This window comes from Nansenia antarctica, assembly GCF_963989245.1.
Source record: "Nansenia antarctica genome assembly, chromosome: 1".
In the NCBI taxonomy this organism is placed as follows: domain Eukaryota; kingdom Metazoa; phylum Chordata; class Actinopteri; order Argentiniformes; family Microstomatidae; genus Nansenia; species Nansenia antarctica.
In genome coordinates this window covers 65,961,142-66,020,966 of record NC_137674.1, presented here as the reverse complement: position 1 = coordinate 66,020,966, position 59,825 = coordinate 65,961,142, and the positions used below count along the sequence as shown (strand labels likewise).

Below are 59,825 nucleotides of genomic sequence, written 5' to 3'. Positions count from 1 at the left end.
GCTATGATCTGGAGTAGTGCACTTGCATTTGTCCCGGTTGCGGTGGCAGCCATAACACTGTCATACAGATCTGAGGCTTCTGCTAGTTCCTCTGGTACTTTGGCATGGTCTGTGGATTCTCCATCTGGCTGATCAGAAACTGTGTCCTCGCTGTCATCAGCAACGGTACCATCTTGAGTCAACTCTGACACATCCTCTGAGTCCACAGCATAGTTTGCTTTGTTTGGGACAGGCAGTTTGACATGAAAAGTTTTCGCTGCCAGTAGGGTGTTCAGTGCTCCATCAACCAGGAAATTACCTCGTATGGCCCTGGCAACTGCTTTTCCTTCGAGCATTTTGGGCACCGTATTTGGTGTGTACACTAGGCCCCCAGACTTCTGTACATATGGAACAATGTTAATGCGTCCGACATCTGTTAGGTCCTTTGCTGTCAACTTGATACGTGGAATGATGGAAGCTTGTTCAATTCTGCGGGTGATGCATACAATAATTCCCATGCCATAGAACGTTCCATGGCCATCAATTGTTCAGATATTATGGTCAGCATTATCAGCAACATATTGCATGAAGTGCCCAGGTGTGAATCCATGTACCTCAAGTTTCTCAGCTACTGCAGCACTTCAGCCAAACCCAAGGTGATACAGACTGTCAACTAGACATTTTGATTTTGAGAAATGTCTAACATCTGTGTTTGAACTACTTACCAATGACAGACTGGGAGTGGTGTTTTCATTGTGTATTTTTATTGAAATTACATCAATGATGCATCAAACACACAGCAAAGGCCTAAGTTCTGGGCCCAGGACAGTCTGGACGGATTGTATGGCAGCTAGTGCTGAGGCACAAACATGTACATTTCAAGCCTGCAAACTGTGACACTTTAAATAACGTGAAAAAATACTTTTGTGCAATATGACAACCCTAGTTGACTATCTGTGCAGTATAGTACAGTGGATTGTGTACATAGCCTTTATTTATGTAAACCAGCTCCTTACCTTCTTGTGATTTTATTCTTTTTCTAAAAGTGTTTTTTTTCCCCCTTTCCTAACACCAGGGGAGCCACCCCTCCTAAATTTCGTTGTTTGGTACCTGTACTGTAGCAATGACAATAAAGTCCATTCATTCATTCATTCATTCATTCATTCATTCAAGTTGTGTTTACAGTGATATATTGTGGGGGACCAATAATATCTTTCACAGGATGGGGGTGGGGCGTGACACATGATAAGGAACATTTGTGACGCAAGCCAGTCTAGGGATAAACTAGTCACAGAAAATTAAAGTGAAACTTATTGTGTCAACAATATATATATTTTTTTTTTTTCTCATAACACTCAACTTTAAGTTTTAAAGTAACCACTCAATATAGGCCTAATAAAGTTTAACGATCACTAAATACTTATAACGTGTGGATTGAATTCACTGTTCTCCTCTGCCTTAGGCTACTGGTAAGGGAGACTTGACTTGTAAACATAAGGCCAATGCACACGGCGGCGATTTTGTCGCACCGCCGAATTCAATTCCATTGTTTTGAATGAGACAATGCACACGGCGTGCGATGCGATTTTGTCGCACGACAACATTCGATTCTCCATTCACACCCACACACTTCGGTGGTGTGAATTGAGAATCAAATGTTGTCGTGCGACAAAATCGCACGCCGTGTGCATTGGCCTATACTCTCTTTTTTGTTCGTGTTCAAAAGCAAGGACTGTGTGATCATCTAATTATGTGTAGTTATGTGTTTTTAGCATGTTGATGTTCTCTCAGCATGTTGTGATGTTATAAAAATGCAGTTAGATGTTCGTAGCTATGTGCCATTCTTAGCCGCTAGCTGTTAGCAGCGTTTGTTGTGACTTTTCTCCCATTCTGTGTTTGAGGTGTACCAACATTCAAATACTTGTGTCGTCTTCAATTTCTGTCCGATTTCAATGTATGACACATCATTTGAAAGCTTACAATCTGTAGTTTCAGAATATGTAATATAACTGCTCCCGTTTGGTGTTCTTCTGATAGACAAGCAACCCACGATTCTGATACTGATGTTCTTTATTTTGTGTGCACACCGTACACACAAACACCGTGAAAAACTGCAATGTGAAACAAAGCACCAATTACACAATGAAACCAAAACGAGGCTACGTCGAGTAGGCTACCCACCCAACATATTAACCACCTCTCTAGCCAGCATGGCGTTCCGACATTACATACACGTGAGAAATTACTTCAAATCAAAATGCACAGTCAAACAGTGACAAACAAAACAACGACATACCGTGTGCGCCTTCTATTCAGAACCTCAGGAGTAGCTAGAATAGTTATATACCGTCTTAAACATCAAACTTCTCTTCATGACAGTGACGGAAAACCCTTACACGTTCAGCTGCTGTTAATATATATACATCCCGTCTCATCGCGAGACCACAGCACGTGAACAGTGAGGTGACGTCAACACGTACAAGTTTAGATAAACAAAATAAACAATAATTGTACAACAATAACATATACATTTCTATAAAGAATATTTTTACAGTAAGAAAATAAGAACATTATTATTACATCTTTACTATGACAGTTACATGTAAAAAACGGAGAGTTTATGTAGGCAACTGATTGATGAAAACATTGTCTGGCGTCACATTTGGCAAATAAGTGGGTGTTGGGGTAGTTGTACCCCTAATACAGGTATAAGACTTAAGAATATCCTCTGAAAAAGTGTTTTATTGGAAAGATTGACCCCCAAAACATAGGAAAAGACACCAAATATGTTGGATAGGTATACATAGGCCCTCCAATATTAACACCATTTTACCCAGATGGCGTCACTCTAAAACATTGTTTAACCTCTTTTGACCTTGAAAAAAGTATGATCCAATAAATTAATCAAGTAAGACTAGGGTATTAGGAACAATAAAAACTATGAAACATTACTATTGCAATTTCTCCTGGGTTGGGCCTTTTTTTGTTAGATTGACTGGACTAATATGATAAAATCCACCATCCCCCCTGAGTACTGGTTGTCATGATCAAACGTTACAACTTACCGAGAAGCCACCCTTCTCTGCCCTCTCCCGCTCACTTGGCTTAATTCAGCCGCTATAATTGAGCCGCTATCACAAGGCGTAAATACAAACCTCATTCACCTGCGTTCAATTTCAAGTAGGTATTTATAGACTTTAGTAGGCTACGTACACAATTTTAAACAAGCGCAGCCCGTTTTATAAATAATGCTGACGTCCGTTTAGAAAAATGTGCTTACGTGCAAGTTAGAGATGACGTTCAAGTACTTTTTTATAAATGAGGCCCCAGATTTTGGTTTAAACCAAAAGGTTTGCTAACCAAGACTGGCAATGTGAATGGTGCCGGTTCAAGTCGGCCATGGGGCAGTTCTGACTATTTAATGTTAATGCTCGCTAATACTTTCCCATGACAACTTACCCTTACCCTAAGCACTCTGAATGAATGCCTAACTCTAACCCTAACCATAACCCTAACCACTCCAAGTTAATGCTTAACCCCAACCCTAACCCGTAAATCCTGACATGCTTAACCCCTAGGTGTTTTTTTGGTGGTATTTTACAACCCTTTAGTAGTGCTTTGTGTACACGTGCAGATTTTACACTACACTTACCTTCAGATAAGATATGGTGGCCTATCATTTTTGCTTGCACGTTTAGGAGACCATAAAAACAGTCTCTGGGGTGCATTCGTGTTATCACTATTATGATTGTCATTTCCTATTTATGCTGAGAGTGTTACAGAGTTATATATCACAGTATATCACATTGTGATAATCACAATACTTGAACAAATAGAACCACTAAACCACAAACTAACACAAGTGCTACAGCACTGATGGTTTTAAAGAACTTTGGCAGCAGTTGAATTCGCTTTCGGTTAGGTTTCCTGAGGTTCATTTCAACTAACTGACAGCCTAAATATGTGTTATGGTACATATTCATTATTAGTAACTCACCATGAACCCTTTGACATTCATTTCATGATTCATTGGACTTTTGAGAATAGTCAATCAGTAAAGTAATCAATACACAACGTGGCATCTGTAAATACGAAAAATTTATGATTTAAGGTGAACTCTCATCCCATCTCTTTCAGTGTTTAGGCGTGAGCATGAATCAGAATCAGAATCAGAATCAGAATTGCTTTTATTACATCAATGTACGGGTACATAGAGTAAAATTCTTGGGTTCAGGTTAATTGACATTGGCATTGCAGTAGAATCCAAAAATAATAAAGTAGGCAGGATATAAAAAGAACAAATCAACAATCAACCATAGCGCAATAGCAGCTATATTAGCAATAGCAGCAGAAAGCAAATCAACAATAATAGAATATGTATAGTCGCAGCAGAGTGCAAATCAGCATATCAGCGTTATTAATGTATCAACATTACATTACATTACAAGTTCAAGTATTAGTCAGGTGTGCAAGAAATGCTGTGCAGATTGCAGCAAGATGTAATACACTATACAGTATCCATAGTATATTATTAATGCAGTGAGGATGGTATGGGAGAGACAGTCCTTTGCTTTATGCCAGTGCATTTCCCAAGGAGTCCTGACACATCAGATGACATCATCCCCGCCTTAGCCTCCACGCTAACACAACTCATCATGAAGCTTGTTTAATGACAACCTCTGATGTCACGGCAAGGTTTCACTAATGACTACTTTCAAGAGTATTGTACACTGACTGATAAACCGACACAAGATCAGTTTCTTTTCTTTTGGGAAATCAATCCTGTTTAGTGGCACATGTGTCCCAATGGGTGTGTCCCAACCAAATGTGAAGTAATTCTCTTCCCCATCATGCTGGGTATCCTCTGGTTCCATAAGGTCAAAGGTCAAACCTGTTCCTTAGTGGACACTCAATAAGCTATTACGAAGTCATACGTTAAAGGTGGCTCCAAAGAGCAAGCTGTTATATCATGATGCAGGAAATCACAGTGTTTGGAGCAATTGGCAACTTATTTAAGAAGACCATTGCTGTCTTGTGAGCCTTCCACCATGGTGACAAAGGAGCCTTCGGTATAGCACATGCTCATGTTTATTCATGAATCTGATATATTTGCATTTGTTATCCTTTCCAATATATTGAAATATTGGGTTGAGACATTAAGTATTATGCGTCTATACTTTTGCATCTATACCTTGTTTTATATTATTTTAATCTGCGGTCATGGTCTTTGATGGGATGGGACACCTAATCTCTACCAATCCAGCCTTTAGATAAATCTTAAATCTAAATCTTATCTTAAATCGACAGATTTTCACTCGGAACATTGGTCCATCCTTTCCCTGGAGTGGTGAAATCATTTTCCAACCTACAGTAGATGGATAATGTAAAAGAAAGAAACAGAGAGGGGAAAAACGCATCTCTGCCTACAGTAAGCAACAAAGCTATGGTAACGCAAGGTGTTGGAATGGGGTGGGGGGCTTAGGAAGGAGTGCAGGGGGGATTGAAGAGGAATGAGGAGAAGATGTGACCTGACTTTGTAATCTTTGTCTGGGGTAGCTGGCTGTACGTGGTATGAGATGTGGGTTCACTAGAAGAAACCATTAGCATAGCTATCATGGTAACATTGATCTCTTCATTCACCCCTAATGAAATTTCTCTCCTAATAGCTTCTCATTAGTTTCCACTGACAATCAGGTAATTTGATCTGCTATTAGTCCTGCTCCTGGACTCTCTGCTGCAGGCATCTCACATTTTAATATAGGCCATCATATAACAATTCTGGTATTCTCCTAAACAATTATTTAGTCACTAATTGCAATACATGTTTGCACTCTGACCTTCGCCTGATTTCAAATTGAACATATAACCATATTTTTTATTTTTATTTTTATTTAATTTAGTTAAGGGAGGTTTACCACTAAATAAAAATCAATGTGTGACCACTGAAAACAAGTTATAGATATAGCCTAATTAGGCATACTCTAGGTTATATTTTTGTGTCCAATTCTGCGGGTGGCTATTTATATATTTAGCACACCATGCTCAGTCACTGTTGTCTCGTGGATGTTGAGCACGTGCATATTGAGGTGCAATGTGGTCCAGACTGCCGTCGGGATGAGACAAATGACGTAGACTCCACTAACCATCACTGGGGATTACTAGCACCAAATCTGTTGTGGTTTGTGCAGCCACCACGCGCCGAAAATGACAGCCTGACGCGTGACCTGCGAAGCCAAACGGTCCCAGATAAATCAACTATTTATTTATTCATTGCCACATGGCACTTTGATAAGGTCGTGTTATCTCCGCCTCCATCGAAGGCGTCTGCTCATTTCCATAAATTGTCTCCTCGACATAATTATCTGTCCAGATGTCCAAAAGTGTGCCACAAATTATCTCTGAACGAATGAAACTCCACCATAATTGAATAATAGCTGATTAGAGAGGATTAGTTATGTTTAGAAAAAAATAGTGGATATTTTCCACTCTTCCAAAGCAAATCGGCTCTTGATTTCTCGTCAATTTGTAATTAGAAAACGCATTAAATTGGTTAATGTGCTTGTGGATGGTGGGAAAGTCTAAAGCTTAAGATATCTTTGACTTGATCCTAAATATGGAGCCTAAGAGCTTTGCTTATCATGTTGTCGTCAGTGATCTATTTAAAAAAATCGGATTCTGGTCCTAAAACCATCAGTCAGCAGTTAACCGTAGGCCGCATGACAATGTAGGGAAATGGGAATAGCCTATCTTGAGGGGTGTACAAAAACGATCATGTTTATTTACTTAAGCCTAGTAATTATTACTGTAATTATAACCGTTTGTGATGCCACCCTATGGTGTGTCCTAAATACCCTGAACTAGGACATTGTATTCTTAATTATGTGACCTGTCAAAAAAATACTTAGGCTAATATCAACAGATGCGCAGACTGACGCATTCTGAACACCATGACAAAAAAATGTAGTATGCAAAACTAATTAGAATATGCAAATCGCCCAGCCCCCTGATTAGACGTTAGGGATTAATGTTTATGTGTGGCGTTTAACAAATTAATTAGTTATTTTATTGAACTGTTTACTTATTTACTTATTTCCGTATTGGTAATAAGCAGTCCACTCTAGCTTTTGTGATGTTTTGTGGAATCAAGCAGAGACCGCCTGAGAGTTTTTTTTGTTTTGTTTTTAGAAGTCGATGTTAGTCCTGTTAGACTGATTATGATTAGGAAGCATGCATTTTTGTCATATTCTTAATCTTTTTTAGGACCAACTATTATTTGGGATTAAACAGATGTTTCTATATATAGGGCCTATATATTATTTTCTGTCTGTTTATGACGATATACAAATAATATGGGGCAATTATAACAATACCAGCAATAACAATAACGACATTATTATAATTATAGCTATTGTTATTATTGATGATAATAATATTTATTATTATTATTATTATTATTATTATTATAGCAGTTGTTGTTATTATTGTATTAGTCTTATACACTATTAGGCCTACAGGTGTAATTGTGTTTTGATAGAAACACAATATTGTGTCTCATATTTCGATGCTGCTGACGCGGGGATGATTTGATATTCAAATCAAGTCACGTACCGACCAAACTTGCTCCTTACAAGGGTTAAGCTGCTTTGCCTGGAGTTGAGGGCTTTACCCCGCTGATTGGATATCTTACGACCCAATGGGTCCAGGGTGAAATCATTAGGACAGGGATATGGGGGATAGCCTTGGAGGTACAGTGAAAGTTATAGGCCTAGCCCAGTTTCTATCGATCGATTTTTTACTACGCCGGTAATTTCATTAAAGATTTTACCAATCCGTAGAAAACACTCTCCCTTTCTGTGTGGGTAACGACAGTCATCTGGACGCAATATCTTATAGGCTATGTATCTCTAGATAGCTTAAGACAGTAAATATACCAAGTAAAGACCGATTTGAAGAGATTACCAAAAACATCTTTAAGTAGCCTATAACCCTCACTAACACTATAAGTCTTATAGGCTCTCTACAAAACTACGTCTGCATTCAGGGAAACTTCACAATCTCGAGTCAAACAAACAATTATATAATACTATATTTATATTAGTATTCGGTTTAAATATTTCATTGTAGGCCTATCGTTATATAAACGGTGTTATCAATCAAATATTTAACAAACTTTCATTTTCCCTAATCACAGAAAATCATGGAAACTGTAGACCCCATCCATTGAACGTGCCACTGGCTGCACACTGCCCCTCTCATTGATTGGCTGACGAAAACTGACCCCCTGCTGCGTTGAACCTGTTGGATAAAAAGAGGATTTCTGGAGGGAGAGAGAGAGAACAGAGCGCACTGGGGACTAGTGTTAGGAAAAGAGAATCAGGAAATACCTTCAGAGACAACATGACAGGGAAAGAGGGGACTGTGCTTTCAGAACCTTTGAATAAACATAAAATAGCATCGCTTGCAAACCATGGGGGACCACCCCAGCTTTCAAAGACAGGGTCGACAACGCACAGGTGCACGGGTTTCGGGATCCAGGAGATTCTCGGGTTGAACAAGGAGCCGCCCGCGGCCCCGCGCCATCCGCTGGAGTCTCTCCCGCCTAGGGCGCATCTCCTGGCCGCCAGGTCTGCTCTGGGTCCCGCGGGCGTCGGGGTTGGTATGGGAATTATTGGGCCAGGAGGGATACACTCGTTTTACAGCCAACCTGCGTTTCTGGAGGTGTTATCGGAGGCACAAAACGTCCACCTACAGCCTCTCAACAGGGCGATGGGACAGCTGGATGCGCACCACTCCGCCAGTTCTGGTAACCATAATAAACTATACACGTCAGCCGGCATGAGTTGAAACTAAAGACATTTGACAAGACTGATGCCGATAATAAACATTTAGGACATTATTCAAAAGTCAATTTGATAATAATTCGTTTTACTGACCTCGTATAGGCCTATACGCTATACAAATGGTAGGCCTTTTATGTTTCGTTTTGTTACCATGATTTAATTGATAAAAGTCAAAACGATCATCTTATTTTTGTTATAATTTGTCTGGTATATGTATTTATGTGGATGATTATCATGGATCATCAGTAGGCCTATATTAGTAGTAGCAATTGTAATTGTATCTCTATAATACAGCTGTGGCTATCTTTATTCACAGATTCAGATGATGTATCTTCAAGTGAAAAGAAATTCTCAAAATCGTCGATGAGTCAGAGCAAGAAAAGAAAGAAAAGACGACACAGGTAAAGATTTAAGATCCAATTTTTTCCTCAAAATATAAATTTAGGCGTCAATGAAAAAACGAATGAAAACTTTTCACGTCGAATCGAATTGTGTCGCCTGTTTACAAGCAGTAATGCTACAACAAATGCAATATTTCCAATTTTTTCTTCGTTGGCCTCGATGTTTCAGTTGTTTTCATCTGTGAGTTTAGAAAATGCTTATCAGTTAAGATATCTGTTATCAGATATGGGTTGCTCTAATAATCTGTTGTTCTAATCAAATAGATTTGCACAAGAAACACATAAACAGTGGAAACCAAAATAAAGGAATAAAGAATAAAAATCAACTAAATAAATTGTACATCAAAACAATACATTGTCGACAAACAATCGAATTAATATGCCTGGATTCATTATGAGTCGACAATATATATATAGCATATCCTCTAATACTTTACTGGTATTCTACTGGTGCCAGTGTATTTTTTAGATTGTAGCTGACATAATTTGTAATAAAATAATGGCATAAAGAAGATGTACCCAATCTTTTTCATAACAGTCCGAGGCTAAATGAGAATATATATGCATTGGAGTGCAGAGAGACGCTCTCTAGATGAAAGCAGGATCCACATGCTAAATAATCGTATTTGATTTTAATTGTATTTTTGTGCTGTCAAACATTATCAACATTACCAGCAAACCGACGTTCTAGCTTGGGGTTTATCAAGGGAAGTCGTCGGCCTTTGCTACAAGAGACGGCTGGTAGATTCATGTTTGACCATTGCGTTGATTGTTTTCAACACAACCTGCATTTTCTGCGGAAAATTGTTTTTATGTTTCTTTATTTTGTAAGTTTCAACATTCTAGTGTTTCACACGTGAAAGGTTTATTCTAAATTGTTGACATTCCCATGCACGGTCTCATTGTTATAAAATGTCTCAGTCTCAGTATTTTTGCCAGAGAAAGAGAATCGAAAATTATGTTGGTTTATTCTAACTGGCGTAGTTTATCTTCAATCAATTCAACCTTTTTTACTTTTACTATTGCTATATACATATGTATATACATATGTACATATGTATCAACAACATTTAGGCCTATATTTGATTTGATCCAGACAAAGTGACAGAGGATTTGTTTGCCAGAGGTTTGCTTGGATGTCACTTCATGCAAATATAGGATGAGGTATTATTAACGTTGTTAATGGTTATAATTGATCTACACTGATTGATAATGGTGTACTGTACAGTGCGGACCTGGCACTAATCTTACTCTCGTCTCTCTACAGAACCATTTTTACCTCTTATCAGCTTGAGGAGCTGGAGAAAGCTTTTAACGAGGCCCACTATCCAGATGTGTACGCCCGAGAAATGCTCTCAATGAAGACAGAGCTGCCTGAAGACAGGATACAGGTGAGTCTGTGTGTGTGTGTGTGTGTGTGTGTGTGTGTGTGTGTGTGTGGTGTGTGTGTGTGTGCATGCATGTGTGTGCGCACGTGTGTATGTGTGTGTGTGTGTGTGTGTGTGTGTGTGTGTGTGGTGTGTGTGTGTGCATGCATGTGTGTGCGCACGTGTGTGTGTATGTGTGTGTGTGTGTGTGTGTGTGTGTGTGTGTGTGTGTGTGTGTGTGTGGTGTGTGTGTGTGTGTGTGTGTGTGTGTGTGTGTGTGGTGTGTGTGTGTGCATGCATGTGTGTGCGCACGTGTGTGTGTATGTGTGTGTGTGTGTGTGTGTGTGTGTGTGCATGCTCATGATTGTGTAGTACACAATCATGCATGCACACACATGAGTGTAGATCAATTATAACCATTAACAAAGTTAATAATACCTCATCCTAAATGTGCATGAAGTGACATCCAAGCAAACCTCTGGCAAACAAATCCTCTGTCACTTTGTCTGGATCAAATCAAATATAGGCCTAAATGTTGTTGATGTGCGTAGGGGAGCGATAGTAGTAAAATACTCCTGAAAGCTGCTATAATTTTCACTCATAATATGAACAATATTATTGTTCCAATGATACATGATATTAATAGTGAATAAGCCAAGCCCTTTCCCCTACTATCCCTCCTCTATGGTTCCCAATACTCCATTGAAAACAGATTAATCCTATATTCAGTGTGAGGATGAGAGACTAGGGTGTTTAATGTACTCTCACTAAGCAATTTTCCACAATGTTTATGACCAAAGTTAAACGAATAAATGCATGCATTATATAGATAGATAGATAGATAGATAGATAGCTAGCTTATTATTATTGTTATTTTAAGTTTATTTGATAGGGACAGCACATGTTAATGAACACAAGTACAAAAAATACAAAATGTAAACATGCCGGATTGTAGCAGAAATGCTCATTTACACCTGTAGTCCCTAAAATAGATAGATAGATAGATAGATACATACATACATACATACATACATACATACATACATACATAAGGCAGACAGCCAGATAGATACTGTGAAAAAGACAGACAAACGACAGACAGACAGACAGACAGTTAGATAGACAGCCACCAGACATTCCCGGCAGAATGCACACCACAATTTGCTCATCCGGTGTAATTAGTTAAATCAGGAGAGCTTGCCACTGTGTCCCCTGGGAGTCAGGCAGGCGTGAGGCATGGGGAGCCAAAAATGAAATGATAACTACATTAAAATTAATTAGCATGGGTCAATGGTGAGGGTTCTCCATGGGCTCTATACCCACCGTAATTTCCCATGATATTTGAGCGCCCGTTGCCCATCGATTGGGCTGGGAAATTAACTTATTTTTCAATCAGCCTCCACGCGCCCCAGGGGTCATCTGCTCTCAGAGCTTCACCGCCCCTCCTAACAACCCCTTCTGCGCATACACACACACACACACACACACACACGACTCTCACTGCCCCCCCCCTCCTCCACCCACTCTACCTCTGTCTCACACACCTCTGCTCTCTGAGTGCTTTCTCATCAGAGGCCCATCTCTATGAGACAGGGGTTATCATCAGATCTACCTGAATAGCTTTCCTGGCTTTGGCTTTGATGAATTTGAATTTCATGTCTCTGTGTGCCCCGCAATCCTGTACTGTACTGTACCCCCACACTCACACCCCCATTAGCCACCTCCTAGCCATCTTTTCCAGCTCATTTTTTTCACCCCCCTGTCCTGATCTATAAGGAATCTAAAATAGTGAGAGGTTATTACTTGGCCAGTCAAACTCGCTGAAGAAATCACTTATGGCACTTCAGGAGCTTGGGGGAGGGGGAATCTCACGCACACGCACAAGCACATGCACACAAGCCCACGCACACACACAGACAGACAGACAGACAGACAGACAGACACACGCACGCACGCACGCACGCACACACACACACACACACACACACACACACACACACACACACACACACACACACACACACGTACATACAATGGCCTGCAGGCTGGGTGAAAGCAGCCACATCCCACACCAGCCACCACTGAACAGCCCCAAGACGCCAAATAGGTAGTAGCCTGGGAGAGAGGAATCCAGCAGGGAACGGCTTAGAACAGTATCGTAGAGAGCAGCAGAGCGTGAGCATTGCAGCTGCAGTGGTGTTAGAGTAATCATTTGTGACAGCAGCTGGTGAAAGCGGGAACAAGTCCGCAACCAATCAAAATGTTCAAAACTTTTATTCAGAAAAACTTAAATAAATGTCAATGTTGTTGAAAATCAATGACACACTTGCTAGTCAAGTCATCAAAACATTGCAAGGCAATGGATTCGGTGAGTAATCCCCACTACTCTACAGTAACTAGATAGTAGTAGGATTACTCACCAAATCCATTGCATTGCAATGTTTTGAAGACTTGACTAGCAAGTGTGTCATTGATTTTCAACAATGTTGACTTGTTCACCAGCTGCTGTCCCATCTTACAATGAGACTCTTCAGCATTGAGTATAGCATTGATCCAATAGGTGTCATTGTTTCATAGATGTCACTCAGACATTATGTGAGGGATGGATGCTGTAAAATAAACATTATTTATTTGTAACTCACCACCATTAAAATCTAAATGGTCATTCACATGAAAATGTTTTCACTCCCTTCAATACACCTATGGTGTTTGATGACTTTTATGACCAGTGCACAAAAGCAACAGAGAGAAATACTAAATGAACCACATTGCAATACAGACGGAAAGATTCAAACGGATAAATTATTTATCACAAACATCCTAATAATTTTCCCCAAGAATATATATGCCTCGATATGCTTCTAAGTGTTAGTACCATTGTAGTATCACCTGTATAATTTTCCTGTTGATGAATGAAATTAAACATTCTCTGTGTGACCCTCGCCTCCTAGGTTTGGTTCCAGAACCGGCGTGCAAAATGGAGGAAGAGGGAGAAGTGCTGGGGTCGCAGTAGCGTGATGGCAGAGTACGGTCTCTACGGCGCCATGGTGCGCCACTCCATCCCCCTCCCCGAATCCATCCTCAAGTCGGCCAAGGATGGCATTATGGACTCTTGCGCCCCCTGGTTACTTGGTGAGGAACAACACAGAATTATAAAAGAAAAAAATATGCCTCTGGGTATTCGATCAGATCCAATCAGATCAGGTGATCAGATCCCATCCATTGTTTATAGTTCAGCAGATCCTGTACCCTTCTTCAAATAGTTTAACGAATGCCTCCCTCCTTTCCTCCAAAAAGATGTGACTGGATAGGTCGACTGTTTAACCGACTGGTTAACATTTCCACGTATCCAGGTACTGTATGTCAGATCAATGATCAAGTTTTGGAGGGATGGAAAGAAGGAAGGCAGGAAGGGAGGAAGGAAGCACTTGGTTCCTAAGGACACCGTGATTAGAGGATAAGTGGATAATCCTACTTTATCAGATTGGATTAGACTAAATATTCTCTTTTCTGTCAATTGATTAACATAAATCAATGAGGGTTGACTATAACTGAAACAGAATCAGCATAACACTTGCATAGGCTTTCAATAGAGGCAAGCACGCACACACACATACACACACACGCACACAAACTCATACACACACACACACACACACACACACCTTTTCGAGTCTCATGAGTTTGGTCGTGGAGTAGGCTATTTTTGGCCAATTACTATAATATATATACTATATAGTACCCACATCAGTTGGGAGAAGAGCTGTAGCTAACTGAGCTCATATGCCATTGTCCAAAGAGAGGTTCAGACAGACAGCTCTAAGCTGCTAGTAAGAGTGCTGAGACATCTCATCATGGTGGAGGTCAATACAATAACTTACCAAGACATTTGACACCTGCTGGCTAAACCTAAGCTTTGGATTCCGAGCATTGCTGTTTTTAGGAACATGCATTCTCTAACATGACTAGTTCCTCACCACAATCCCAACCATTCCTTTCAGGCATGCACAAGAAGTCCATGGACCCCAATGTCCCCACATCTCCAGGGAAACCGGATGCCTCCCAACCTCCTGCCAGAGAGAGAGTGGTGGAACGAGAGGTGGAGGAAGACGAAGAGAGGAGGAAGGATACCCGGTCTCCCATATCCAAAGAGGAGCTGAGGGAGAACAGCATTGCCGCACTCAGAGCCAAGGCCCTGGAGCACAGCGCTAAGATGCTGGGGACAGTTTCTGGGGACAGACCAGGCCATGCGATGGACACAGAGGACACGGAGGACAAACAGACAGGACAGACAAAGCCAGCCAAGGTGGAGAAGAGTCACTGAAAATGGCTGCTCTTCCAGAACTGTGGAGTCTGTTCTGTGGCATTGCCCTCTCTGTATATAACATACAAGTTTTTATATTTACATACTCGTTCACACTCTCAGAGGCACAATCAGTTATGGATGAAAAAAATAAATAAAGGCCGCTATATTTCCACATCATAAATCAATACTGTGGTGGTAAGAATGCTTCCTTCACATTCCAGCTCTGGGGGGAGATTATTTCCAAGGCCAAATTTGTATCTAATTATAATTTATATGGATATCCACCCACAACTAAAATCATGTTTTCTGTATACAATGTAATTTCCACTGTTTTGTAACATGGCAGCTACTCTTATTGTTTTATGCAACTTTGGGATGACAAAATATTTGATAACATGGAATATGTAGGCTACATATGTAACTTTGCCCCCTTCATTTGAACTAGAATTGAGATAAGGATAACTTGAAATTCACAGTGGTTTCCAGCTTATACCTCGGATGTAAATATTGTTAATATTGAAAATGAAATATAGCTACTTTCATGTAGTTGGAAATCAATAAGTGTTTTGTCTCTTTGTTCTGTATAATAAATAGTAAATGGACCGACTTATATAGCGCCTTATTCCAAAGTGCTTTACAATGGCCTCTCATTCACCCATTCACACACACATTCACACACCAATGGCGGCAAGCTACCATGCAAGGCGCCGGCCCGCTAATTGGGAGCAATTTTGGGGTTCAGTGCCTTGCCCAAGGACACCTGGACATGTGACCAGCCAGAGTCGAACCGCCGAGCTTGCAATCATTAGCTGCTAGCTGTACCTCCTGAGCCACAGCCGCCCACTAAATAGTAATATTGTTATTAAGACTCCTTGAGTATTTTGTTTGCATTAGGAAGCTTGGTAACAAAGAAGAAAAAAGTGGTAAAAAAAGGCTTGGTATGAATATAATTATAATAATTAGCATAATATAATCATCATACAAACCAAAACAGTAGATATTATAGATCTGAAAATATTTCTATCACCATATCACTGAAAACCATAGTCTGACTGTGATGTAACATTGCAGCAGGAATATTCACAGCAATAGTATATTGCCCAATTAAACGCTTTAGGCGCTTTAGGCGACACACCTTTTTTCTGAAGATAGACAGGTCTATAGATTTTTCGGACGTAAACTTTTTTCTTTTTTCTTATTGTGTTGGATTGAAAGGGTGCTGCTGGTGGATATGGTCCAACTTTTACGCAACCCTTATTATTGTCGGCCCACAATGGTTATTCCTTTAACACACAAATGAGACACGTTTTCTTTTGATAGAACGAAACAAATAGTTATTGTATAAGTCTATGATTTAAAATGTTTTGAAATGTTGTCTCGTCATTTTGTAGGATAAAGGATAGATCATTTTGCGGAAAGTAAGTGTTTGATTGATTGAAAACTTTATTTTTATTAGAATGTTTGCAGAAGTAGGTACATGAAAGTACATATTACATACAAGGTCAAACTAAAAGGATAAAAACCCAAGAAAGCCACTGGCTTATTTCAATTGGGGTCCTTGATTTTCAATTCATCGTTACATGTAAGACAGACATAAGAAAAGAACTAGTACTATCTACATGATAATACAGACAAATAACTATTACTATCTACAAGATAAACGTACATCCATCATGGGAAGAACAATACAACAAAACATAAGGTATGTACAGCGGGTAGGACAGGTGGGGACATACACCACAGGTGGGGGCGGGGGACAAAACACAAAGTATGTATAGTGGGTAGTTCGGGTCTTTTAATCTGATTTTTGTTTTAGAGGGTCCAGTTACGGATTGCAGCCTCCTGTAAATGTTTTTTGAGAGTGGTTTTGAAGGTGGGCAGTGTTTTGCACTCCTTTAATATTATAGGAAGGGCGTTCCACATCTTTACTGCATAGTTTGCAAACGAGTTTAAACCCTTGTTTGTGGTGCAACGCGGTTGAACGTGGTTCGTGGAGCTTCCTCTGGTGTTGTATGTGTGGACGTTGTTCACTTTTTGGAAGTATGTTGACAGGTACTTGGGTGTCTTTGTGGTGTAGCGTATCTTGAAGACTAGGCCCAGTGCAAGCTGCTGCACTCTGTCAACTACTCGTAGCCAATCAAGGCTCAAAAAATGAGCAGCGGTTAGATGTGTCCTAGGGTTGAGGCCTAGCAGAAGCCTAACCAGTTTATTTTGGGCTGTCTGGAGTCTTGTTTTATGGGCCTTTGTGGTTCTATAGTACCATGATGTTACGGCATAGTCGAAGTGACATTGAATGAGAGCTCCTGATAGGGTCCTCAAAGTGTCATGATGTGGTCGCTTTGGAGATACTCTTCGATCACTTCTTCTTCATTTAATCGTCGGATTTTAAAATATTGTAAACTTTTCTTGGGTGGACGCTATAATATAGCGTCCTACATGCCCGAGGCAGCTGGATTTGAAGGTGTAAGCGACCATTCGGGACTGTACGAGTTTTCCGTCAACCAAAGTGACAGGTTTTGGGGTGCATTGGCGCGTCAAAGGTTGTCTTGGATAAGTCCCTTCCACTACACTGTCCAGAACTGCGATTTGAGTCAAGGCAAAATAAAGTGGTTTGAAGGGGGAAAGTTGAACGTGTCCGGTAAGAATTGTCACAGCTATTTATACATGTTGTCATCTAGAATGCATTGTGTTGAATTTCAATAATGAGGTTAGATGTCGATTGTCTGTCTGCTGTTTTGGTAAAGGCAAGATTTATTCCTATAAAAGAAACCCATCTTAAATCTTAGCTTTTAAACAAGCTCCTCTGTATGTTATGTCGAAATACCAACAATGTTGTGAATGTCGAAAAGTGTGTGCAATTGCACATAGGCCTACTCAGGGTTCGAGTTATAAGCTGAACTCTGTGGGGGTCTCCAAAATAACAGTGCGAAATGTTCTCATGCACGCGCGAATCATGCCCACACAGCGATGGGACTTACAAGTTTTAATTAGCTATAGGCAGTAGCGGATTAAGGTGGTCAGTGGCGCTAGGCTACTCCTTTGTGTGAGGACCCCCCGCCCCCATACACAAGCCTCCCCCCTCCCCAAAATATACAACTCACGAGCACCCTGCACACACACACACCACTCATAATGCTTTACCATAAAACACTTAAACACTTTAATAACACAATAACACAACAGTGTTAATAATGCAAAGAATAAAAAAAAGGTTCAGTGCATTCAGTTCTGTCTCTATTGCTCTCCTCTCCCGTTGTCTCTCTGTTACTGTCCTGTTGTCTGTCTCTCTGTTGCTGTCCTGTTGTCTGTCTCTCTGTTGCTGTCCTGTTGTCCGTCTCTCTGTTGCTCCCCTCAGCTCTAAATGAAAGGAATTAATTAGCTAATTAGTTGGCATGTAAACATATAGTTAGGGTTGGGTACAGTTTGGGTTTTATTCGATACCGGTGACAAATCGATACTTTAAAAACGGTACCGGTACAGAAACATCATCCTCATCCTCAAATCCCAACATATCCTGACGCTACAGCTGCAGGCTACTCATTTCACCACATCAACAGCCCCACATGAAACAACAGCTATAAAAGCGATAGTCACACATGCAGGGTTCGAGTTATAAGCTGAACTCTGTGGGGGTCTCCAAAATAACAGTGCGAAATGTTCTCATGCACGCGCGAATCATGCCCACACAGCGATGGGACTTACAAGTTTTAATTAGCTATAGGCAGTAGCGGATTAAGGTGGTCAGTGGCCCTAGGCTACTCCTTTGTGTGAGGACCCCCCGCCCCCATACACAAGCCTCCCCCCTCCCCAAAATATACAACTCACGAGCACCCTGCACACACACACCACTCATAATGCTTTACCATAAAACACTTAAACACTTTAATAACACAATAACACAACAGTGTTAATAATGCAAAGAATAAAAAAAAGGTTCAGTGCATTCAGTTCTGTCTCTATTGCTCTCCTCTCCCGTTGTCTCTCTGTTACTGTCCTGTTGTCTGTCTCTCTGTTGCTGTCCTGTTGTCTGTCTCTCTGTTGCTGTCCTGTTGTCCGTCTCTCTGTTGCTCCCCTCAGCTCTAAATGAAAGAAATGAATTAGCTAATTAGTTGGCATGTAAACATATAGTTAGGGTTGGGTACAGTTTGGGTTTTATTCGATACCGGTGACAAATCGATACTTTAAAAACGGTACCGGTACAGAAACATCATCCTCATCCTCAAATCCCAACATATCCTGACGCTACAGCTGCAGGCTACTCATTTCACCACATCAACAGCCCCACATGAAACAACAGCTATAAAAGCGATAGTCACACATGTATCTCGGCCAATAATTTTGTTATTTTTGCTATACAGAAGGAGCGAAAAATACATTAGGTTAGTACACTAGGTTAGTAAAAAGTAAAAGCCACCTTACCTTTACGGAGACAAGATAGACCAAAGTGGTCTGTTTTCAGTAGGCTGAGTGGTCTGTTTTCAGTAGGCTGAGTGGTCTGTTTTCAGTAGGCTGAGTGGTCTGTTTTCAGTAGGCTGAGTGGTCTGTTTTCAGTAGGCTGAGTGGTCTGTTTTCAGTAGGTAGCAGAGTCCTCAGTAGTAGCAGCAGTAGTAGTAACAGTAGTAGCAGCAGGGCTAACGTTAGGTGTCATAGCAGGTTTCTTTGATAAAAACCCGACATTTTCTAGGCTTGATGACCCGGTCGGCAGCAGTGGCCTTTTTTTGGGCGGCATGGTAGCTACTGTATGTATATACTCCTGTATAGCTAATTAATGAATGTTTGCTTCTCAATAATAGGCTAGGTGCACGATCTCACTACTTCCTGAAAGGCAACTGGTGTCTCACTCTATTGGTTTAATTGATTAATCAGCTGTGCACTGTGTGTTCCAACGGTTTACCGCACAGCTGATTAATCAACCTTTTGCTGTTGCACAATATTCTACTGCGCCCCATGGTGTCTTGGTGGTGAAGTGCAGGCAGTCAAAGGCATACTGTCATTCACAGGGGATTAATGGTGCGCGTAGTTCTTTTGAAAAACGTGTTTATTTTACAAGATTTATAATATAAATTAAATAATATTCATTACATTGACATTTTGATCAAATGATAGTTGTGGTAAAGTACTATTAGCGACCCCCACAGATTTTTGATTTTACTGCCTTCATGGGAGCTCAGAGAGCCTCAGACCATCTCTATGGGAGCTCAACTCCCATTGGCTCCCACATAACTCGAACCCTGGGCCTACTACCAATTTATACACACACATTTGTTTTCCTCACGTTTGATAAATTAGGCAGGTCCACAGACTTTTTGGAATGATTCTGAAAAAAAATGTGTTGCACTTTTTACTGTAGTTTACACTTTTTAACTGTAGTTACACACTTTGTTGAGATTTTCATTGCACAGAGACAGAGGCTCGCTTGTTGTAAAATAACAACACATTTATCCCAAAGTATTTACCAGGGCATTGCCTTCAAACAATCAAGCTATTCATAGAATGGCCTGCTGGTACAGAGCTCTGTGCTAATTTGAGTTGGAAAGAATAACAATGCAGATGACACTGTCAGTTTTAAGACTGTGTGTGTGTGTGTGTGTGTGTGTGTGTGTGTGTGTGTGTGCGCGTGTGTGTGTGTGTGTGTGTGTGTGTGTGTGTGTGTGTGTAGTAAACTGCTTGGATCGGCACGTTCACACCTGTCCAGAGTTGCTTTGATCTGGGAGAGAGATGAACCAGGGTCGGAGGTCAGGGTCACATACAGGTTAGGGAAATCACAACTTATACCGTGTACATAATGGTTATTTACAGACTGCATTCTGGTACACAACCGGTTTTCATGTTGTAAATATCCTTGATATAATTTGACTGACCCCCCCCACTGCCCCTTAATCACCCAACTTGATTGACATCTCTCTCCACAGACAACTGCTGGAGCTGACATGTCGCCTGGGGAACCTATTGAAGAGGCATGGGGTGCGATTGGGGGACTGTGTCACCCTCTACATGCCCCCTTGCCCCCTGGCTGTGGCGTCCATGTTGGCCTGCGCCCGCATTGGCGCCTCCCACAACGTGGTCTTTGCTGGGTTCAGCGCCGAGGCCCTGGCGGACCGTATCAGAGATGGTGAGGTTGGTCTTTTTTCAAAGGCACACTCCAAACGGAGTGTTATGCGAAATCTCCCAGAATGCCTTGCGAATCATCGGCAAGATACTGGTGAACGCACAAGCAACAAAAGAAAACCACAAATGCAATTATTTTCTTTATTAATAAATATTTTAAAATATTATTATCTTAGTTTTATGTAATTTCAATGTATTATAGACCTTTTCTTTATAACAAACATAACAAAATCGCTAGTATGCTGAGCTATCGTTACAACATAGTTTTATGGCTGATTTGTGCATGACAGTCCCGCATTTTGACATTATTTCCATGTTGCATTTCCCCCCTTTGGCATATGATGCTCGAAATGTAATTTAAGTCCAAAGTTTTTATTTGGTGACTTGATAGTGTGAAACTTAGAAGTAGTGAATGAATTGCGAACGTCCATGCTTTTCTATGATACTACTGATCAGTGGTGTAGTCTAGTTTTTTCTAGTGGGTATACTGTGATTTTGCCCTCCCAGTCAGAGCGACACCTGTCCCGTAGCGACACCCCATAAGCACCACCACACTCACTTATGCATACAGTATGCATCTACACCAGTGTTTGCTGCCTTGGGGGGGGGGCGTGGCATGGACTGTACTTGTACATCAAGCTGCCTCACGCTACAGAAACAGGAGATAGGCTCCTTCCCTATGGGCCGTTAGGCTCCAGAACCATTGGTTCTCAAGGCTACTTACTTATGTGGTCTTGACTACCTATCCACTTTCTCACCTGGTTCTTGCTCTCTCTCTCTGGTGTGCCGACACCATCCTGCTCTCTCCTTCTCTCCCTCCATATCCTCCTCTTTCCCTCTTTTGCTGTCAACCAAAAGGCAAACATAACAACCAGAGTATTTATAATTTAATAAGAGGTATACATTGAATTCATATCAAATCATAACATAATTCTAATTGAATATTGGGTTGCTGTGGGCAATGCAGTCAGATACTGTCTTTACTTACTCTCTCACCTGTAAGAAAATCGTATGTCCAACTACAAAAAACAGACATTTCCAATGAGTGAGGGTTTGTTCCAATGCTTCAATCCACTGTCCATGTACTGTAAATATACCATTATGGTATTACCATAAAGCCCAATTCTAGCAGAATAAGAAAGATTGTATATCTACTTTAAGTAAAATAATAAAGTGCCTCCAGTTAGCTCTTTAGCTGGCATGTGTGCAGCAGACTAGCTCATCTAATCACCTCTGAGCTAGCTAGCTTGCTAGTTCTTTGACACTATTATTCACACCATGAAACTATAATCAGACACTTTCTAATCACAATAATAACGACTAATTTGAACCAACTTTCTCTGTCAGAACACAGTAATTATATTTGCTAACGTTTCAACTTGCTTACTTTCTTCTGCAGAGCTTTCACCCTGCAAAAACTCTCTCGCGTCGCACGCGCACGCGCACACAAAACAAACCAAAAGCATTCTCCAGCGGCACGAAGCTGTGTGTGGAGGTCTGGCCCGCCCGCGAATTTGCGAAACCTAGGATGGTAAGGGGAGGCAGGGCAATACCGCTACCTGATTGGTTGGCGAAGCACTCCCTCATTGGCTGCCTCCCCCTACCATCCTAGGTTTCGCAAATTCGCGGCCCGCCCACCCCAAGGCTCTGTAGGGGAAATACTGAGACTAGCATTCTGAACGACTGGTTATGCGATAACAAACATGTCAGAAAGTTCGAAGTAAGTGCTTCGTAACACAGACGGGGTGAATTTTATGAATGAAAGTGAAAGTTCTGTCACAAAACGCCGTTACGTATCCTCGCGCATTTTCTAGTGGGTATACGCAAATCCTTGTCCTTTCCTAGTGGGTATACGGCGTAGTCCTGCGTATCACGTAGACTACACCACTGCTACTGATGTATCAAGGGTTTGAAGGGTTGTCCCATTTCATAGGGTAAGATTTCAACCACTACCCCGTTCTCTGTTCTAAGGGGCAAGCCGAAAAGCGAGTGGCACTCGAGAACGAGAGGTAGGGGTAAAAATGGGAAATGGGATTGGGCCATAGTGTAGGTGACTTGTGAAGGCTCATAAAGCCTTAAAAGTGTTAATTTGTTTAGTGGGAGGCAAGTGACAAATAGCATTTTCCTACACATACTTTGTAATGAAAGGTTAGGTAACACATTTCTTAACTCTTGAACAATAGGCTATTCGTGTATGAAAGTATAACCACCATATTAACGTACATCACAAAATCACCATGAGGTGAGTATTCCCCATGACCAGGAGATAATGATTGGCCATATCAGAGTTCTGGCTTACTTGATTGGTCGGGTCAGAGGCTTTGATTGGCTTTTGACCTTATTTACTGGCAGACTTCAGTGTTCAGAGTCTCCCACTTCACCTTGTGGAGTTGGGGTCAAGTCTCACTAATCCCTGGCTTCAGTGGCAGAATTGAGATTGAGTGAGGCAGTTCGCTGTCTTGTTCCATTCTGTGGCAGCACGCATTAGCTTTGGCCTGTATGAGTGTAGTTTACAGCTACCATTCAGTTTGTTGTAAACTATGTTTTAGCTTAATTTGTGTTATATCTACTTTAAAAGCCAGGTTGCTTGAAGAGACACTTATTCAGCAAAAAAATAATAAAAAAAACAGTGTCTCCCTCTAAAATGCAGCATTTATTGTATTCCCTAAATGGCATATGAAGTTCATACAGAATATGAAGTAACAGGCTATTTAGGTAGTTTAGCTGCAAATGGTGTGGTTCTGCATATAAATGTTAGAATCATTTGACGGCCTTTGCGGTCAATATTTCTACTTCAGCCCAGTCTAGCACGGTCATCACGGTCAACCAGGGGGTAAGGGGCGGCAAGGTGACTGACCTGAAGAGGACTGTGGATATGTCCGCCCAGAGCTGCCCCTTAGTGCAGCAAGTGCTCGTCGCCATGAGAACGGAAAACCCTGTCGTCATGACACACAAGGACGTTCCTCTGGAGGAAGTGAGCCAATAGGAAAGCCAATGATTAATTGTTCATATATTATACGTTCTTTGGTGTAGATTTATGAAGACCTTTATAAACTACGTTTATAACAGCAATACATATCTAAAAAGACTAATAAATGGCTACATTGCGACTTTAGATAGCTGACGTGTTTGTCTCTTTAGGAGATGATGAAAGAGGATGTGGTGTGTGAGCCTGTTGCCATGGACAGCGAGGATGTGCTGTTCCTGCTCTACACATCTGGCAGCACTGGGAAGCCCAAGGGTCTGGTCCATACTCAGGCTGGTTACCTGCTCTATGCCTCCCTCACACACAGGGTGAGCTCTCTACCACTCGCACAGGTACTACACCTCTAACCCATGGTGTTTGTCAAAAGAACAAACATGCTTATCTTCTCCATGCTGGTCAATGCTAGTCAACAACTACAGGCTGACATAGGGTAGCATAGTATCACATACCAACCAGTGGTCATTTACATTGACTGCAGTGTACCCTTCATGTAGGTCTTGCATGACATGCAGTTGTGCCCTTAATAATAATAATAATAATAACTTAAATTTATATAGCGCCTTTCACAGACCCAAGGACGCTTTACAAGGGAATGGGACAAACAGAACAGAGCCAGAGAGACAAACACACAAAACAAGAAACAGTGAAACAGCTACTAAAATGGCAGTTTTGAATATGTCCAGGGTTGGAGAGTCGTGGGTAGAGAGTTCCAGAGGGTGGGGGCTGCCACACTAAAGGCTCTGTACCCAAAGGTCCGGAGTTTGGCGCTGGGTTGGATGAGGAGGCCCGTGTTAGAGGACCTCAGAGTTCTGGATGGGGTGTAGTGGTGGAGGAGATGGGAGAGGTACTGGGGGGCCAGGCCATGGAGGGATTTGTAGGTGAGCAGGAGGAGTTTGAATGTGATGCAGTGTTTGACCGGGAGCCAGTGCAGACGGGTGAGGATGGGGGTGATGTGCTGCCAGGGCTTGGTGTGGGTGAGAACCCTGGCAGCGGAGTTATGCACGTACTGGAGCCTGTTCAGGGCAGTGTCAGGTAACCCGGACAGGACTCCATTACAATAGTCCAGGCGGGAGAAAATGAAGGCATGGATGAGTGTCGCTGTGACAGAGTCTGACAGAGATGGCCGGAGTCTGGAGATGTTCTTGAGGTGGAAGAAGGCGGATTTAGTGATGGATTTGATATGTGACTGGAATGAGAGTGGAATCCACCCAGTTTGTGGACTTCAGGTGATGGGGAGATGGAGCAGCCATCCACCTGGAGGACAAGATCTCCAACCTTACAACGCTTTTTTATTTTTTACAGAAAAACAGTCAGACAGACCAAACAGAAAACACAGAGACAGCGACAAAGCTAAACTAGGGGCCAAAGGCCTTGGTGAACAGATGGGTTTTGAGGGCCGATTTTAAGGTGTCCAGGGTAAAGGCATTGTGGATCACTGTGGGGAGAGAGTTCCAAAGGGTGGGTGCTGCCAGACTGAAGGCTATGTCCCCGAAGGTTCGTAGGTTGGTGTGGGGGGTGGAAAGCAGACCCATGTCTGAGGACTGCAGAGAAGGTCAGTTAGGTACTGGCATGGAGGGATTTGTAGGTGAGAAGGAGGATTTTGTACATGATGCGGAACTTGACCGGAAGCCAGGTGAATGAGGGTGGGGGTGATGTGCTGCCAGGGCTTGGTGTGGGTGAGAACCCTGGCAGTTGAGTTCTGCACATACTGGAGCCTGTCCAGGGCTTTGCTGGGTACCCCAAACAGGACTCCATTGCAATAGTCCAGACGGGAGGTGACGAATGAGAGTCAGAGAGTCTGGCAATGTTTTTGAGGTGGAAGAAGGCAGATTTGGTGATGGATTTGATGTGTGACTGGAAGGAGAGGGTGGAGTCAAGGATGACACCCAGGTTGCGGACTTCTGGAAATGGGGAAATGGTGCAATCATCTACCTGGAGGAGAAAGGGCCAATCCCAATTCACCCCTACGGCTTAGTTTTCACCCCTATGGCTTCATTTTGCGCATTCAAGTTTAGGGGTAGGGGTGTCCCAATTCATATTTCATCGAGCCATGGCTTCATTTCAAGGGCTAACTATGACTCCGTTTCGAGCGATTCCAGGACCAGACTAGCTTTGAAGCCGTAGGGGTACGCTACCCCTTGATTCCAGGATGCATTGCGAATCATCTACAGAAATGTTATGTCGCTCTATTCAATGCGGAAATGTCATTACTTTCTCTGTAATTACTTATTAATAAAGATTTGAAAAATTATGATAACCATCTTATTATCTTAGTTTAATGTCATTACAATGCATTATAGACCTTTTCTTTATAACAAGCATAACAAAAAAAATCGCTTTTATGTCGAGGTGCTGTGTCTAATGTTACAGGCTGATTTGTGGACAGTCGCGCATATGACATATTTCCATGTCTGATGTCTAATGTCTAATGTCTGATGTACTAATGTCATTTCAATGCATTATAGACCTTTTCTTTACAACAAGCATAACAAAAAAATCGCTGTTATGCCGAGGTGCCTATGCTTAACATAGAAAGTTCCACAGTCCAGCGCGCTCGGGTTTAGCAGTAGAGGACTGGTAGCCTACCTGATCACTTCCATTAGTCTATCAAAGCAGGACACCGGAGCACTCATATCGGCGCGTTTGTCACAGGGTGACAGTCCCTGTTCCTCTGCCCGGTGTCAGTCCAATGGAATCGTCAAGCACAGCCTTCCCCATAGAAAAACATCGGTGCGCGATTACAGAGATGAACACTCATGTTTATTTAGAAATAAATGGTGGTGTTTGACAGCGGATGATGGTAGACATATTTAATGTAAAGTTATCTATCCACAGGCTGATATGTGCATGATAGGCGCAAATCCCCCCCCCCCCCCCTCCCCCCCCCCTTGGTGGTATATGACGCTATCTGTATTGTGGCACTTATTATACCAAAACAACTCGCAATCTAATCCGAGCAGTTGTTATTATGTAATATTATCGATGGATGTGCCATTTTTGATGGAGGGCAGTGAGCGGGAGACTCATCAAGGACATGTAGTTAATTAATGCAGTGGACAGCGGCTGTTTCTCCAGCGTTCCTGTCACTTCGGATTTCGGAACGTCATAAAATTAAATCTGTAAGTCATGCATTTTTCCATGTTTCCCATTGATGGTATATGACGCCGTAAATTTAACTAAAGTTCAGCCGCAAAGTTGTTGCACTGTTGTCCTAAATCAGTGCAGACTGGCAGGGTAGGAGCACAGGTTTCATACAGGTTAGAGCGCCGTTATTCTGTCATGGTCTCATTGGTCTGATAATGAAGCATTGTTCTTTTTTATTTGATGACTTGTTTGATCGATTGATACCGTAAAAGTGAAGTTGTGAATGAGTCGCGAGCGTCAATGCTTTTCTACGATACTACTGATGACGTATCAGTCTTGAAGGGTTGTCCCATTTCATAGGGGTAGATTTCAACCCCGACGGCTTGTGGCTCTGTTCGAAGGCCTTGGCTCGAAATCGAGTCACACTCGAAAACGAGCCATAGGGGTAGAAAAGGGAATCGGGATTGGGCCAAAGTCACCAACCTTCCAGAACAGCGTCTTGGGTGCCACAACCATGAGCTCAGTTCTTTTGCTGTTGAATTTGAGTAGGTTAGCTGACATCCATGTTTTTATTTCAAGCAGGCAGCTGACAAGAGATTGAAGGGGGAGCTGAGCTGAGGATGGTTTAGTGCTGAGATACAGTTGGGTGTCATCAGCGTAGCAGTGGAAGTTTAGGCCGTGGTGGCGGGTGATCTGGTTGAGGGGAAGCATGTAGACAGTGAAGAGGAGGGGTCCAAGCACAGAGCCTTGAGGTACGGCTTGGTTGACTTGGGCTGGGCAGGAACTGGAGCTATTGATGGTTACAAAAGTGTTTCCTGTTGGAGAGGTAGGACTGGAACCAGGAGATAGAGATAGGGTTCTTAATATTACTATATTATAATATTTTTTATAGACACAATGAGATATAATCCAACAGGAGCTTTGAATACTGCAACTAGCGTGTGCGTCATATCATCATATGCAATGCATTTTCAGACTGTTCAATAAAACTCATAATCACTGTTTTAAAATCAATACAAATCATGCTGTAGAGTAATTTGAGTTATCTACCACTTTATGATGGTGACAGCAAAGGTTAGATGACTGTAGTTCAACTACAGTTACTTAATTTTAACCAGGGCCAGCCCTAGGACTTTTGTGGCGCTAAGCAAGATTTTTAATGTGCCCTGTACTTTTAAGTGTGGCCCCCTCTAGTGGTTGTGGCCCTAAGCGACCTCTTATGCCTCAATGTCTGTATGTAGTCAAATCAAATCAAATAAAGTACAATTCAATAATATTTCAACAATATTTATTGTAAATTGAGCCTATGCCATCCAGGAATATGTGGATCCAGGAATGAGAGATATTATAACTCAATGTCACATCCCATGGAGAATGCCAATGGTGGCCACATTCTTTTGTGTCATGATAGCTAGCTAAAATGGCTAGCAAGAAATCATCATCAGGGAAAGATGACCTTATTTTCGCCTGACACCAGGGTTAGCAAGCATGCTAGTTGTAGCCAAACACAGAGGTTGAGGATGGAAGACAAGACAATACTTGTCGTTGAAGTTCTACGGTCTGCAAGTATCCCACAGCGATCACCGAAGTGTAAGGCTGTGGGTTATGCAATAGCTCCTATGACGATAACAACCAGCATACAATGCACCCTCGATGATGGTGTGACAGTGTGAGTACCGTGCATAACTTCATACAAAATAAAAAATAAAAGAGGGAACAGAGACAACTCCACAAGTTACATACTTGCTAAGAAGAATGCCCCTTCTACCCACAAGCCCTTGCTCTTGGTACCAGAACCAATTAGATTACCCCAAATAATACAGTATACTAAGTGTCATAAAAAAGCTCCACAATTCAGTGGCGGCTGGCCGATAGAGGGCGCTGGGGCGCCGCCCCCACCTTCACTTCCTAGTTGCGATTTGTAAAAGTTTTTTTTTTAAATAAACATTGTTTATTCACAAAATGCGGCTGATATTCTGTCGGCGCCTATCAGCATTAATTAAAAATCCTCCAATACAATAAACATTTTTATCTGTGTGTGTGTAAAATTCACTGTTAAAATACATAGGGGGAGGAGTCGGGTCGCCGGTCAATGCAAGTCTATCGCAGGCCAAATACTTTTCGCTTACACGTGAGCTGTAGCAGCGCTCCAATTGGCTGTCTCCTATTTCTCGGCCGGGGCGCAAAAAATTGCGTCCTGAATATCCGGTTGTTAAGTCTGACGTCAAACGTGACGTTTTGCAATTTCCGGCTTTTACAAAAAAAGAAAACAATGTGGTGGTCTGTAAACTGTGCAGAAATGAAATGGCCTATCACAGCAGTACATCTGCAATGAACGAGCACCTCAAGCGAAAGCATCCTGGAGCTCTTTGTGAAGACAGCCGCAAGATAGCACCGTAAGTCAGCGTTGTATTTCTGTTCACTTTTCCGGCCGTGTATGAGTGAAAAATGGATAGCTACTAGCTAATGTTACACAAGCAATGTAGCTCACCACAGTTTGTATGTCTTGTCTTCTGGTGTTAGTAACGTTAGCTATGTAGCTGGCTAGCTACGGTAGCCTATTGTCATTGTGGTGCTCGCACCTACTGTACGTTATCTAGCTCGTAGCTCGCATGCTACGTTAGCATCAATTTAGCTAATCATAACATAGCAGCGAGAGTAACGTTAGCTAGCTATGTGTTGTGGTGATGGACAGACTTCTAAATGGCCATGTTGGCATTCAAGTTGGCTAAACATAGCAGTGAGGTGGAAATTAAAGGGCCTACACATGCTAAGATTTTTTTTTTTTTTTTTCCGAACAGAACTTTCTTATTCTGCTAGAATTGGGCTTCATTGGTAATACCATAATGGCATATTTACAGTACATGGACAGTGGATTGAAGCATTTGAAATGTCTGTTTTGTATAGTATACTATAGTTGGACATGTATTTTTTCCAGGTGAGAGAGTAATGTCAAAATGACATTATCTGACTGCATTGCCCACAGCAATCCAAAATTCAATTATAATTACGTTATAAATTGATATGGATCAATTTATACCTCTTATTAGATTATAAATACTCTGGTTGTTATGTTTGCCTTTTGGTTGACAGCAAAAGGGAGAGAGGAGGATAGAGAGGGAGAGAAGGAGAGAGAGCAGGATGGTGTCGGCACACCAGAGAGAGACAGCAAGAACCAGGTGAGAAAGTGGACAGGTAGTCAAGACCACATAAGTAAGTAGCCTTGAGAACCGATGGTTCTCGAGCCTAATGGCCCATAGGGAAGGAGCCTATCTCCTGTTTCCGTAGAGTGAGGCGGCTTAATGTACAAGTTAGTACACCCCCTGGACATGACGCTGGTATGTCGCAGGGTCTTACCCCCTGGGGGGGGGGGGGGTCCATGCCACGGTCCATGCCACCCCCCCAAGGCAGCAAACCTAGGGGAAACACTGTTATTCTCATGCTAAAATCGACTGTAAATCCAGATTTTAAAGTTGATATTCTTCCCCGTGGAGCATGCCCTCATAACCTGTGCCCCACCCAAAAATTTTAGCACCAGCCGCCACTGCTCCACATTAACCATACAATCGAAACTCATTTTAGGGGAGCCTAAACAATCAGCAATTAAACATCCGTAGGGTATCTTTAATATCAAGTATTGTTTACTCATCAGGTACTCCTACTTCATTTCAATCATGGTGGGTCATTATCTAATATCGTACTTTCATTGTTTTCGCACTACCAGTATGTGTTCAACTACCATGATGGGGATGTGTTCGGCTGTGTGGCAGACACCGGCTGGATAACAGGGCACAGCTATGTCATCTACGGGCCATTGTCTAATGGGGGGACCACCGTCCTGTTTGAGAGTACACCAGTATACCCTGACCTAGGTGAGGATGCTTACAAAAGCCTAGCTCTGAGTGTCAGGTGTTATGAATGAATGGACTTTATTGTCATTGCTACAGTACAGGTACCAAACAACGAAATTTAGGAGGGGTGGCTCCCCTGGTGTTAGGAAAGGAAAAAAAAAAAAAAAAACTTTTTAAAAAATCACAAGAAGGGAAGGAGCTGGTTTACATAAATAAAGGCTATGTACACAATCCACTGTACTATACTGTACAGATAGTCGACTAGGGTTGTCATATTGCACAATAGTATTGTTTCACGTTATTTAAAGTGTCACAGTTTGCAGGCTTGAAATGTACATGTTTGTGCCTCAGCACTACACCTGATTTTTACAGTCCAGCAGCTGCCATACAATCCGTCCAGACTGTCCAGGGCCCAGAACTTAGGTCTTTGCTGTGTTCAGGGCCTGGACGGCCCTGTGGTAGAAGCAGTTCTTCAGTCTGTTTGTCTTAGCGGCCAGGGTCCTGAACCGCCTTTTCGAGGGCAGCCTGGTAAAGTGTACGTGCCCAGGGTGGGTCGGGTCCCTGGAGATCTTGGAGGCCTTCCTGAGACAGCGTGTGTTGTACAGCTCTTCCAGAGAGGGGAGGGGGGCGCCGGTGATCTTCTGTGCTGTTCTCACTACTCTCTGTAGCGCATTTCTCTCCGCTGTTGTGCAGCTGGAGAACCAGTTGCAGATGCCGTAGGTGAGGATGCTCTCCACTGCGCCGCGGTAAAAGGTCACCAGTATCTCCTGCTTGCTGTGTTCCTTCCTGAGGCATCTCAGGGTGTATAGCCGCTGTTGTGCCCTCTTGATGGTGCCTTTTGTGTTGTCCTTCCAGGTCAGGTCATCCCGCATGTGATGTCCCAGGAATCGGAGGGTTGAGACTCTCTCCACGCTCTCTCCGTCGATGAGCAGGGGCTGGATCTCTGACTTTTTCCTCCTGAAGTCTACGATAATTTCCTGGGTCTTTGACTTGTTCAGCAGCAGGTTGTTAACCTTGCACAGCTTGCTCAGTTGCTCTACCTCATCTCTGTACGCCGCCTCGTCCCCCCCCGAGATACATCCCACCACGGTGGTGTCGTCTGCAAACTTTACGATGTAGTTGCTGGGGTGGACGGGGGTGAAGTCGTAGGTGTAGAGGTTGTAGAGGATGGGGCTTAGCACGCAGCCCTGGGGGGACCCAGTGCTGAGGCTGAGGGCTGTGGAGGTGTGGGGGCCCACCCGCACCCTCTGGGGGCGGTCGGTCAGGAAGTCCTTGATCCACGCACATATAGAGTGTGATAGACCCAGGTCTAGTAGTTTGGTCACTAGCCTGTCTGGAAGGATGGTGTTGAAGGCGGAGCTGAAGTCCACGAAGAGCAGTCTCGCGTAGCTGTTTCCCCTCTCCAGGTGGGATAGAGTGGCGTGGAGAGTCGTCGCGATGGCGTCCTCTGTGGACCTGTGGGCTCTGTAGGCGAACTGGTATGGATCCAGGTTGGGCGGGAGGCGTGTGAGTATGTGGGCCCGGACTAGTTTCTCGAAGCACTTCATGATGATTTGTGTGAGTGCCACCGGGCGGTAGTCGTTTAGGCAGCTCACCGTGCTTTTCTTTGGGACTGGGATGATAGTTGAGGTTTTCAGGCAGGGTGGGACGGTGGCCTGGGACAGGGACTGGTTAAAGATGTTGGTGAAAACCCCGGCCAGCTGGTCGGCGCAGTCTCTCAGCACCCGTCCCAGGACGCCATCCGGCCCCGAGGCTTTCCTGGGGTCCACCGCCTTCAGTACGCGTCTCACTTCATGCTCTGTGAGGGTGAGGCTGCTGAGAGCTGGAGAGAGTGGTGTTTGTGTTGCGGTTACCTCCGTTCGCCCCTCGTCGAACCGGGCGTAGAAGGTGTTCAGCTTTCCCGCCAGCAGGGGGTCGTCCTCTGCGGCTGTGAGCCTGTTGGCTCTGAAGTTTGTCATCTGCTGAACCCCCTGCCACATCCGCCTGGAGTCGTTGCTCAGGAGGCATTCCTCAATCTTCTCTCTGTGCTCTGCCTTGGCCGCTTTGATTCCGCGCTTTAGGTTGGCCCTGGTGGAGCTGTACAGCGGTGTGCTCTTCCCTGCGAAGAAGGCGTTGTCCCTCTCGTTGATCAGTTTTTGGACCTTCCCAGTCATCCATGGCTTGATGTTGGGGTAGACCCGGACCCGTTTGTCCACGGTGACTGAGTTGGTGCAGTTCACTATGTGGTTCAGAACCGACGACGTGTACTGTTCCAGGTCCTTATGCTCATATTCCTGCCATAGGGTGTCATTTAGGCAGATCTGCAGTGGAGCGGACCCTTCTGGCCAGGTTCTGACAGTCTTAGTGGTGATGGGAGCACTTTTCCCCATGGTAGTGTATGCAGGGATCAGGAGGATTGACACATGGTCAGACATGCCTAGATGAGCTAGCGGACTAGCCTTGTAAGCACGTTTGATGTTGGTGTATACCTTGTCCAGTGTTTTTTCTCCTCTCGTTGCACATTTCACATGCTGATAGAACTTGGGTAGTACTGCCTTCAGGTCGACATGATTGAAATCTCCTGCTATGATGTCAATAGCCTGTGGATCAGTGCTTTGTTGGCCACTGATGACTTCATATAGTCGCGCCAATGCTAGGCTGCCGTCTGCGCTAGGCGCTATGTACACACATGTTATGAGCACCGCGTTAAACTCCCTCGGGAGGTATGTGGGTCGGCATTTAACAGTCAAGTATTCCAGGTCTGGGGAGCAGTGGCTACTTACAGTTTTCGTGTTTTAGCACCAGCTATCCTTCGTCGATATTATGATCCCACCCCCTCTTGACTTGCCGCTAAGCTTCGTTCGGTCAGCGCGATGTAAGGTCCGTCCCTCCAAGCTAACAGCTGAGTCCACAATAGTGTCATTTAGCCAGGTTTCGGTCAGAATAATCACACAGCTATCCCCCACGATGTTGTTTTTAGCAACCTGTAGTCTCAGTTCATCCATCTTGTTCGTCAGGGACCTGACGTTGGAAAGGAAAATACTTGGCAAAGCAGGTTTGTCCGGGCAACGTCTTAGCCTTGCTAGCAGGCCTCCCCGGCGGCCCCGTCGTTTCCTACGGTCTCGCCGCCGGCGTTTACGCCTCAGGGAGGGGACTGAGTACCAAGGTTCTCCTGGTACACGGGCGATGTCGCTGTATATCCTGTTTTGCTCCAGAAACTCCGCTGTCACTGTCTTGTCGTTTTGACTGATGTTAGTGTCAATGCTAACATTAGCTTTTAATTGTCCAATATCCTTACTGCTCACAACAACACACTATAGTTTGATTGGGATATCCTACGGGATATCCTACAATGAAGAACACGTTTATTTAATTTTTTTGTGCTTACCCATACAACGCGTCACTAGAGATAATAAATCAGACAAAATCCAATGTTAGCCTTTCTGTCTCCGGTTGCTGCCTCTTTGAATCGCACACACTTGCAGAGACACAACAGTTAATATCCGGCACTGCAAATCGATTTTGGGGGGTTATATTATTATTAAGGAGGATGCTGTTGTTTGGAACTTTGAACAGAGGTGGCAGATTTCCAACAGTCTTACACCCTGCTCCTTTAAGATAACATTTTATCAAACATCTTTCATCATTAAAGAATCAATGTGATATTGTTTAAAGTACACTCAGGTCTAAGGCTCTCAAATTGTCTTGTTACAACTTAGCAGTTTTCAACTTGTACTTCCACCTAGAATACATTCCGTCCTAAATAGTCCCTTTGTGTATGTCCAGTAGGTTTACCATCATCTTAAAGCTGATGATTACTGTACGTCTCTGTCCTCCTCTTGCCTTTTGACATCTGAAACGTCAGACAGTGAGCATTATCTTTTGGGAAGATTTTAAATGCATAGTTCACGCAAATTACAAAATCACATGTTTGGTTCCTTAATTTGTGGTTACAAATGTGAGTGTTTGAAGTCTGCCCTTGTCCATACACTCCTTTCAGGGAAAGGAACCAAATATGTGATTTTGTCATTTGGGTGAACTATCCATTTACGAGGCCCAGTATGCCCATTGTGTGACATTGACAATGTTATGACAATGCAGGCAGGTACTGGGAGATGGTTCAGCCAGTTTTATGCGCTCCCACCGCCATACGCCTGCTCCGCAAGTATAAAGACGAGTGGGTGAAGAAATATGACCGCTCCTCCTTCAAAACCCTGGGCTCTGGTATGTCAAACATCAAGCTAAAAATGTCTCTGCAACTTTGACATAGCACCCTGGAAACGTTGTAAATAGATTGTTGGTCACAAGCCTTACATTGTGGCAACCTAATGTTGTTACCTTGGATGGTTTAGGAACATGGCTGAACCATATGATCCTAAAGTGATGGATACATAACTGTAAGAGTCTGTATTGCTACTGTAGTGGGCACATACAGTATATTTATGATGTAGACTACTGCAGGGGTTCCCAACTTCCTAATTTCACACCTTAAACATTTCACGCACCCCATTTGAAGAAACCTTTTTTTCAAATGTATTTTCTAAAATGTATTTTCTTATTAACATGTTCTTTATTAAGTATATCCTGGTATCATATGGTTCCGTTTCATGCTTTCATTAGACTGTTTTCTCTGTAAATAACACAGTCCTGGAATTATAAATATAGTTATTTGCTGAATATATAATTATTTTGTATAATACCTCAAAATGTCAAATGCCTTGTGCCCACCCTGGGTACAGTGTATTCCCACTGAGCACTTTGTCAACTAACACAGCAAGGTCAGTTCCATACATTGTGCTGTAGCTCAGAATAGCTCCACTGTTGTAAGTGTTGTTTCTGATCTACTATGAATAGATAATCACTGTGACAATTCTGTTCCCTCGGTCAGCACACGTGTTCCATATCCTCCCTAGAGGTCAACCATTGATATGCTTTGGTCAAATACCACAACTGCCTGTTATACTAAAACACCAAGCCAGCTACGGCTAGATGTAAAGAAAAGCCTTGCGCTGTTAACTCTTTCTTGTTCTCTTTCCCAGTGGGGGAACCCATCAACACAGAGGCGTGGGACTGGTACCACCGGGTGGTGGGGGGTGGGTGCTGCCCCGTGGTGGACACATGGTGGCAGACAGGTAACTGTTGAAATTGCCTTGCTACTTTACACATATTGCCTTGAAATTGCCTTGCTACTACACACATATATTATGTATATTGTAACAAACGCAAATTATTTTAAGACCTGTTAGCAGTGACGGATTTAACAATTAGGGGTCTGTTTCAAATTTCCATTGTGGGGCCCCTAATACACTTTAAGTGTGGCACTGCAGCCAAATGAAAGGTGCTGAAATATATATATATATTTTTAAAGAAATACCGTTTTACCATTAGGCCTATAGGATAGGCAACTCTGTAACTGTACATAATAAAGAAAAACAAAACACTTTCATTTACATCATATGTATGTTGATACACAATAACATTGCAAACCCAGGTAAATAGTATAGGCTACTGATAGTCCTAGCCTATACACAAGGCCTTTGCTATTTAAAAACACTAGACCTACATACATTTAATGTATTATTATGTGGTGTATTAATACTGCAAATCAGTTTCCAAATCAGTTTCCAAATACACATTGCAAACCCAAGGTCAAACAGTAGGCCCCCTGGTGGCCGTGGGGTCCACTGCATTTAAAAGCTGATAAAACATAGCCATGTCTACCTCCCCAGTAGTAGAGTGGCTTAGCACAATAATTGTGCACTTTTTGAAGAAAGCATGACATTTCTACCATAGTTAGTACATACCATAAGGTTTATTTTCAGATGTGGAGGGAAGTCAGATTTGACCCCAGAGGCCTGGGAGAGGTCAAATTCAAGATGGCCGCCTGTCCACCGTGTCTAATGTTAAAACATGCTTAATTTTGGAACCAAACAGAGTAGAAAAACACTTTAGGTGTCCTTTCCAACTAAGTTAAGTATGCCCATTCATTTGGTGATACCTTTGAGATTGCCAGAATTCAAGAAAATGCAATTAAGTCAAAGTCAAGGTCAGATTACATTGAAATTACATGATTACATGAAACTTTGCTTCCATTTTGACACTATTGTTATGGTTAGTGTAGAGGAGTAGTACACACTATGCAGACATAGGCAGGCAAAGGATGCAAAAGGGTGCTTAATTTCCAAAACAAAATTGTACACAGAACTCAAAGTACACACAACTAACAAACTAACGACAAACCGACAAAAGACAAGGGAAGACATGAGGGGATATAAGGGAGGACATGAGGGGATATAAGGGAGGACATGAGGGGATATAAGGGAGGACACAAGGGGATATAAGGGAGGACATGAGGGGATATAAGGGAGGACACGAGGGGATATAAGGGAGGACACAAGGGGATATAAGGGAGGACATGAGGGGATATAAGGGAGGACATGAGGGGATATAAGGGAGGACACAAGGGGATATAAGGGAGGACATGAGGGGATATAAGGGAGGACACGAGGGGATATAAAGACAAGGGAAGACATAAGGGGATATAAGGGAAGACATGAGGGGAACAAAAGCACAGATCAGTGCACTTAAGTGCAACTTTGGCACACTTGCACCATCCAGTGCACCCTGTCTCACAGCGACAGCGGATTAATTCATGGCACGATTTTGATGCTTCAGGGAGAGTGGTCCAGAGCGGCTGCCACCCAGTTCTTTCCTTTGTCCAGCCCCAGTCAGATGGCTCTGGCATCTCTGGATCCAGGACCAGTACCTGGTTCCAACAGTTGGCCTGGTAGCAAGTGCGCTTGAAGTGCTCTTTGAGGGCTGCCTGGGTTGGAGGAATGTTCTCTAAAGTTCTGAACTTCTGTGTGAAGAGCTGTTTCCTGGCATCATTCACCTCCGTGCTCTCACTGGTTCGGTCATCAGCACCACAAATCGTTCTAGCAGTAACTTTGATTCTTCACTGACCTCACTTGGCATGCACAGGAGTTCATGGAAAGCATCTTTGACCTCTGGGAAAGACTTCCAAGTCTCCCAGGCAGTCTTCTTTCCTCGGCCAGCGAATGCAGAGACAGTGTCACACCCAGTGAAATCGTGAAAGACTGTTAGAGTCTGGCACTGTGTAGGATTCATTGTGGCAACCATTTGGTGAACAGCTATGTATCGTAAGCTTGACCCGACACCAAAGGCAACCCACAGCTCATCAGGAGCTATTTTGCTGAATGAAGCCACAGCCAGTACCACCACATCAGTATCAACGGTACGTATGGTCACCTTCTTACAACCTTTCTGCACAGCATCTGCCACATGCAGAAGTAGATGAGTGTCGCCCTCGTCTTGCGAACATGGGGCAAGGCAGGCCAAGCATGACTCAGCAGGAGAGCAGAAGACTCCAGTTCCATCTGTTGCATACAGTTCCTTGCCCTGTGCTAGAGGTAGATGAACAGCTTTGCGTGACAGGAAAGAAAACAACTCGGTTTTGTTCTCATTGCATCGAAGGAAGTCCATCCAGTTCTTAGGCATCACAGTAGGAGGAGCCACCCTTTTCCTGCTGCCCTTTCCCCTCTTCTGTCTGGACGAGGCTTTCAGGCTGGCAGGTAGGTATACATCCCAGACAAGGTTGACTTGGGTGTTTTTCTGAAGTTGAGCAGAGATGTATGGTGCAAACACTGTTTCTCCATACTCTTGACATGTTCTTGATGTGCTAGGATTTAGCGTTTGAACCACAGCTGCACCATCGAGAATTACTGCATCAGCCACAGGCACACTATTGTCTTCGAGCAGATCTGACTCCAGGCAGCGAAGTAGATCTGCTTTAACCCCAAAGTTTTCCTCCAGTTGACAGAGCTGGTGGGGCTGCCTGGTTTTCATGGGAGAAGAAATGTTGGATGTCTCCATCTCGTGTTTGAAGGGAGATGTACAGCCTTGAAAAGAGACCACAGTCACTCTTCAGTACTGCAAGTTTTCCCTTGTCTTTTGACCTTATCTTGACAGGTGGCCTACTGAACAGTGGCAACATGTTCTTTGGAAGTGTTTGCGTGACAGGTGTTGTCCAATCAAAAATGTATTTACTACAACATTTCGGTACTATGACTCTTATTCTGAAACTTGCTTTGAAACCAGTAATAAAAAGACTAATAACAGACCTACACTAGTTTATCTAGCAGAATTATTTTGATCAGCGCTGCCATAGCTAGCTAGCAAACTCATTCCCGGCTATAATCAAATTCAATGTCTTTGCATGTTACAGTTAGGAACTAAGGCTTTACTCAAGTGTACTAATATTGTCTGTTCATAGTAAGTCAGTTTACTTGTTATATTTACCTGTTGATATTGAGTCAGAAGTGCTCTCTGTCTCGTGCATACTGCACTATCACGGAGTGTACTGACTTCTACTCTACTGGCGTTAGCTACTGGTGCCCTAGAGGGCCATCTGCTGATAACGCTGTGCTTAGCAGGAATAAATAAAATAACCACACATCCCAGTAAATAATAACTAATAACTGAATAATGCAGGGCAATAAAAAAATATTTTTTTCATAAATACAGAGTTCATAAATAAAAGAGAACAACTAATTGTGTTTTCTGAGGTAAAGTTTTACATAGACCTTGACCTAAATGCATTTTCTTGAATTCTGGCAATCTCAAAAGTATCATCAAATGAATAGGCATCCTTAACTTAGTTGGAAAGGACACCTAAAGTGTTTTTCTACTCTGTTTGGTTCTAAAATTAAGCGTGTTTGAACATTAGACACAGGGCCTGGCGGCCATCTTGAATTTGACCTCTCCCGGGCCTCTGGGGTCAAATCTGACTTCCCTCCACATCTGAAAATAAACCTTATAGTATGTACTAACTATGGTAGAAATGTCATGCTTTCTTCAAAAAGTGCACAATTCCTCATAATATGAGAGCTTAGCCGCTGTACTACAGGTAGTTGGTTTGTTTGAGCTATATCCTGCCATTGGTTATACTGAATGTGATAATGTAGACAAGAGGTGACCAACCATGGTTATGGACAGCCACAATGTATAGAAGATTTCCTTTCAGTCAAGCTCTAATACACTTGATATTACAAGAGCGATCAAATGACCATAGTCTTTAGAATACTTACACACAAAGACCACTAGTTAGCACATCTTGTAAATTAGCCTGCCTCCTACACAGAATGTAGAATGCAAAATAGCTTTATACTAGCTTATCCTGATGTGATTTTGAAAATGTAAGGATACTGGGTGGTAGAACGCACACATCTAGGAAAAGTAGGAAAGGAGGGTCCTGAAATTTGATCAAGTGCAAAGGTATACAACTTTTTTTACTCAAATGACCCCATCCATGGCTGTTCTAGTGTTAATGACCCCACCCATGGCTGTTTTAGTGTTAATGACCCCACCCATGGCTGTTCTAGTGTTAATTACCCCACCCATGGCTGTTCTAGTGTTAATGACCCCATCCATGGCTGTTCTAGCATTGTCTAGTGCTGCTGTTCCAGCAGCTCTTGTGTCCTTAAGAAATAAAGAAACATATTTGATATCAATGGTCATCTACATCTTTGTAGCACAGATCATGTGCTGATAGTCTATTTCACTGTTAGTCTGCTGCTCTTTGTTGGTCTGGTTCACTGGCAGCGTAAGCACAACCTCCACAAAGAAATTGACAGAGTTCATGATTTTTTCTGGAAGAACGCTTCAACTGCAGGCTGCCAGTCTTAAAGGGGAGACTGATCTGTCTTCACTCCAAGAAGTGTTATGTAACACACACACACACACACACACACACACACACACACACACACACAAACACACAAATACAAACACACACACACACAAACACACAAATACACACACACACACACACACACACCACATCCTGCCCTGAGGTAATTGCAATGGAATTTCATGTTTCTCTCATTTAGCTTGATACCTGAGAGCAGCAGTGGAAAGCAGAGACGAGGAGAGATATGAATGAAACATTTATTTTAAGCAATGCATTATGTTACGTATTAACACTCTCCATCTCTCTTATACTCTACATTTGTATCTGTGATATTGTGATACACATTTAGAATATGGCTGCTGTAATGTTTTCAGAGCATTGTTTGAATGTTTTCTGTGGCAAAGGGGAAGCCTAAGGCTTCACCAGTTATTTTAAGTTATCACACTTGTTTCTTGAAAATCAGGTCACATATAGGGGCCAATATGGCCTTTGCCAAATTCAATATCTCCAACTCTGTGTGTATACACCCCCCTCCCCCTGCCCCCTTATGGAGAGAGAAGTATGATAAAGATGCTAGCTCCCTCTAGCTCATGCTTAAAACACCCAACGCTTTTAAATCCGCAAGCGCATACTTCAGGCAGATGAGGAAGAAAGGGAAGTGGGCTCATGACTGAATAGAATATTAAGTATATTGAAACCATTGTTGTATCCTTATGTCAGCACTTGATCACAAAGCTCTTTTACATTTTTGGGGAGGTATTGTTGTAAGAGAACCAACCTCACCAAGTCAATTTCCTGTATATTTCCTGCAAATATACTTGGCCAAATAAAATAATTTTGATTCTGATTCACTAAATACAATAACAGGCTCACAACCAATATTACTCCTCCAAAGTAGCTTAGTATCAGCTATACAACATGTTTTGAAATCAAAGCTGATTTTGCTAATAAATAGATTTCGAGGGAAAGCATTCAGATTGACTTCAGATTGACCCTATATATTTCAGCCTCGACCCCAACAAATTAGATTCATTAAGTGATTGCAAAAGAAAGTTAATTATCACACAATTATGGCAAAAATGCATAATTAAACATGGACACAAATCGAGAATTACGGACACAGATATGACCCAAATACCCTACTTCAGAAAGGGGATTATGTCATTATGTTATTTAACTACTTTTTTTGCCTTTCCAATTATGAATAAATGGCATTATTGATAATTGCCGGCAGTTTGATCTATGCACAAATAGCCCATTAGAGGGGAAATCAAGGATTTGACTGGCTGCTGGCCCACGCCCCCCTGTCAGATCATCTGGTGCCCTAGTTACAGCTCCCACTCCCTACAGTTAACAGCTCCCCTCTGCCGGTGCTACCAGTACCAGATTAGCGGGTCTCAGGGATCGAGTCGAACCTAATTGCATTTAATTTACTTAGCATTGTAGTAATTTGCTGTTCGACATCTGTAGCAATGCGAGGGCTTAATGCTAACAAACCGTCCGTTTCAAAAGCTTGCTCTTTTCTGACTTATCTCTCTGCCCTACCTTTCTCTCTTCTTTTGAATCGAAGAAGTGTAAAGTGTACAAACAATATCAGCATTACTAGACTACCAGTGAACATTATTATCTCTGTCATTGTCCCATATCCCTGCATTCCCATTCTTACAGAGACAGGTGGGATCTGCATTGCCCCCAGGCCGTCGGACGCGGATGCAGAGATCGTCCCTGGCATGGCCATGCAGCCCTTCTTCGGGGTCAGGCCCTTGCTCATGGACAGCGAGGTGGCGTGCCAATCACCCGGGAGGGTCGAGGGCTCAGATCAGCAAGGGGGGATTATAAACATGCACCAGCTGTGTCACTTTTGATAGCCGCCACCACTCTCAACCACCCCCCCCCCCCCCCCCCACACACACACACACCCCCCCTGCCGGTCCCACGACCCGCACTCCCCTCGCACGCCAAATGCCCTATTAAAAAATCTGCCGCCCGCCGTGCTGTGTGGCCGATGGTCGCTTTTGCTCTTGAAGCGCACAGATTGGTCAAACAGTTGGAGTGGTTTCTCTTTGAGCCGATCTCCCTCTCTCTCACTAAGAGACACAACAACATTCTCTGGGTCGTAATCTGCTCTTGGGAGTTTCACAGCTGTGCCTGTTTTGTGAGGTTAGGTGGCATACTGTTCTGTGTTAGTTGCTATCTGCCTTGTAGTGATTGGATTTGTAAGACTAGGGTAACTGTGTTGAAGAACAACCAATATGCAACATTATATTTTATTACACTGAAGAAACATAATCTCAGATTAAAAGAGCGTGACTACAATATGAATACACTCAGTATATGAAGACATACATTTAGTGTAGTATGTTTGCAAGCAGATATTCCTCTCTACTCTTATTGTTACTAATGCTAATATTCAATGAGGTCATTGCGCATAGTCAGAAAATATGTACACGTATGTACACTTACTATTAAGGGTGCTGGTCCTCAATTTTTTGCAATAACATCATGAAAGAAAACGGGACTCACTCCAGAATAGGTTGAATTTATCCAGAGCCCTCCATAAGTATTAGAAAGAGGAAGCATTTTGTTTTAATTTAGTTCTATACTCTAAGAATTTGGAAATAATTCAAAATCAATCATTACAAAATAAAACAATTACTATGACGTGAAGTAGAGAGTCAGCTGTAATTAAATGTTGTTCTTTTTTTTAGATTGGTTTCACCATTTAGAAATTACAACCCTTTATATACATGGTCCCACTATTTCAGAGGCCCAAAACATTGGAAAATCTGCTTGACTGGTGTTTCTGGTTAGTCAAGTGTGTTCCGTCACATCATTTGTCCAGGCATAAGAGAGCTGTCAATGTCTATTATTGATTCTAGGCTTTGCATTTACCGTTGATGAAATCAAAAGAAATCTAAAGTTCAACCTATTCTGGAGTCTGTCCTGTACCCTGCTATTAATGAAAGTTGGCCTATAATATATGTGCTATTATTTATTCTGTTCTGGGCAAGGTGCTGGGTACCAATGATACGTCCGGAGCTCTGTGTATCTCTCAGGCCTGGCCTGGGATGGCCCGCACCATCCACAACGACCACCGGAGATTCACTGATGGCGCTTTTCCACTACAGGGCCAGCCCGGGCTGGCCTGCTTCTTTGGCACTTTTCCATTTGTCGGCCCGGCTCGGTTCTTTAGCTACCCTTCACGAGCAGGAACTACAGGGCCGAAAGGTACCTTTTTGCCAGGCTGCGTGTGACGTGTGACGCTGCACACCGTTGATTGGTCAATGGAAATCGTCATCCCATGTTCATAGATTTCTTCGCTAACCGCCATCTTTAAATACCACAACAGATTTCGCTGGAGGTGGTGAAGAATTTGCAGAAGACACGCTCGGGGAAGATCATGCGGCGAGTGCTCAGGAAGGTGGTGGAGCGGGACACAGACGACCTGGGAGACCTCAGCACGCTGGACGACCCCGCGGTGGTGCAGGAGGTCATCCAGGGTCACCAGTGTCTCCGGGGAAACGGGGGGCAGTTGTGATATGTGCCATTTCCCCCTTGTGCCGCCTATTGTGCCAGCTATCTATCCATTCCACAACACCAGAGGGAGGTGCAAGCTTGCAGGACCTCAAACAACATGGTATCTGACAGCATAACGTCTGCCAGTCTAATGTGTAGTCTTGAGTTTGTGCTCTTGATATTTAGTAGTTGTTGCACAAGATTGTATGCATGTTACTGTTCTCCTGCAATTATTGCATGATGTTGCATCCTTTAAAACCATGTTGCTTTCCTGTGTTTTATACAGACAATGAGGTGAGTAATAAATCTAAAACCATTAAGCACACAATGGAACTGAAGTTGTTAAAATCAGAAAATATTTAGATATTATTATGCCACTTCACCACCTAATTGGAAAATATTTTTTGTTAAAACCATAATAGATTGTCCAGCAGCAGCTTTTAAAATACACATTTTGTGGTACAAAAAGATATTTATTTGATATTGTAGTTGACATATCACATAAAGACACAGTACATGTACTAGTAGTATTAAATCAGGCACAGTATATTTAACCCATTAATCCATCAGAGTCCATCAGTTTTAGTCAGTTTAGGCCTATTCCATGACAGGTAAGCAGTGTTCACACTGCCAGTTAGATACGGTACTGGCCATGGCTCAGAGCAGGCTGCTGCCTCTTTGGTTGCGTGGGCATCACTTCTTGTGCAAAGTGGTCACTCCTCTTTCAGTTTGGTCAGCTCCCACCTGCCCTCACCACACAGCTTCAACAGGACGTCATGGTACTGTTGGAGAACAGAGGGGACACAGGATTGTTACAGTACACATCCCACCATCTTATGCGAATGTGAACCAAGGGTCTGATTTAATGATGGAAAAAATGATGTTAAATGTTTATACGTAGACGTTATCTACGTCTGCATATCATCATTTCCTCACATAATTTTTTTTAGGAAACACTATTTTGATAAGCTCTACACACATGAACAATTTATATGTGTACAATTTACAATGAAGTTTGGTCCAGCACATGTACCTTCTCCAGGCTGCTACGGTGGCCCAGACTGACCAGGGTCATTCCCAGCTGCTTACAGGCACGATAGAGCTGTCCCTCAGCCTCCTCTGTCAGCGCACTGGTCGCCTCATCCAACACTGCACGGTAGAAATAAACAGGAAGTCAGATTTAGCAGCACCAGCACACACAGTAAGGATTGTTCCTTGTGGGATGTGTTTATATACACAGTGGCTTCAATTCTAATCCATTTGTGATGTCCTTCAATAGGAAAATCACTGAGGCGATTCTATGCTATAGTTAGCTTAGCATTATTTCTGATGTGGGTACAGACCTGCATACTTGGGCTGCAGGTAGAAAAGCCGCGCAAAACAAAGTCTTTGCATCTCCCCTGGGGAAAGGACATCATACCTGCAGAGAGAGAGGAGGAGGGGGTAAAAGGAAGGGGTAAAAGGAGGGGGTAAAGCCATTGACAGTAGCCATAGCCACCGGCTCAAAAGAGTTACAGTAAGACATCTACAGGGTTAAAGATGGACAGCATTACAGTTATGTTAGTGTCACCTGCTGTTTTTGCTTAACTTAATGAACAGAATTAAATACAATTAAATAATAGCAGTATACTATTATCCAAGGTACTCAAATTATTCTCAGGCACAAGTGGGTGGAAAAGTAGGATCAAGAGAAGAGTTAGCGAGGAACAGATTTACCGTCACCAGACATTGACCAACCATACACTAAGATCAGGACTGCATGGTCAATTCTTATCCACTGGGTATAAAAAAAGAAAAGAAAAAAAGAACAGCTTCTCTCTTACCAGCTCCAGTCTACCTGTTCATCCAGTCCACCTGTCCTCCTCAGTAAACTAGACTAGAACATAGAGTTTATAGTTAACGCACATACAGAATGTAGACAAATTATACATAATAAAATACAGTGCCCTCCATAAGCATTTTGTCTTCTTTTAGCTCTATACTCAGTATATTTACAGTATAGTAACAGTTTGGATTTCAAATCAAACAATTACTATGGGGTCAAAGCAGAGATTCTCAGCTTTGAAGAATCTTCTCGGCTGTAAATGATGGAATGGACCAATCGATTGAGGATCTCGTGATCTTAAATGCGTTGTGTCATCTCTATAGATCAGGTGTTGCAGCATACACAAATTGACAAGGAATAGATATCCAAACACGGGTCGTAATGAGTACTATAATATTTATTTAGCCAACAGCAACTAGCTTTGTCAGCAGAGTACAAGCATTAGACGACTCATTCTGAATACAGACAGACTTAAATACCTTTCATGTTATCTCAGATGTTACGTTTGTGAATTAGCTCACCATCCCCTGCCCATCTCTGGTGCCTATGACCCTTCAAGGTTGGAGTCGGACTGTCTACGCTCCTTAAGATAAGATAACACCCTGAATCTGCCTATTTGTAGCGTCACTGCTAACAGTCATCCTGACCTTAGCCTGATACTCTGGTTAAGAGAGAGCTAAAGAGAGAGAGAGTGTGTGTGTGTGTGTGTGTGTGTGTGTGTGTGTGCATGTGTATGTACAGTGCCTTGCAAAAGTATTCACCCCCTTGGCTTTTTACCTATTTTATTACATTACAACCTGTAATTTAAACATTTTTTAAATCAGAATTTTATTTGATGAATCTGCACAAAATAGTGTTAGTTTTTAAATGAAATGAGAAATATATATATAAACTTCTGGTGCAACCAATTACCTTCAGAAGTCACATAATTAGTGAAATGAAGTCTACCTGTGTGCAATCTAAGTGTCACATGTTCTGTCAGTATATACACACCTTTTCTGAAAGGCCCCAGAGGCTGCAACACCTAAGCAAGAGGCACCACCAACCAAACACGGCCATGAAGACCAAGGAACTCTCCAAACAAGTCCGGGACAAAGTTGTTGAGAAGTACAAGTCAGGGTTGGGTTATAAAAAAATATCCAAATCTTTGATGATCCCCAGGAGCACCATCAAATCCATCATAATCAAATGGAAAGAACATGGCACCACAACAAACCTGCCAAGAGAGGGCCGCCCACCAAAACTCACGGACCGGGCAAGGGGGGCATTAATCAGAGAGGCAGCACAGAGACCAAAGGTAACCCTGGAGGAGCTGCAGAGTTCCACAGCAGAGACTGGAGTATCTGTCCATAGGACCACAATTAGCCGTACACTCCATAGAGCTGGGCTTTATCGAAGAGTGGCCAGAAGAAAGCCATTACTTTCAGCTAAGAATAAGAAGGCACGTTTTGAGTTTGCAAAAAGGCATGTCGGAGACTCCCAAAATGTATGGAGGAAGGTGCTCTGGTCACTAAAATGTAACTTTTTGGCCATCAAGGAAAACGCTATGTCTGGCGCACACCCAACACATCCCATCACCCCAAGAACACCATCCCCACAGTGAAACATGGTGGTAGCAGCATCATGCTGTGGGGCTGTTTTTCAGCAACAGGGACTGGGAAACTGGTCCGAGTCGAGGGAAAGGTGGATGGTGCTTAATACAGGGATATTCTTGAGCAAAACCTGTACCACGTTCACCTTCCAGCAGGACAACGACCCCAAGCATACTGCTAAAGCAACATTTTTTATAACACAACCCTGACTTGGACTTCTCAACAACTTTGTCTCGGACTTGTTTGGAGAGTTCCTTGGTCTTCATGGCAGTGTTTGGTTGGTGGTGCCTCTTGCTTAGGTGTTGCAGCCTCTGGGGCCTTTCAGAAAAGGTGTGTATATACTGACAGATCATGTGACACTTAGATTGCATACAAGTGGACTTCATTTCACTAATTATGTGACTTCTGAAGGTAATTGGTTGCACCAGAAGTTTTTAGGGGCTTCATAACAAAGGGGGTGAATACATATGCACATGCCAATTTTCAGTTCTTTATTTTTTTAAATTCTTTTTTTATATATATATTTCTCATTTCATTTAAAAACGAACACTATTTTGTGCAGATTCATCAAATAAAATTCTGATTAAAAAAATGTTTCAATTACAGGTTGTAATGTAATAAAATAGGTAAAAAGCCAAGGGGGGTGAATACTTTTGCAAGGCACTGTATGTGTGTGAGTGACATGAGAATTGTGTGTGTGTGTGTGTGTGTGTGTGTGTGTGTGTGTGTGTGTGTGTGTGTGTGTGTGTGTGTGTGTGTGTGTGTGTGTGTGTGTGAGTGACATGAGAATATATGTTTTAGAAAACCCCATTAGATCCAACAGCTTTAATTCAATGATCAGCTTACATTTTCTTCAGATTGGGTTCACCATTTAGAAACTACAACATTTTTAAAACATAGTCTCCCTATTTCAGGGCTCCAAAAATATAGGAAAACATTTCCAAATAAACTACTCAGTATTTGGTTGGCAATCCTTTGCATGCAACTGCTTGAAGTCTGTGACCCATTGACCCCATCAGATGCTGGATGTATTTTGTACAAACAAACTTGTTTAGAGTTTTTTTTGTTGCCTAAAATCTTCATCAGGAAATGAAATGCATGTTCAATTGGATTTAAATCTGAAGATTGACTTGGCCAGTCAAGACATTTCTGTTTTTTGGGGCCTGGGGTTATTGTCTTACTATGATGAAGCACCATCCAATGAATTTGGAGCATGTGTGTGTCCATGAGTAGACAAGATGTTTCTGTACACTTCAGAATGCATTCTGCTGCTGCTGTCAGCAGTAACATCATCAATTAAGACAAATTCTAGTGGCAGCTATACAAGCACAAACCATAGCCCCCCTCCACCATGTTCCACAGATTAGATGCTGTAAATCTTGGGCCGATCCGTTTTTCTTCAAACATTCCTCTTGATAATATTCGTCTTATCTGTCTGTAAGACTGCATTCTGCGGATGGTAGTCTGAGACTCTCAGGAACACTCTCTCATGCCTACCTCCTGGAGAGTGCTCCTGATCTGAATCGGTTTGGTGTTTTCTAAATTATGATTCTGTCATCCACTGTAGAAGTCTTCCTTGACCAGCCCCTTTGTGGTTGCTGAACTCACCAGTGCTTTCTTTCTTTTTTAATGATGTTACAAACTATTCATTTTGTTAAGTCTAAGCTTTTGGCTATGTTTCAGATTTTTCATCTTCAAAACATTGAATTAAAGATGAGAATCTCTTCTTTAACCTCATAGTAATTTCAAATCAAATTTAGAGCTGAAAGAATACAAAATGCTTTTTCTTTCCAATACTCATGGAGGACACAAGTATACACTTACCACTCCAGCTAACTCCAGATATTGAATGATTCTCTCATCGTCCACTGACCCTGCAAAGAAACAGCCCAATAACAGAGATTTAGTTTTAAGGATTAGTTTAGGTAAAATACCTTGGTAGCAGTTGATTGCACCAAGTACACAAGAGTTTTTGAATATCTACTGTATTTTCCAGACTATAAGTCACACTTCTTTTCATAGTTTGGCTGGTCCTGCGACTTATAGGTGCGACTTATATATCAAAAGATATATCATTTCATACTGACTGACATGAACCAAGGAGTAAACATTACCGTCTACAGCCGCCAGAGGGCACATATATGCTGCTCCTGTACCACTGAAGAAATTAACGAGAGCTTGGTGAACTTGCTTACTAGTAACTTGCTTGTTGGACTAGCTGGCTTGTTATGTTAATTTTGCCTATTCAGCCTCCCAGGTATGTTCTTTATGCTATTGTGTAGCTGAATAACTGTTAATGTGTTACGTTAACATACCGGACACCTATTCAGCCTATTGTTCTGTGTGCTATTGTGTAGTTGAATAACTTGCTTTTCCAGATTAAATGTCTGTTCTTGGTCTTTGATTTTGTGAAATACATTTCTAAATAAATGGGACTTATAGTCCAGTGCGACTTATATACTGTATGTTTTTTTCCTCTTCATGATGCATTTTTTGACTGACACGACTTATATTCCGGAGCGATTTATAGTCTGGAAAATACGGTAGTTGCATTACTGCAGATACTCAGATAGTATAGTAGTACATTACATGTATGTTATATAAATACCTGATGCAGGGTAAATCTCCTTCAGTGGGTAGATCACCTGTTGAAGAGAGAGAACACAATCCAGAAGTTTCCAAAGTGGCAGGCTACTGTCAAAGACTTGTTTGCGGACTTGTTTGGTGGGTCAGAAGACAATTCGAGGTTTTAAATTGGTCACCACTATCCACAAATGTTTGGTGGTTGGCAGGGTTCCCACACCTTCTGAAACATCAAATTCAAGCACCTTTCAAGGACTTTCAAGACTCAATTCCCTCAAATTCAAGGACCCAACCCATGGCATAGTTTGAGACAGATCTAGATGAGAATTTATATAATAGGAACGATCCGCTCACAGACAACAATTAAAAAGAGAGGCTTGAACACTAGATGGTCTCTTGCCTTCTCTACCACAGCACAGCAAAACAATATATTGTGAAATATGTGTAAAGTTAAGCAATACAGAGACTTATTTACTAGTTGACAAAGTAAAAAATGTTTGAATATATCCCCCCAAAAAATTTAGAGAGAGAGAGGGGAATTCAAGCACTTTCAATGACCCATGTCTATTTTCAAAAACTTTTAAGACCTTGATTTTTCTTTCTCAAATTCACAAACTTTCAAGGATTTCAAGGACCCGTGGGAGCCCTGGGTTGGGGTACCTGCTCTCGAAGGGTCCCATCGGTCAGGTAGGGCTTCTGGGGCAAGAAGAGGATCCCCCTGGGACCGAAACACGACATCATCTGGACAAAACCTGAGAACCACAGACACAACATCAATACAATAATGTGGTTACCCCAACCAAAGCGCTTTATAATGGCCTTTCTTTCACCCATCCACACACACATTCACACACCAATGGCAGCAAGCTACCATGCAAGGCGCCGGCCCACTCATTGGGTGCAGTTTGGAGTTCAATGTCTTGCCCAAGGACACCTCAAAAACATGGACAGGAGGAGCCGGGGATCTAATTCTAATTCAAATTCAAATACAATCATGCCGCAACTTTTTGTGCGAACCATCTGTTTTTCTGTGCTGGTGTAGATACTGAAACAGAGCCTCTCTCACCACTGGAGGCCTCCCAGAGACGGTTAAGGACCCTCAGGAGGGAGGTCTTCCCAGTGCCTGTGTTGCCCACCACCAGGAGGTGGGAGCCCTCGCTGATCCTCAGACTCAGGTCTTTAACCAGCAGCTCCTCAGAGAAGGGAGACTTGTAGGACAGACGCTCCAGGACGAAAGCAGTGTCTGCTGGGCCGGCGTGGACATCCAGGTCACTGTTTAGGAGGGGCAGAGATGGAGGGCTGGGATTGGTCAGAGCTAATAGAACACACAGAGTATATGCATTTTCTTTGTCTACGGGGATGGCTACAGTGTTCTAAGGCATAAACGAGAATACTGAAAGATAAAAAAATTAAAAAATAAAACATATGGGTGCATGTGCATGCAGCAGCGGGAATGGACGGTTTATTTTTCAAAACAAGAAATATTCTCAGTTGGAATAACAAATTAATTACTACGTCTAATAGTCTAAATAAAGTTTCCAAAAACGTTAACCATGTTTTTAAGTTATAGAGTGTTTGTTTACAATTGCATTGTTTACAAACAATGGAGTAAAACAAGCTTGTATTCTAAGAAAGTTACTATGAATAAATATAATTAGAAGACTGCTGTACCTGTCAAAGTCGTACGTCTCCCCTGATGTGGGCTCATAGTCACACTGCGTCCTTGAGATGTCCTCCATCACCTCCGTTAGCTCTCCAATCCTAGCCAGTACACATACAAAAATTGATGTTCAGGGAACACACACACAAACAAACACACACACACACACACACACACACAAAACGGATGTTGTCTATCATAAAAGAGCAAACAGCACTTAATTAGAATACACACACACACACACACACACACACACTAACACCCACACACAGTCTCTATGACTTGATTAATATGCATTATGGTACCTGTGGGTGTATCCCGCCACATCTGACAGAGTGGTTGACAGGTCTATTAGCTGAGTGAAGCAGTTTATCAAATAGATGCAAACAAAGGCATTCTGGGTGAAAGAAAGAAAGAGAGAGAGAGAGAGAGAGAGAGAGAGAGAGAGAGAGAGAGAGAGAGAGAGAGAGAGAGAGAGAGAGAGAGAGAGAGAGAGAGAATTGAAATTGAGATTTAAAACAGTGAGGGTAAGGTTATGGTTCAGGGTAGGCATCCCGAGGATCCCACTTAGCATCTAGCTAGCCTGCTGAGTCGTGGAACTGCACACCGCGATAGAGGAGATGGGTAAACCCACGATAAAACGCTCTGACGGACGCCTACCTTACTGATGAGGGCACTGAGCTCCCCAGGGGTGAGCCCGTCGTACACCCCAGTAAAGATGGGAATGGCGATGACGATGTAGCTGAGGATGCTCCCCAGGTAGTCAAAAGTGTTCACTCCAACTGAGAGAGAGGAGAGGGGAGAAGAAGGGTCAAAAGGAGAGGAGAGGAGAGAGGGGGCTACTGTAAATTAAGCGCATAGTACTCTTACATAAATAGCATAATAGGTTCAAATGGATATAAGTAAGCTATAGTTGTGTGTGGAGTTGTTGGCCATACTGTAAAGCCAGAGCTCCTTGTTCATCAGGCTCTTCTGGTTGTGTAGCAGAGTCTGCAATCTACGGTCAGTCCTCATGTGCTCCACTTTCCCAGCTCTGTACACAGAAACAGACATTTGGGGATTTTTTGCAAAACAGCACAAATCACGATTAGAATACATTTCAGTCCACTAAATCTAGGACTACAATTCCCTTGATGCCTAGCCACTAGGTGAAATATTTGACACAGGTGTTGTGCATAAACTATGTTTTTTTGCACTCTAGTACTATACAAGAAAAAGCAGCAAAGAAAACCAATTTATGACAATGAATGAAGTTCAACTAGCTGACCTGTAGAAGGCAGCAGACTCTGCGTTGACCCGGATCTGCATGTGCTTGAACCTGGAAGTAAATACAATGGCTCTTCTTTGACCTCTCAAGTGAATAAACATTTTGTCATAAATGTTTTGCTGACACGTTTTTTTAGATGTCCAAAACAGCTTTAGTCCAAAGTCTAGATACTTTATATCAGATACTTCCTCTTTAAATGACTATACACGCTGTGTAAATATTATGCCGCTACTATGCATTTTGTCCAGGGCCTCCTTGGAAAAATGAATCTTAATGGGGCTTACTTAAAAAAAATAATATATATATACTATACCCATTTCTGAATAAATATAAATGTAAAAAGTCTAAATATCCAATGCCTCGGTTAAAGAGGGTGCTCTTACATGTTTGCTTTTCAGGATGGGCAAACACACCTGTAACTAGACTCTAGGTATTGTTACCTAATCCAAACATATGATGCATAAAAACACACCAACTTAGAGGCATAGAGGAATATAAGTTATGGAGTGGATTTAGAATTTCCATACCTGAAGTTTCCCTCCAGTTTTTCTTGCTCAAAAAGTGTAGCAATGATAGGCCCCATTAGCACTTTGTTGACAATGGTCCCGACCACAAAGTAGCCGAAGATGCTAACAGGACCTATCCAGCCAGTGCTGGTAAGGGGGAAAGGGAGGGCGCATAAGTGAGAGACAGAACACAATCTCCTCAAATACAAAAAAAAAATTCAGACAATGTACTGGAATTAGTAACTGGCAGAGAACTCTTATCAACAACATTTCCCTTGAGTCTCTGATTAAGCTGCACTCATGTGTTCATCATGACCCTCCAGGGATTAAAGCAAAAAAAAAATTCCTGACTGAAAATTTGTTCAAGCCAAGTCATATTCTCATTTTAACCTCCACTATAACGTTAGCGTTTTAAGGGAAGAAGATTCTTTTGAACAGCTTTTCTATTGCCAGTTTGCTTTTATGTGATATCAATGCTGTTTTCAATTCATGAAATAAAATTGATACTTATTGCAAGGGTTGACTCTGACATACAAATAATCAGATAATGGGTGTGGCTTAGACAATTAGGGGGAGTGGCTTGTATGAAAGTGGGTGTGGCCTGTCGGTGGGGCCGAGCGGATTCGTAAAATATCTGAACCGTGTCTGTGGCACTTGTGGTTGCTGAGCTAAAGTCCTTTAACCTTCCTTTAACCACTAGGCCGGAAAAGCCTTCATTAAAGTGGGTGGCTGCTGCTGGCGTACGTTTGGGCCCAGGGAACGGGCATGGAAAGAGTCACAGTCACCAAACTCTACACACTCCTTGATTGTATCCCTACATTGTACCAAATCAACTTTCAGAGTCCTAGGCCATTCCTGGGAGGCCTTGCACGCGAGCTAGCGGGAACCTGTAGGGAGCTCTAATGCTTGATGTGAAGTGCCTAGTGTAAAAAGACATGTTCTCACACGTACAGGGGTACAGGGAGTACAACATGTTGCATTTTCATGCCATTAGGGTTAGGGCTTCCTAGGGTTTCCTAGGGTTAGAGATGCATTTGGACTTCTGGAGTACCTCCACTACTTTCAATGGGTTCTGAAGGTCTGAGAGCAAAGGGCTTTCTACCAGGGGTAACTAACCCTGGGTAGAACCTTGGGTTCAAATCTGGAGTGTGTGGGACCAAATGTGTAGATGTGGTGAGCTAATGAAGCTCTTTGAGATTGAGATGAGAAAAGGGCGCTTGTCTCTTTAAGGCCCAGGAGGGAGTTAGCGATTAGCGATGTTAGCTTAGCGCCAGTTTAACAGAAGTAACTTCACTTTTAACATGACTTCCCGTGGTCGCAGCGGGCTGGTTGACCGCTTAAAATGACCGTGGAGACCTGTAGACCTTATCCAGCCATAGTCTTGTGTTTCTACCCCGGGGCATAGCCGGTGTTATTCACGGACAAACACTCCGTAGTAGAGTGGTTCTAGTACACTGGACATATGTAGCCAATTGACGGAAATCCGTCGACTTGGAAAAAATGGACGGAAATCCGTCGTAGCGACGGAGAACTTTAATCCCTGACCCTCTCTCCAACATGCTTAATCATTGCCAACTTAAGTTGTGATCAGCTGCACACCTCCAGCAATCAGCTGCATATATCTCGTCCTACTCGAGTGAAGGCCCAGGACAGACTTCTCTTTCTCTTCTATTTATTCTGTAGACTGATTACAGAGGATATGACGTATGACAGGTGTGAAACAGCGACGGCAAGCGATTGAAAGTGAGGTGACATGTTCAACACTCTTAAAATGATAGTAATAACATTGTATTGTGATTTTAAACCTGAATTATATTATTTCATGTTATAAAAAGTATCAGGTTCAGTAGTGACATCTCCTGTGTGCCAGTATTTAGTGTTGTAATATGTAGTTCATATAGTGTTACTTTTGTACACAGTCTTGTACCCTTATCTTTTTTATGAAAAAAGTATATCTATGGTTGCTTTTCTGTACGGTTGATGTATCATTAAGAACACCAGGGAAGTTTCAACCAGTCAAATCTTTGTATTTAAGTGAAATCAATGATGGTACAAAGCCTTGAGGGAGGATCTCCTGTATAAATGATTACTGCTGGTACCAGCGCATCACACCAGGGTGTGGAGACTTCCTATAGGCCATCCACCTAACTGTGTGAAGTTTGGTGAGCAGTGAGCATTGTTTTGGAAAATCCATTGGTTCTGTGGCCTACTCTTGCAAACTACATTGGTAAAGGAGACAAATGCAATTGTTGCGAGAATAACGGCCCTGCTTAGTGTGAGATTACTGTTTGATTATAATCACAGAAGTAAGTATAATTTTATAATTTAAAAATTATAAAAAATAAAATAAATATAATGATCTCACATAGTATGCTGAGATCATTCCTCTAACACAATATTAGCAACTTAAATGTGTGTGTCATTGAGGTACTATACAGTAAGCCTCTCCATTAGAATTGCACAGCTGACCCCTGTTGGTTGTTTTGTGTAATAACCCCAAGAAACCGTGACACTACCGCTGCTCGTCAACTACCATGCACTACCATTGTTGAGGAATTAATATATACCGTAATGATTCACTGTCCCATTACTTATGCAGGGCACTGTATTCTGAGAAAATGTTTAAAAACAAATGTGGAACTGAATCACCAAACTGACCTATAGAAGCACTGGTAGGTGTAATAGGCCAGGGTGAAAGGTGACACGATGAGTCGACTAGCCATGGTGCTCATCTGCTTGCATAACCTCTCTGTGTCCTGGCTGATACGCTGGTCTCTACAAACAAACAAACAAACAAAAAAGGTACCTACTGTATTCTGACCAGATAAGATAAAGATCCTGGTGGACCTGAGTACATTAAGCGTGTATGGAGGATAGGGTGAGGTGACGTTAGTGTGTGTGTGTGTTTAAACGTACGGGTTGTCTATGTCCTCCCTGAGGACATTGAGTGTGTAGTAAACTCTTCCCTGGAAGTAGGCCTTGTGTAGACTCTCTGTCAGAGACTTCCTCCAGCTCACATACATCAGACTGCAGATATACTGGTCCAGACTCTTAAGCTGAGAGGAGGAGGAGAGGGAGGGAGAGGGAAAAAAATGTAAATGGACATGGACATGCAGAAGGGGTTAAGCCTACTGGGGTTAAGACTGACTGACTTCCGACCAACGAATAAGTTATTTAAAGCCTGGTACACATACATGTATAAGGATTTTCTAAATCTTAACAGATTTTTTATCTGAGAGACCCCACAGATGAAGATAAAAAAATCATGGATTGAACAGCCTTGATCGTATTGTGTGTGGTGTGTGCCGATATTCCCATTTCAGCACACCCCATACATAAAGATCTGTCGTTACGACAGTAGAGTCTCGTTCCCCCAAGCCAGAAATCTCGAGTGAACAAACGTGATCTAACGTAGTACCCTGACTGACCTGTACGAGGCAGCCATGTGCGACAGGGCAAATAAAGTGCCGAAGAACGAAAAGAAGAAGTCAGCTCGTTTCTTGACTGGCTACATTCCATCCACGTCACAATCGGACTCGGGAGCAGGGTTGCAATATGGGATTGACACTTTCCAGCTTAAAACCGCTAATTCCACCCCAAAAAACGAGCCCATCTGGCAACCCTGCTCGGTTGTTGTCGGGAGTTGCCCACACACAAGAGGACTTTTGGTCGTAAATATTGAACACGTTTAATATTTAGGATTGTCGGCCCCAACCATTTTCCGAGCAGATTGTCGGGAGAAATTGACTTTTAACACACCTCACACCACAGGATAATCTTGTAGGATAATCTTTAGAGCCATCCGATAATCGGGCGTTTTTCTGTCCTTGGTCGGAAGGGGGACAATCGGCCCAAAATCGGCCATATTATCTTATGTGTGTACCAGGCTTTAGTTATAAATGTTCAGAGAACAGCTATTTTTGGAACCCCTAGCTTTCGAGTGAGGCAACATTTTAGGGCAGGCTTTATCACACAGTGAAAGAAGAGACTGACCTGACCTCGTAAAAAAACTGTCAGTTAATGACCACATTACAGATTAGATTAGATTCAACTTTATTGTCATTGCAGAGTACAAGTACCAGACAACGAAATGCTGTTTAGCATCTAACCAGAAGTGCAAATAGTGATCTAAAACATGATAGTGATAGGTGCAGTATGGCAAGTAGAGGAATATAGAGGTATACAGGAGATAGATAGCAGTAAGCTATGTACAGATAAGGTAGCTCTGTACAGTATGGTGTATACTGATGTATAAATTAGAGGCTATATCAAAAAGAGGTATGTACAAATGTGGAAAGATTAGAACATTTAGGATAAGAGATACTACCACAATGTAGCTCCAGTATATTAGCAAACGTATTATTGATGCTCTCAGGCTATGTATACCTAAGTATCATGCAGCTTATCAATACATATTTTCATGATGTAATAATTTAATTGCCAAGCATTGCTAAATGAGGCCTTTCAGCAGGAAGTGATATCCCTGAAATCTCTAGAAATCCTCAGGTTTTGAAATTTGAAAAATGTGGGTGTAAAGAGGGTGTAAAGTCTCTTTCAGATTGATAACATCAATGTCACTTTGACTTGGCTGCATTTGGGAGGAGCCCAATGTGTTTGCAAACTAACTACCCGCACCTACATTGACTTACTGTGGAGTTAATTAGTATAAGCAGTAAAGCCAACCCAACCAGGCTCCTGAATGCACCATAGTCCTTGTCAGCCAGGACCTCATAGAACTGGCTTGGAATGACACCCACTTGGTAAATGATCAACTGTTCTGTGAAGAAAAAATGAATTGGTGCAACGTGAGAAGTGACTCCTTGTAAAAAAACAAGCCCATGTAGCTCATCCCAATGTTTGTATAGATAAGCTTGCAGTCTTGTACTACACCTGAGTGATTGATTTCAAACTAAAGGTCAATTGGAAAAACTGAGCAATAGCATAGACAAAATAGTCTCACTCTTCCATTCTCTTTTTCCTCACAACAACTGATTGGATAGGAAGGTGGAAGCAACATGGTAGTAACCTCCTCAGTTCTTTATCAGTGGATGTCCAGAACAAAGAGCGGTCTGATATAATTGAGATGGGTAATGATGATAACCTATATTGTCTATAGCCAACTTACAGTTCAAAATGTCATTTAGCAGGCACTCTTATCCTAAGTGACTTGCAATAAGTACATTTGTTTAAAGTCAGTGAAACAGCTATAGATCACAGTCATTGCAAGTAAGACTTCCTATAAATAAGTGTCAAAAGTGTATTTGTATTTTTTTTTGCGGTCATGGCATGGTTCACATGTTCATATAAACATACATGTAGTTGTGTGTAGTACCTGTGAGTGTGACGCCGAGTAGCGTCCCGAACATCAACACGTTTTGACTGGACCATGATGGGAAGAGGACCCTCTGTATGCTGCAGAATCGCTGCACAAACTTCCAGTCTAATTTTGGCCTTTATGTGAAAAAGAGAAATGTTGAAATTCAATGTTTCATTGACTCCTGGGAGGTATTCCATCAACATCGCTAAAGGAAAAGCCAGGCTTTTTTTTTTTTACAACTCTCGCGAGACTTAACAGAATACGCCTGGATTTTCCTTTAGCGACGTTGATGGAATACCCCCCCTGCACAGATTTTGGTGTGACTTACTATGAGTTTTTAAAATAACTGTAGCTACTTCTTTTTATTCTACTTCCAGGTCCAACCATTATTCATCATGTTAATTGCGTACACATTGTTCAAAAGCACACTGTGGAGGTTCTCACTGTAACACGTCCTTCTTGAATTGATGTTACATATCAACATCAGAATCACACACATACATACAATGTGGAACTATGCGTTGTGTGTTGTGTTCGTGTGTACATCAGACAGTAATTAGGTAGCATCAGAAAAATCCCTTACCTTTTGCTCCCTTTGACACCCGCTCTTGCCAATGGTGGCATCTGCACAGACCTGGGCCAGGGATGTCTCTGCAGCTATGCAAAAGCGTAATAATAACCTCACAATCGTTGTGACAACCTTGCAGCTAGATGCAGTCGGAGTTTACAAACAACGCATGGATGCAAGGGGCAAGCACTGTGTTTACAAGACCCATGTCATGTGACAGACCACGACAACGCGAGCAGGGTTGCCAGATGGTGCGGGTTCCCGCCGAATGAGCTACCTTTGATCACACATTGGGCGGTTGGGCTGGATGAATAGCATTTAGGTTGGGCTGGATGAATAGCATTTAGGCGGTATCAAAATGTCAGTGCCTGTTACAAGTTA

At 42.5% G+C, this 59,825-nt stretch overlaps 2 protein-coding genes and 1 pseudogene across 4 annotated transcripts; 2 read left to right on the top strand and 1 right to left on the bottom strand.

Moving 5' to 3' along the window:
• Nucleotides 1–8,376: 8,376 nt before the first annotated feature.
• LOC308152207 (visual system homeobox 2-like) lies at nt 8,377–14,911 on the top strand (the record flags this gene model as incomplete). Its single annotated transcript, XM_080525127.1, has 5 exons — nt 8,377–8,782; nt 9,136–9,220; nt 10,488–10,611; nt 13,539–13,719; nt 14,589–14,911. The coding sequence occupies 5 exons, from the start codon at nt 8,377–8,379 to the stop codon at nt 14,909–14,911; spliced, it is 1,119 nt and encodes a 372-aa protein (XP_080381253.1).
• Nucleotides 14,912–17,329: 2,418 nt separating this feature from the next.
• Nucleotides 17,330–44,148, top strand: LOC308152195 (acetyl-coenzyme A synthetase 2-like, mitochondrial; annotated as a pseudogene). Its single transcript has 11 exons — nt 17,330–17,531; nt 20,553–20,645; nt 20,806–21,005; nt 23,800–23,975; nt 24,143–24,295; nt 30,796–30,943; nt 35,003–35,125; nt 35,941–36,033; nt 42,279–42,391; nt 43,616–43,723; nt 43,960–44,148. The product of its transcript is annotated as an acetyl-coenzyme A synthetase 2-like, mitochondrial (transcript).
• A 494-nt stretch (nt 44,149–44,642) lies between these two features.
• abcd4 (ATP-binding cassette, sub-family D (ALD), member 4) lies at nt 44,643–59,500 on the bottom strand (the record flags this gene model as incomplete). Of its 2 annotated transcripts, XM_080550550.1 has the most annotated exons (19): nt 44,643–44,908; nt 45,160–45,275; nt 45,470–45,546; nt 45,950–46,002; nt 49,368–49,417; nt 50,152–50,188; nt 50,787–50,878; nt 51,193–51,398; nt 51,798–51,887; nt 52,092–52,183; nt 52,447–52,568; nt 52,725–52,819; nt 53,054–53,104; nt 53,581–53,706; nt 56,218–56,334; nt 56,476–56,615; nt 58,209–58,336; nt 58,892–59,010; nt 59,460–59,500. In XM_080550550.1, the coding sequence occupies 19 exons, from the start codon at nt 59,498–59,500 to the stop codon at nt 44,840–44,842; spliced, it is 1,821 nt and encodes a 606-aa protein (XP_080406676.1). In that variant the 3' UTR covers nt 44,643–44,839. The 2 variants fall into 2 exon arrangements, with proteins under 2 accessions (XP_080406676.1, XP_080406677.1); XM_080550551.1 differs by lacking the exon at nt 53,581–53,706 and having other exon boundaries at nt 59,460–59,474.
• Between the last annotated feature and the right edge of the window lie 325 nt (nt 59,501–59,825).